Source organism: Tasmannia lanceolata, unplaced genomic scaffold (assembly GCF_043159265.1).
Source record: "Tasmannia lanceolata isolate RefF3 unplaced genomic scaffold, GAP_Taslan_0.1 ptg000019l, whole genome shotgun sequence".
Taxonomy (NCBI): Eukaryota; Viridiplantae; Streptophyta; class Magnoliopsida; order Canellales; family Winteraceae; genus Tasmannia; species Tasmannia lanceolata.
In genome coordinates, this window is record NW_027518696.1 from 12,808,025 (window position 1) to 12,880,113 (window position 72,089).

The 72,089-nt window shown below is 39.0% G+C and overlaps 1 long non-coding RNA gene across 1 annotated transcript; it reads left to right on the top strand.

Moving 5' to 3' along the window:
- Window positions 1-35,887: 35,887 nt before the first annotated feature.
- LOC143853457 (uncharacterized) lies at window positions 35,888-41,068 on the top strand. The gene is made up of 4 exons (XR_013237136.1): window positions 35,888-36,051; window positions 36,176-36,247; window positions 36,361-36,450; window positions 40,702-41,068. It is a non-coding gene; the product is annotated as an uncharacterized LOC143853457 (long non-coding RNA).
- The last annotated feature ends 31,021 nt before the right edge of the window (window positions 41,069-72,089 follow it).

A 72,089-nucleotide genomic window follows, 5' to 3' on the forward strand; every position in this document is an offset into this window, starting at 1 on the left:
ATTCTTCACACTCTTCAGAGGGTAATGTATTTTCAATCGGCATTTACTGGATCAAGGTTTTAGTGCCAGTGTTTACCACTTCAATTTCATCTTTGAAAGGCTGAGATTGGCGCTCCTCCTCTTGTTCAAGTAATTGCTGTGACTCAAGTGGAGTTTCGTCAATTTTGTCCTCATTTGAGGAGGGAATCTTACTTTAAGATCAGAAGCATACTTAAGAAACAGACACAAGTGAACTATTGAAACTTGAAATTTTATTTAAAGGAAAGGCTATTACATCTGACGACCTATCCTGAACATGCTCAGGATTCACAACTCTGAATAAAGAGAAAAGCAAACGATAACTTGCCTGGACTAGGCATTAACCTTGAACTGTAAAACCGGACTCAACAATTGTACTGACCATGGTGACTAACTCAACATAAAATAGTAAATGACTAAAACTTTAACTGCTGCAACTGTCTAGCTTTGGAGGCTCGGCGAAAGCAGGCTCATAAATGGTACTTTCAACTTCTGATTCTTTTTATTGCAACCGGACCTGTGCACCTTTGAACCCTCAGTTATCTAAGCATTGCGATCAGCTGGCGGCAGTACTGCATGATTCAGGTAGGCTAATTTCTTTCATCAATCAACTTTTGGATCCTAAATCTTAAAGCAATGCAATTATCAGTAAGGTGGCCAGGGCCTCTATGGTATTCACAATTCTGGTCCATTCTCCAATTTGCTGGTAAAGGATTAGGTGGAGCCCTAATGCCGGGTAGGATAATGTGACCTGAAGCTAACCCTTGCTGCAAAATGACTGATGGTGGAAACGAGAGAGGGGTAAATTCCTTCTTGAGCGCTTGCTTAGGTGTAGCCGTTAACTGATTGTATTTGAATGCCATAGGATTTTGTAGTTCGTGGATATTTTTTGAAGTACAATTGCCCCCGCTATAAGCCCCATGTGTTGTGGCCACTTTGATTTCCTGACTTATGGAGACCGGGCTCAATATATTTTGACCCATCATTGTGCATTGCTGGTTGCGATTATCGCGAGACTGTCTCTTCATTTGCTCAAACCACGGTTTGTGGTCATCAGAAAAGGATGGAGCTTCGCCGCTTGACAAAAGATTTTGAGGGTCGAGGAGCCCCATGTCTATAAGGTCTTGAATATCACATTTCAAGCTGAGGCATTCATCAGTTGCATGACCCTGACGTAAATGATAATCACAAAATTCTTTCATTTGGAAGGTCCCGAGACTGGGAAGAGGATTAGGAACAGGCTCTGATCCCAATAGTGTTATCATTCTTTCCTTGAGCAACCATTCCAAAGCATCAGGTCGCGAGATCGGCAAGTCGGTGAATTCTCTTTTAGGAGTTTCAGATGGCGGCTCTTGGTCGTATTCAAGAACTAAGGGCCAAACAGAATCCTGCTGGTGCTCAGAGACAGAGTTTCTGGTAACAACATCCTGGGCTTTGGTATTTTTATCAGCGAAATGTTCAGAGCCTTGGGACTGACAATACCAGGTTTGCATTTGTTGCTTCATCTGATGAACTTCTTCTGTTAACGCAGCCACTTGTCTAGAGAGGTTCACAATTAGTTCTTCCGAATCCATGACCATGGAGAGGTTCAGATTTTTGCCCTTAGAAACAACAGTGGTTGGACTCAATTTCTCAGTAAGTCGAGCTTTGATGAATTGATTTTCTTCCTTCAATTCCTTCATCTGTTGGACAAGCTGGGCCAGCGTTTCTTTGACATGAAAGAGTTGGAAATTTTTTATTGAATCCGCCATAGGTAGGAAAAAGAGGATTGGAGACGCTTCCAGAAAAAAATGGGGAATTAGCTTCCTTACTGACCACGAATAGATTCAAACCCAAGAAGCTTTCTTGGATTTCCAGCTGTGAACAGTCCTGACATGGAAACAATAAGAACGGTATATGAGCTTGTCATTCAAGGAGTGTTCATTCTCAATGACTGAGACAAAGATTACACATTTAAGCAAGTAGTTGGGACAATAGAATGAATCCTAGAGGACCAAGACATGACAATGATGACTGATTCGCATAGGGGAATGCCCCTAGTTCAATGATTATGAGAGTGAACTCTGAAGGACTTAGTAAAATATTCTTGAAAAAGGTTGCCCCTGGAGTAAGAAAAGACTAAGGGTACAAGTACAATCAGATCATCAAGATCAGGCATGATCAGATCATGAGATTGCATAATCGAAAGATTGTGAGATTCCGCTCCTGCCAGTTAAGGGATGGCATGAAGATACGATCGAATCGTATGACAGAAGAATGAAAGACGCACGATCAAGAGATTAAATGAGATAGCATAAGATTGCTTTCAACGGATAGATCATGAATGACTAATCCTATGAGATCTTTGGAATGATGGGATTTATATCCTAACCCCAAAGGTAAGTTTTTACTCTTCATACATTTTATCAGTGTTACCTGAAGGCATCAACCCTACTCCTAATCTAGCGGAGTGGAGAGAGGATCTCGACTCATGGCTTTGTTCGTGTATCTAAGGACCGATCGTAGCCATTGGAAAATGGACTACGGCCTAATCTAGACACAAATGGGTAAGATATCCTAAACTAGGCTCACACACGTGATGCACATGTGTTCGTATACTACATGCATGTGTGGGTTAATCTAGGGGTAAGGCCAAGAGTTCCCTTAGCGCGAATCCATGTTCGATATACTGTACCAGTGTCCGGCGTATCAGTACGTGAACAAGGGATCCGTTTACGCACCATAAAGGTACTAGGCTAAGGGTGGAATGCTTCTCTAGCACAGAGGCACCAGGTGATGAAATCCCAGTCAACCATGCTAGATAACACTCCGGGTTCCTAAAATAGGACGTGTGTGCATGTGAAATGCAAGGGTTTAGATGCAAGTGATGTAAGTGTGTGCAATAAGTTCGCGCAATCTATGATGCCTTCAGGTTTTGTTAAATTAAGTTCGAGTAAAATGTGATGAGAAAATAAAACGAGACAAACTAATCTAACAAGTATAGAGTTTTTATGAGCCAGTTAAATTAAATTCAAATGAATTATCTTTTGAAATTTTAATGAAGTTAGGTGGTCCCCAGCAGAGTCGCCAGACTGTGGGACACGATCCCGCGAGAGGGGTGGGGCGCGAGCCGCCATGCACTCTCTTGGTCTCTAGTACCCACGCGATTGGCGTGTGCTTCTTAGTGTTGATTTAGATTCGTCTTTTATGTGAACTTGGGATCACTAAGGCAATCCGAATTCCACATAAAAGAGACTGACAGAGTCGCCACCTAGATGTGGGATCTAGGACCCGTAATTAACCAGAAATCTAGACTCGCTACCTGGTTACAAGAATGGAAGGTATGGGGATTTATCCACCACATGCACCATTCCTGCCCGATAATCGGTCTTCGATTCCAAAAGCTAACTCTTTTAAATTTATTTTAAATGGCTCATTCAACTCTATGTTAATATGTTATCTACGGGACATGCATCCTATGATTTAATTTCAATGTGAATCCTAAATGTGTATTTTGATTTCTTGATTTGTCTGGATTCAATCTAAGTGCAAGTTCTCCTAAGATTCTAATCTCATGGAAGATCCTAAGTGATTTAATTAAGAATTTACAATAAAATTAAAATACAAAACACCACAATTTGTTGTGGTGCCGACTCGCGGTTGGTATGCCATCTGACATCCAAGCTGCCTACGTACCCAAGCCTCACTGGGATCAGAGTCGACGTAGTTCGGTGCACCTAAGCCAAGCTACTTATGCCTAACTCAACTAGGACACCGACCTAGACAGAATTGACTGTTTCAACAGTTTTGAGAGAAGTTATTTAATTCAAGTTGAGGATTTTATTATCTTAGGATTTCATCTGAGATGCTATATGATTCTTATCTAAATGCAAATTGTTCCTTAGACTAATGCAGGTTTGCCTACATCCTAGGTTACTAGGCTCGTCTTAAGGAAAGATTGGGTGACTAGTGTGACTAGACCTATGGCACGGTTGTTATACATAACAAACGTCCGTGATGAGGCTGGACTCCTAACTCTAGGACTCCCTAAAACTTAGGACACGACACAACACTAGTGTTCCTAAATTGGGCTCTAATGGTTCTTAGATTGGAAACCATAATCCAATGGTTCCGGAAGACTCGAGACAAATCAATTCAAATTCTTGAAGTTAATTAATTTCAGATTTCATGGATTTTCGATTTATGGACACTTGAGGATTACCAATGGTTCTAGGGTTCACCAATTTCGGCCCAGAATAGCATCCAAGGAAGGGAATCGTGCGTTCTTTCCTTGCGCAATTTAATACTTAGGTTATAACATCTTATTGCCTGGCATATCTCAGGATTTCCGTGGACAGTAACCTCGGAGCCAACAACATGCTATAGCTTAAGTATTCAAATTGTCAAAGATCGGTTGCAATTGGGATACGATTATGGATGCACTGACCATTTTTCCAGGGAATTCTAATGATCCTAAGATTTCTGTTTCAATGGATTAAGGAGTTAATGTGTGACAGAGATTTAAGGTTCTTTAGAAATATTCAGATGATTTTCAATTAATTTCGGATTTTCAATGAATTTTATCAATTTTAAACATATGAGTGATTTTACAAGTGAAATTGTAGCAAACGAATTCGAAATGAGTTGAAATTTCTACAGCAGCAAGATATGATGAAATGTAGCTTACGGAAAGAGTTTTACAGATTTTTACATTAAGCTCATATTTAATTTCGATTTAACAATTGATTGACCAGATTGCACAAATAACACAGAAACCACTAGAAATATGAATCTAAATTCAATGACATTTCTACATTAATAAGATATAAGTAAAAATAACATACTGAGAAATTTTCATGAATTTTGGAAACCATTTACTATCAGTTTCAGATTTTTTAATTTTCAGACCAGATTATGAATTAACCCTACATCCCATATGAAAACAGATCCAAATCACTTGAAACTTTTACAGTAACTAGAAATGTGAGATTGAAGACTACTGTAAAAATTTTAAGAATTTTAGTTGTGATCTGATGTCAGTAACAATTCCTCCAAAAGCTGGTAAATTTCAAAGAAAGCATAAAATAATATACCAAACAAATTCTCAAAATTCTCAAAATTTCATGGTAGAATGTACTGGTATCATATTAGTTTCCCACGAAATTTCATTAATTTTGGAATTCATTTAGTTTCGAAACACTCATGGAGATCATGATTTTGAGCATACATATTTAATTTTCAACTAAATCCAATTAAATACTAAAAATCATGCAAATATACCAAATAATTCTAGAAAAATCTAAAAATTAAGTACCTACCTGTGATCGAAATCCTCGCCGAATCCGAGAGCCGAAAAATTCGAAAATCGCACCGCCGCTTGATCCGCTTCCGCTTTCTTTCTCTTTTTCTTTGTTTTATTTTTTTTTATATTTTTTTTTATATGGAACAAAGGAGAGAGATGGGGAGAAACAAATAAGGAGAGAAAGTAGATAATGATAGTGTGAGAGTGAGAGAGTGAGAGAGTGAGAGATATTGAGGGAGAGAAAGAGAAAACTATCCAAAAACAATGTGTTGTTTTTTTTTTTTCTCCTCTCATCACCTCTCTTTATATAGTGAAAAACTTAGTGGAGAGGTGGAAATAAACAATGAGAATGGTGGGTGTGGTGGAGAATAATGGAAATAAACAATGAGAATGGTGGGTGTGGTGGAGAATAATGGAATATATAATGGTAATGGTGGGAATTGTGGTGGGGAATAATGGAATATATAATGTGAATGGTGGGTGTGGTGGAGAATAATGGAAATAAACAATGGTAATTGTGGGAATGGTGGTGGGAATAATGGAATATATAATGGTAATGGTGGGAATGGTGGTGGGAATAATGGAATATATAATGGTAATGGTGGGAATGGTGGTGGGGATAATGGAATATATAATGGTAATGGTGGGAATGGTGGTGGGAATAATGGAATATATAATGGTAATGGTGGGAATGGTGGTGGGAATAATGGAATATATAATGGTAATGGTGGGAATGGTGGTGGGGATAATGGAATATATAATGGTAATGGTGGGAATGGTGGTGGGGATAATGGAATATATAATGGTAATGGAGATAATGGTGTTATTTTAAAGGGAAAAATGAAGTTAGTGGAAATGGTAGAGAAAGTTAAGTCATGCTAATGGTGAGTCCCACATCAGCGGGTTCCGCACAAGCGGGTCCCACATCAGCGGGCCCTACACAAGCGGGTCCCACATCAGCGGGTCCCACACAAACGGGTCCCACATCAGCGGGTCCCACACTAGCAGGTCCCACACTAGCAGGTCCCACACCAGCGGGTCCCACACAAACGGGTCCCACACTAGCAGGTCCCACACCAGCGGGTCCCACACAAACGGGTACAAATTCTCCCTAGTTTAGATTTTTCTGAATAATCCTTCTCAACATTTAGCGGGAAAATGCGAAACACGACGGAAATGACCAAAAATATTTAGAAATGTAACAAACGGATGCGGGAAAGAAAGACATTGGAAAACCGACGGAAAACAAACCCTAATTTCTTTATCGATTAAGGTAGAGCAAAATGGGGTGTCTACAGTCATGTTTGTCAGTCGTGTTCATTCATAGTCTGTTGTTTCCATCCTTTGTCAAGTTCAATGTAAAGCCCATTGAGGCGTGTCGAAAAAAAAAAGAGTTACTGATGAACTAAAGAGTTTTCAATTCAAAAGAGTCTTCAATTCAAAAAAAGTTGTTGGTTTAAAATCTTTGATGTTCTATGATTCACTCTTAGATCTAATGTTTAAATAACTAAAGACACCCTCTTGGATGAAATTGCAGATGAAATTCCCCTCGAGATCTCAAAAGGTCAAACGAGAGGAAGAGCGTCGAGCATAGCCACTTGAAGAAGAAATCGAAGCCATTGATAGTGGTATCGAAATCCAAAAACTCGAGAAAGATGGAATGGCAAAACTTTATCTCCCGATGAGCGCAAAGAATTGATAAACCTGTTTAGGGGGGGTTTAAGGTAGTCTTGCTTGATCCTATAAGGATAAACCAGGGGAATGCCCTATCGTTGCTCAAAGCAAGATTTCATTGGCTTTAGACATCCAGTTGAAAAGTGAAGATTTTAAAGAGCGAAACATCAGACATCTTTTGGAGCTGATGAAATATTGAGAGAAGAGTTTCTAGCAAGGAAGTATGATAAATTTGAGTCCTAAAAAAAAAAAAAAAAAAAAAAAAAAAAAAAAAAAAAAGAGAGACAAGGAGTTGTGGAACCTTGAGCATAAATTTAAGATCTTCGAGATGAGAGTGGAGCGCAGTGGTTGTAGCTTTGCCTGACATGCCGTCAGACTCTTCGAAAAAATTTTCATAGTCTTTGACCCTTAAGCAAAAGAGCTTGTACATCAAATACGCCAGGAGGCCATCCTTGAACGTCTGAACTTTTATAGCCAAAATCCTAATGTTTTAAAATCCATTTGTAAACCCTTTGGGCCAAAAAGTCAAATCAAACCATATTTTTTCTAACCATATTATAAACCCGGGGCATTTATGCACCCGAACTACGTCGGACCTGATCCCCAACTCTTCAGGGGTACGTAGGCAACTTGATTTATTCAGGTTCGGTCAAACCTTGGGATAAAATTCCTTTCAAATTTTGAAGCTAAATGCTAAACCATTCTTTGAAAAACCCCAAAGCGAACTACGCGGATCTGATCCTCCATTTTTGGGGTACGTAGGTAGTCTGGCTAGACCAGGTTCGGTCCAAATCATTTGAACTTTAAATATCCCACCTTTTTTATCCCAAGCCTTCCTAGAAAGTCCTTCTAGTGCAAGCGAAAGTTGATACAAGTGGTCTTTTAGACTGAAAACTTAGAAGGCAAAAGTTGTGACTTCTTTTGAAGAGAGAAATCAAGGAGACGGAGAAGCATTCTCAAACAGGGCAGGATCCTGGAATCCGAGTAGTGTCGACAAGACTTGCTTTGATATCTTTTTTTAAACTAGGGGCATTAAGACTGAGCAATCCGAAGGGGTTAATAACCATGACGGAAATCCCGATGGAGGAAATTAGAGCCTTTTGACTTGGTTTTCGAGATTACTCTAAGAGTGGCTGACCTTACCATTTAAAAAATAACCCATTTTATCTAAAGGTGAATCAAAAGTGAGTTGAGTTCTTTGAATAATGTACATCTTCTTTGATAGAGTCCTTGGGAGTCTGTCCTTCATTTATATTTGTTTTCTTTCAAGGTCTAAGTTGTCCGGCACTGAAAGGAAGGAGTGTATACCTTCCAAAATGAAAGATCCTGGTTTAGGTATCCTGTTCGGACAGGTTGGATATTTCAAGTTTCAAGCAGTGGGTGGTGGAAAGAGCGAACCTCAAATAGTGGTCAATGAAAGGAGAAGTCTTTGAGCTTAGCCATTTTCCCATCTTTATTCCAAAGAAAGAACCTATGCAAATCCAAAATTTCTTTATCTATCCTTGTTCTACTTTCCTTGAGACTCTTGTCATGGAAGTACAATACACTAGGGGCATCTTTTATGACTTACGTCATAAAAGATATCAAGCATACAAAGGCAATCAGTGCCAGTATTTACAACAAGTTGAAGTAAGAGAGATGCGAGCACGTCTTGAGCCAAATCTCCGAGCTCTTCAAATGAGCCCTCTTTCTTAAAAGAGTCAATTCCCAAAGAAAATCAATTTCCCCACCGGAGTTTAGAATTTGCTCCCGCAACCTTCAAACCTCAGCAGAATGCTTTTCACTTGTTAAAGAAGGGTAAACACCTGAAAGCCCCGTCAAGTACTTAAGTCTGATCCTCAGCAAGGAACTCATACTCCCAATTTTCTTGGCAAGAGAAAGCTAATTCCAGAAAAATCTAAAAAAATCCAAAAATCAATTCTCCATTCAATAAATTAGTCCTCTATATTCATTCAAGGCTCTTCGTGGTCTACCATTTAGGAATACCATGGACCCTTGCTTCCCGAGTGGCTCTTCGTGATCTGACTTTCGAGTTATATCACGGACCCACTATCCATACTCATTCTATTCATCTCCATTGCTTGTCATTATCCTTGTTCATCCTTGGCTCTTCATGGTCTACCAGTCAGGTACACCATGAACCCTTGCTCCCTGAGTGGCTCTTCGTGATGTGTCCTCTCAGATATATCATGGACCCACTATTCATAGTCATTCCATTCATATCTTTTACATGTCATTGATCCTTTCCTTAATCATTGCTTCCTTGGCTCTTCATGGCTTAATACCATGGACCCTTGATCCCTTCTTTCTTGGCTCTTCACGGCTTATCACCGTGGACCATTGATTCTTGCTTCCTTGGCTCTTCATGGCTTAATACCATGGACCCTTGATTCCTTCTTTCTTGGCTCTTCACGGCTTATCACCGTGGACCCTTGATCCTTGCTTCCTTGGCTCTTCATGGCTTATTACCATGGACCCTTGATTCCTTCTTTCTTGGCTCTTCACGGCTTATCACCGTGGACCCTTGATCCTTGCTTCCTTGGCTCTTCATGGCTTATTACCATGGACTCTTGATTCCTTCTTTCTTGGCTCTTCACGGCTTATCACCGTGGACCCTTGATCCTTGCTTCCTTGGCTCTTCATGGCTTAATACCATGGACCCTTGATTCCTTCTTTCTTGGCTCTTCACGGCTTATCACCGTGGACCCTTGATCCTTGCTTCCTTGGCTCTTCATGGCTTATTACCATGGACCCTTGATTCCTTCTTTCTTGGCTCTTCACGGCTTATCACCGTGGACCCTTGATCCTTGCTTCCTTGGCTCTTCATGGCTTATTACCATGGACTCTTGATTCCTTCTTTCTTGGCTCTTCACGGCTTATCACCGTGGACCCTTGACCCTTGCTTCCTTGGCTCTTCATGGCTTACTACCATGGACCCTTGATTCCTTCTTTCTTGGCTCTTCACGGTTTATCACCGTGGACCCTTGATCCTTGCTTCCTTGGCTCTTCATGGCTTATTACCATAGACCCTTGATTCCTTCTTTCTTGGCTCTTCACGGCTTATCACCGTGGACCCTTGATCCTTGCTTCCTTGGCTCTTCATGGCTTATTACCATGGACCCTTGATTCCTTCTTTCTTGGCTCTTCACGGCTTATTACCGTGGACCCTTGATTCCTTCTTTCTTGGCTCTTCACGGTTTATCACCGTGGACCCTTGATTCCCGCTTTCAAGGCTCTTCGTGGCTTATCACCATGGACCCTTAATCAAAATTTTCATTCAACTGTTGTTCTTTCATGTCTAGTTTGGTAAAAAGTTGGACCGCAACTCTATCTTGTTATTTTTGTTGTTCGTAATGAAAGCCTGGGTCATGTTTTACATGATTCGTTGTTCTGCAGTATACCGCCGCCACCCACGTGTGGATTTAGGTATGCCTGCGTTTGTTTCTTTGGTATGTTACTATGTTATGTATGGTGAGAGTTTCTCTTATGTTTTGATTGCCGAGTTATGTGTCCCGCCTTTTACCAAATTACTCATAAGTCATGTTGAGTGTTGAATTTCAAAACCAAAATCCATTTTATCCTTGTAAGTATCGTTCTTAGAACCGAAAAATCCCAAAAAAATTTCTTTTGTTTTCGGGTCGATCAAAATGCGTTGTCTGTTCAGCTTTGCCATTCGCGTGTTACACACGCTCTGCCAAAGAGGGGCATCTGTAGACACCCCATTTTGACCAGACCCAAGTTTGCGTTGTCTGTGCGAGTCTCGTCAAATCAGTGAGTTGGGGTCCCAAATTGCACCCTGAGCTAGCTTAGGGTCCCACCAAGGTCCCTGTGAAATTTTGTCAAGATCCGACCACGTTTGCCTAGTGAACGAGCTAAGTGTAAATACCCCATTTTGACAGGGCCCTAAACCCGCGTATTCGAATGAAATCCCGAGGTCAGGCGGAAAATGAATGAATGTGGGGCCCGCTTGTGTGGGGCCCGTTTGTGTGGGGCCCGCTGGTGTGGGACCCGTTTGTGTGGGACCCGCTTGTGTGGGGCCCGCTGATGTGGGACCCATTTGTGTGGGGCCCGCTGTTGTGGGGTCCGCTGATGTGGGATCCGCTATATTCACGGAGAGAATAAGGACAGTCATCATTTTCCTTGGTTTTAAAAATGGGCGTAATGAGTAGTTTTGGTTTTCGTATGGCATCCGATGCCATTTGAAAATTGTTTTTTATTTTTTTATTTATTTTTTTGCAAAATTTAAGGGAATTAGGGGGGACAAGAGGGGGACAAAAGACTCTCATTTTCTCCCCTCATGATGACTCGTCATCATGGGTCTTCTGATCTCTCTCTCTCGCAGAAAAAAAAAAAGAAAAAACGAAAAAGAAAAAAAAAACGGGTGGGAAAACAGCAAGGGAAAAACCAGAGAGGGAGAAAAAAAGAGCAGAAGAAAAAAAAAAGGAAAAGGGGGAGGGGAGAGGCCAACCGACTTCCACCACCACTACCACCTATCTCACTACCCACCTCCATCTACCCCATCCACCACCAAACAGCCGTGCCACCTCCGATCACTATCCCCATCTCCGGCTTCTTCTTCTTCTTCTTCTTCTTGATCTCTTCCCCCAGCCGAAACCCATCTCTGCAACTCCGATCGGCCTTATTTTCTTCCTCTTCCCAAATTCTTCACCATCTCCGGTCAACCCTCCCTTCGGCCAACTCCATCTCTCCCACCTCAAGGCTTCAACAGATCATCGCTGCGCCAAGGAGAAATCTCAGATCTGAAATTTCAGATCTGAGAAGTGAGAGGGAAAAGAGGATTTGCAGAGAAGCACTGAGAGAGAAAGAGAGGGAATCGGGTTTCTCCTTTCGCCTTCATCTTCTCCGATCAGATTTTCCGATCGGATCCGATCTTTCCGATCGGATCCGATCTTTCTCCGATCGGATTTTCCGATCGGATCCGATCCTTTTCCGGCAGCCGCGTCCTCCACCTCTTCCATCTTCTCCGGCGATTCATGCCGGAATCCAGCAACTATATCTCTCTCCGATCATCAAATCCGATCGGATCCGATCCTTTTCCGGCAGCCGCGTCCTCCACCTCTTCCATCTTCTCCGGCGATTCATGCCGGAATCCAGCAACTATATCTCTCTCCGATCATCAAATCCGATCGGATCCGATCCTTTTCCGGCAGCCGCGTCCTCCACCTCTTCCATCTTCTCCGGCGATTCATGCCGGAATCCAGCAACTATATCTCTCTCCGATCATCTACATTTGATCACCTCTGCAGATCCGAGATCCGGCAACTCCTTCTTCTCCAGCCACAACTCCGGGAAGAGAGCTGAGCACTCAGAAATAGGGAGATCCACAGACAGAGAGGTTCGGGTCTCCTTCTCGAAAATCTTGTCGGTGACACTCATCTTCGTCGAGCATTACTTCTGCCATCTCGCAATTCCGATCTTCATTGTCAGCAAGGTAAATCTGCGCCACTCAGGTAAAATCTGTAACATCCCATTGTTATATTCTCTCATGTATTTCAGCTCATGTTTGGTGTGTTAGAATTCAGCTTGTCACATTTGCATTGGCAGCTCATATGGATGTGAGATTTAGAATTGGATTTTAATTGTGGATTTGGATTTCTCAGATTTCAGCTCATTTTGAGTACTAGGATTTAGACTCAGATTAAATTTCTAGTTGAATTTATCATGTTTATAGTCTAATATGTGTGGGATCTGATGTTTAAATCTCATTCGGTATAGTAGTTTGGGTTTGGGTCAACATATAGAATGATTTTCCATGCTTGTATTAACTGACATTAATCCTACCATGTTGAATAGCCCTCACACCCCTTTGATACAAACAGCCCTTGTATTCTTCTTGATATATCAACTCCCTGTTTGGCATTAAAATCAGTTCACATATCAACTTCCCTGTTCGGCACATGTCAGCACTGTTTGATACCAAAATTTGCACAAATCTACCCCTAGTTTACATTTGAATCTGCACAAGTTGTTATGCACTAAAATTTGTATATATTGGAAATATCATTGAATACATTGGAATATATTGAAGATTTAATGCTTGTCTTTTATACTAAGCCTTTGAGTCAGGTTTTGAAGACGATGATGAATGGATTATTCAGGTGAGACTATCTTGAAACCTTATCATACTTTCTTTTATTTCATTAGGCTACCCAGCGGCTGGTCTGGGCTAATTAATTTTATAAATTGTTTAATTGAAGAAGGAAATCAGATGATTTGCACTATTCGATGTCCTTGACACGAATATCGTCTGATTTCAAGGCGGTTTGTAGAAATATTATACGTGTAGGAAATCAGATGATTACTTTGGCATCATCTGATTTCATTGGAGTCCCCGTATTGGTGGTTGTGGTTGGGCATAGAAGTGTTTGATATTGTTTTTTTTGCTTTATTAGGTTATCCAGCGGCTGGTCTGGACTAATTTATGTTGTTTATCATTTTATGATTGCTATAGGTTGTGTATTTTTTTAATTGAAAATTCTTATTTGCTTAACACTTGTTTTATTTTTATAAGAATAGAATGGGTTTGCGATCATCTTTTTCTTCTCTCTTTGATAGACTAACACAGTCTTATAGATTTCTGTTAAATTTCTTTAGATACTAGAATCCCCTCTCATTGCGAGGGCGATGAAGGCGCTAGCCCAAGCCCATCCTTAGGGGACTTGCTCAATCCGAGTAGCATACCCCTCCTTTGTATATAGGAGACTTGTCCAGTCTCATTCTCTTGCTTAACCTCCTCTTTGTGTGTCGTTTGGTTTTGGGAGAACACCCTACTCGGCTTGGCAGCATACCCCTACCCTTATGGGTATTGGGTTGCACATTTGTTGCACCCTACGGCTAGGTAGCTGTCCGGCCCGGCTGGGTGTTTCACCTTTGCTAAATATGCACAAGGTCTCTTATTCCTTTTAGACCCGCCCGGTCTCATTCTCTTGCTAAACCTCCTCTTTGTGCGCCGTTTGGTTTTGGGAGAACATCCTACTCGGCTTGGCTTCATACCCCTACCCTTATGGGTATTGGGTTGCACATTTGTTGCACCCTAGGGCTAGGTAGCTGTCCGGCCCGGCTGGGTGTTTTGCCTTTGCCAAATGTGCACAGAGTCTCTTATTCCTTTTTACGTCATTTACGTCTCGGAGACAAGCCTTGTCTCATGTAGAGAGTTTCCCCTTTGGGAGGCTTACCTAGCCTCATGTTAGAGTGGCCTCCTCTTTTAGAGTTGAGTCTTTAACTCGGTAGTGTTATTAGAGAGTCTCTGACTCATTTGTTTCCCCCCTTTAGTGTTGTTAGTTCGGAGTTTCTCCTTTAGAGTTGTTGATTACGTCGCTCTTATTAGAGACTAACTCAGTCTTATTAGAGCTTTGCTTGCTTGGGATCTTGGATCGTTTTCTCTCTTCTTGGGACGCTATCTTTCTTGTTGTGGTTCGTCTCTTTGAGGCGTTAGTTGCTTATTCGGGATTTCCCCTTTTGGATTTAGGGCTTTGCCCTAGTTTATGGTTGTTTTTGCGTGTTCCCTTTAAGATCGAAAACATTTAAAGATTCAGAGCATTGGAAAAGCTTTAAAATCCAAAAAACATTAGAAATTTGAAAACTCAAAAATATTAGAAATTTAAAAAACATCAAAACATTTGAAAATATAAAAAACCTTAAAAAATCTGAAGTGTGAGTGTTTCTTTTAGAAGCGTAGTTTGAGAGTTCGTTTCGAACTACGTTGGCTTGATCCTCTTCCGAGGTACGTAGTGCAGCTTGGGATTTACATCCCAAGTCCAGCCAAACTTTTTTGTAAATAAATGTTTTAAACCTTCTTCAAAAACCTTTAAAATCTTGTTTTCAAAAGATCTTCCTCTAGAGTTAGGAGTTTCTCCTAGATAGATAGTTTTAGAGTTAGGGTTTTTCTTTTGATAGGTTGTTTGATTGTTTGTTTGCTGTGTGCTTGTTTTAGAGTTAGGGGTCTGTCCTAGAGTTATAGGAGCGCCTCCGTCCGGTCAGTTGGCGATTCACATCGCCGACTGATGACTAGGTCTTGGATACGTTAGCGATCCCTTGGTTTTCCTTAGGACACACAGCCTAGCTACACATAGGTTGTAGGAACCACCTGCATTAGCTTAGGGCTAACCTGCATTTAGCTAGGACATATAGGGTGTCCTAAAATCTACAATTCACTGGAATTTAAATAATCGTTCAAGAAGCTTTAATAATTAGTCCGGTCTTTTAGATCGAGTCTAGGATAGAGGTCTAGGTGTCTTAGGCATCCTAGCTTAGAATAGGTACGAAGAACTACGTTGCCTTGATTCTCGTGGAGGCGGGGATACGTAGGCTTCTTTGGATGAATACCAGACCATCCGAGGACTCGGGCTAATAATTTAGAGTCTTAGGATTTGTTGTATTGTTATTGTGTGTTTTGATGTGTTTTTCTTATTTTCTAGTACTGATCCTATACCTTTTAGCTATAGCTTGCATGTGTTTGCACATCAGAACTTAGACACCCATTAGGCATGTCACTCATAACCTAGCTATGCTTAGGTGCCACATCTTTCATTTTATTTTATGTGTGCTTATTATTTTATCCTCAGGAAATGCATGCTTAGGTAGACAAATCCTGAGGATTGTTCCCATTTCACATGATTTTTACCCAAACTTCTTTGGAGTTAATAATAAATGGCATAAGAGACCAGGTGCTTGCACTTGGGCGAATTGGGGGCGCCTAACCCCTTCCCCATTCGTCATCAGGCACGGACCTTTTGTATCTCTGGTTATCCATTGCAAACAGAGCATTTGTTTTGGTTCCATGGCATTTCCATGGATGGCGACTCTGAGTTTATTTTAGGTATGTCTCGGTTTCGAGCCCTGGCTCCGGATCAAGACATATCTCTTTCTTTTTATATCGCCACTCGAGCTATGCTATGAGGGTGGCATCAGTTTCGAGAGTTCCTTGGCAGAGCTCTCCTTCACTTTGTGGAGATCTTAGAGGATTGCAGGAGGGATCTCGCGTCCCTCCGCACCGTCCTCAGGATCGGGGTCCACAATAACGCGTTCTCACAAAACGACAAAAATCAGTCCGGTCCGCACCGAACTGGCCGCAAGACGACAAAAAACAGTCCGGTAAAAACCGAACAGGATACGGCGCATTCTGAAAAGCGTCAAGAGCCAGTCCGGTTGAAGCCGTACTCCGAACTGCGTACTGCGATCTCCGTACTGCGACCTCCGGACTGGATACGGCGCATTCTGAAAAGCGTCAAGAGCCAGTCCGGTTGAAGCCGTACTCCGAACTGCGGACTGCTATCTCCGTACTGCGACCTCCGGACTGGATACGGCGCATTCTGAAAAGCGTCAAGAGCCAGTCCGGTTGAAGCCGTACTCCGAACTGTGGACTGCGATCTCCGAGCTGCGAGCTCCGGACTGCGAACTCCAGGTTCTCCATTTCACCTCCGAACAGCGTCCGCCCATCCGGAAAAACAACCAACTACACTTTCCCAAGTCCCTCCATGACTTGGAAAACTGGGGGGCAACTGATGGGGTGTGAAAACACCAGCCTCTTACAGGCTGCCACCTGTCCCAGAGTAGGTGAGATCCAGCCTCTCACAGGCTGCCGCCTGTCCCAGAGTAGGTGAGATCCAGCCTCTCACAGGCTGCCACCTGTCCCAGAGTAGGTGAGATCCAGCCTCTCACAGGCTGCCACCTGTCCCAGAGTAGGTGAGATCCAGCCTCTCACGGGCTGCCACCTGTCCCAGAGTAGGTGAGATCCAGCCTCTCACAGACCACCACCTGTCCTGGACACCTGTCCAGGACACCTCAACAGATCTTCCCTATAAATAGGGGACTAAAGCTCAGACTAATGGGTAATGCTAAAAACCCTCTTCTCCCTAAAAACTCTGACATTTCCCTTCACTCTTGTTCATACTGACTTGAGTGTCGAAGGACCTGTCCGGAGTAAAATCCGGTCTGGTCTTCTGACCTCGTTTGCCTTGTGCAGGACTAAGCACTCACCACAGGACTCATACTCAACCTCCCTCGTCACTCGCTCTCAGTTCTTACGCCACTGCTGTACCTGTTACCGATTTTTGGTCTAAAAGGACCCGAGAGGTTGTTTAGCGGGGTTTTTGTAACTGGGTTTTACATGGAAAAAACAAGGCTGAGATGGGATTTAAAGTGGTGGTTGAACATGGGGTTTGGGCTGATGGAGAGAGATGTTGGTTTGCTGTTATCCGTGACTGAAAGGGAGGATTTAGTGAAGGTTTAAGATGGCTGATCAATATGGGAAAGAAGATGTGTTTTCTAGTGAACAAGAGAGGGAAGTTTCCACTATGGAAGAGAGTCTTCGTGGTTGTACCTTTGGAGATAAATTTGCGGCAAAATGAACTTTTGATTTCTTTCAAACCACCTCATTTCCCATAGTTTCCCTTCCATTTTCCCTAAATTTATCTTCTTTTTCCTTACCTTCATTTACTTTGCTTCCGTTACCCTATCCACCTATTAGATATCAAAGCTTCCGCACTTCTGCCCCTGTGAATATAATGATTGGGCAATATCTCGAGGTTGGATCGACATTCCATGTCATCTGATGCCTGATTTGATGGCTTGGTGGTTGATCTAAGGGTCGGAATTGATCCAATCATGTCTTTGAAGCTTTTGACTATTGATCTACATGATTCAATCAATCTGATCGTGGATTCGAGTCTTCTGGCCTTCGAACAGTTGGGATGCACCTGCATCAGCTTCTTTGCTCAACCGGATCTTATCGGTAGAGCTTTTTTGCTCTGTCGGATATTGTCAGCAGCGCTTTTTTGCTCAGCGGAGCTTTTTTGCTTAGCCTTGGGAGAACTTTTTAGCTCGGCCTTGGAAGAGCTTTTTTGCTCAGCCAGATCTTGCTGCCTTCTCCGGGGTGGTGCCCAAATTTTAGATCGGAGTTCTCTTCTTGCCCCCGAGTGTGGTCTTCTTCGGAACTAGTGTCATGCTCATATATGCTTTTTTTTCTTTTTGTGTCCCATGGATGGAGCCAATCTGTTGATGCCAATATCTAGTCTTCAGCCTCAGGCGAGCATTGTAGACCAACTCGACTGCTTGGGATGCCCTGCGCTCAAAGAATACAATGTTAGAGGGCCATGTAATTTAGACTTCAGGAGACCCTTCGACGCTCAAGTCAGATAATAGCACCAAACAATATCTGAGCACCATGAATTTATGGATAACGAGAGGTTGAGCATGGTTATGGGGTAGAAGAAGAAGATGCGTAACTTTTAGTTTTGATCCCTTTTTATAGACTTGGAGTCCTTTGTAGATTGGGATGCTTGTCTTTCTTGGAGTCCTTCCTTATTGGATGACCTGCCCATGGAATCAATTTCCATGTTTATCTAGATGACACTCGAGTTTCCTCATGGAACTCAATTTCTAAGTCTGATCACCCTTTTAGGGAGGTTGCCGTGTAGGGCTCGAAGTCCCATTTTGGGCACTTTCATATTTGGTCGGCACCACCCAATGGTGGGCGAATTTTGACCCTGACAATCTTCATCTTGTGTTGTTGCTCGACAGTCCTTGGATCAGTTCATATAGAGGACCATAGCACTTTGTTGTCCTGCATCAACTTATATTGTGTTTTTTCCTAAAAATCATAGAAAAGAAATATAAGAATAAGAAGAATAAAAAGAAATGGCATTTTAGTCTTTTTTATCTTCAAAGACTTGGTAGTTTATTTAAAAATGATTGAATTTCATAGTTTGGGCAAAGTTTCTTGGCAGGTAGTTTTTCCTATTTTTTTTTAATGCTTATCAATTTACCTTATATTGGCAGTTTGGTCTATTGTTTTTTTCTTTTTCAACTACCTCCAATGCAACATAAATTCTGATGAGGCTTTGTTTGGATTGTATGAATTTCATGAAAAGTTTGGAAAAGAAAAATGTCTCTAAAATTTCCTACTTTTTTACACAAAAAAAGGAGAGATAACTTTAACAAACAATATTTAATTTTTTATTTAGTGGGGCCTTCAATTTATGATTATATCCCACTAATTAAACCATAATAATAACATTCTCTCTAAATAATTCCAGGAAAAAATTTGCAAGAGAAAATCCCGTAAGAAATGTTTTTCTTGCAATCTAAGGAAAAAGATCCCCCTAATATCACCATAATCATAACATTTCTCTCCAAATCATTCCAAGAAAAAAAATTCACAGCAAAAAAATTCGGTTGGAATGTTTTCTTGGAATCTAAACAGAAGGTTAGTAGGTTTGCAAAAGTTGCTCGAATTGTGTTTGTCCATTTGTGGAGGCCAAAATGGACAGACAGTGTTTGTCCACAAATCTGCCCATTTTGGCCTCCAGTTTTGGAGGGGTTAGGATGATTCAATGGTGCTGATTTTTGGTATGCACCCTATCTATGATGGGGCCTTGCAAATGAATGGTTTAGATGCCCACCAAAAATGGGGGATCCATGTGATTTGGCACTCTACCGTACTTAACTTTAGGTACGGTCGAGCGTACAATCCTTTTCCTCATATATATATATATATAGACTTTTGATTTTCATTTTTTGACAGATCAGAATCAGTTGAGTTTTAGTTTTCTTATTAGAAACAGATCAAGATCTTCTAGATTTTGATTTCCATCCTCAGATTTTCCTATAAATTAGTTTCTTTCAAAATTCCTATTATCCTTTTGAAAAGAGAGGGAAATGCTACATAAGTTTTTGAGATTTCCCTAGAAATTGATATATAGTCATATCTGATTGTCCAATTTCTTCTGAAATTCCTTACAAACCCCGGGCGTTAGCACTCTGCCAAAGTTCTAAGAACTCGAAGCGACACCACACTACTGCTAACTCTAGGATGCCGGCACTCCGCCGAAATTCCGAGAGCAACACTATTTGCTTACTAGGTATATTCACCAGCTTTCTGTAAACCTTGGCATAAATCCCCTCCTTCTTCCAATTTTTCTAAATGAAGATTGTTTCATTAATTCCGGTTATTTATACGCAACAAAACAATCTGATTAACCATAGACTATTCCTCTCAGTATTCGTCACCGATATGGGGAAATATGGGCTTCCCCCCCGATATCCAAATTTTGAAATAACGTCTATCCCAATCATTTAGTATGGTTGTTTATAAACACACTAGATTAAAGAAATTCCCTGCATTAAACCATTTTCATTCTTTGTAAAGATTTTCTCAAATTCTCACTCTTAGCTATCGGTAATCAACAAGCTTGAGATCGTCTCCGCTTCTAGGTGGTCATTTGACTTCTTCAAGAGAGCTTACATCTAACAAGTAGATTTAGGGGGCGATCTCAATCTTGTGAGCATTACCGTTCGTCGAAGATTGAGTTAAAAAAAGTCCTTTACCTTTTTCCGTATTCAATAAATAAGCAAAATACTTACTTTCTTTACCCTTTTTATCCTTTTTTTTTGTTTGAAATCCAATCGGAGAATAAGCTTAATCACAATAAAGGTTTCAAACTGATTTTTGCCAAGTTTTCCCAAAACCGCCAAGTCAAGTCAAGGGACCGAGTTTACCCAGGCATGAGGAGTGCCTAATACCTTCCTCGAATATAACCATATCTCTTACCCAATTTTTTTGTGGAGACCATGCCTAAAAACATAGTTAATTATGGGTTCTAAGCTCTGATCTAGATGATAGCTTTGGTCACTACTTTTCTTATGAAGTTCGGATCTTTATCCCTAGTTCATCAGAAACACAGACACGGGTCTCAGGCCCTAACCTAGCTGGAGACTCAGAGAATCTCTTTTCTGTGAAATTCGGATCTTTGTCCCAAGTTCACAAGCAGACATTTACAAACACCCCCCCCCCCCCCAATGACCAATGCAGGCAAGTGTAAATTAGCGCGGCCTCCCCAAGTGAAAATTCATGGCTCCGCCTTTGGAGAGAACAATAAACGGAACAAAGCACCCCTCAAGTGTGGGGAGATACGGAGAGATGGGGCAGGCCCCCAAACAGGGACAATGCGCTCCCTCCGCTATCCGGGATCCACAGCAAGCAATACAATACTTTTTTGAAAAATACTGGACTATACGAGCTTACATTATATAAAAATTCAAAAGAAATAAAAACTCAAAATACTAGACTATACGGGCTTACACCATATAAAGGGAAATTGCAATGATGTATGGCCGTATAAATCTGTATTTTTCAAAAAGTACGGTATGTCCACACTATTGTATGGTCCAAACCGTCCATTTGATGGGCCAGAATGTAAATAGGTTGTGCCCCAAAAATCACTCCCATAGGATGATCCTAATGTCCAGTCCCTCTCTAGATGATCAAAGGGTTAGGATCAACCTACGGAAACGATTTTTACGGCACAACCTATTTACGTTGTTTACACGGCCGTTAAAATTGTATTTTTCAAAATGTGTGTGGGCCTGTACATTTTGAAAAATACGTGTTTATACGGCCACACATCATATAGTCTCTCACGTATTAATAGGGGTGCAACTCGGGTCGGGTTGAGGCCGACCCGACCCAAGGAACCCTTTTTCCACCCGTACCCCACCTAACTTGAGTTTTTAAGCTTACAAAAAAAATCATAAAAAATGTTGGGTTTCACTCGGGTCCGGTTGCCCAAACTCTCTCCTGAACCCAACCCAACCCAAACTCAACACGGATGGGGAAAACTCAACTCGAACTCAACCCAACCCGACCCGACCCAACCCCAACCCCAACCCAACCTAACCTGTCTGGTTTGGGTTGAACCCGACCCGAGTTGCACCCCCATTAAAACTCTTTCCATATAGAGTTGGCATGTATAAGCATCTTTTTCCCTTGCTATTTATATTTTGGGAAAAATACACTTAGACCCCCTGTGGTTTCTGACACATTCAACTTAACCCCTAAGGTTTAAAAAGTTACAAGTAGACCCCCTGAGGTTTCAATTGGTGTAAGGTAGATCCCCTCAGTTGGTGGTTCGTCCACAGATTGAAGGGTTAGGATGATCCTATGGAGCTGATTTTTTTGGCACACCCTATCTATGTCAGGGCCATCAAATGAACGCTTTGGATCATCCAAACAATGTGGGCCCACTGTGTTTTTGGTAGTGTTTGGAATCGGGTATGGGGTTTGGAGGGCTGTATGGGGTCTTCATTAGCATTGATAGTGTTTCAAAAGAGGGAGCCTACCTTATACAAATTGAAACCACATGGGGTCTACTTGTAACTTTTTAAACATTAGGGGTTAAGTCGAATGTGTCAGCAACCACAAGGGGTTTAAGTGTATTTTACCCTAGAGATGAAACCGGACATTGGAGGAGAGACGGTCGCCGTTAGACCTTCAGAGTCGTTACGTTTTCCAATTCCCAATTAAAACCTGCTCGTGTTCCACACCCCGTCACTTTCAGTTTCTCTTCCACTCTTTTTCTGCCTACCTCCTTTGTCTTCTCCTCCTCCCTCTCTCTCTCTCTCTCTCTCTCTCTCTCTCTCTCTGACTTTCTTTTTGTATGGTCTTTTAGATCAAAATTTTGGAAATTCTTCATTTCCTCTTTTCTATTAATCATGGGTGTGGATCTTGAATCTCTCTCAGAGGCCACTTCAGGTGCGATTGGATCTCTTCTAAGCACAACAATTCTGTATCCCCTTGACACTTGTAAGACTAAGTATCAGGCAGAAGTTCAAGCACAAGGTCATCAAAAGTACAAGTGAGCACTTTCTTCCTATATTTTTCTTTTCATCTCCTTGATGGGTTTCTTTTTTAATGCTTGCTTGTTCGCTCTTGATTTTTTCATTATTTTTCTTGGTGGGTCTGTTTGTAGGACTTTGTTTTTGTGTACATATGTTTATGGGCTTGAGTTATGTGTTGGTATTCATGATTAGACCGTGTGATTATTTAGGCTTCTTTTAGTCTATTGTTTTAGTTGGCATTTCTATTGAGTTTGGAGTTTCCTGCTCTGGGTTTTGTTTCCTTTTGTTTTAGGTGAGCCTGTCTTCTCTTTGACATGGGTTTTCTCTGATTTTTTTTCTTTTATTTTTAATGGTTTCAAAAGAAAGGAAGAACAAGGACACACGACCCAAGAGGTCAGGTCAAGGAGGAAAACAGAGAAAATAAAAAAAAATTAAAGGGAAAGATAAAAGAATCAAGGCACTCAAGGGGGAGATAATCAAAGGTCTCCAGTGTCTCTCTAATAACATGATCAGGTGCAAGCCTGTCTGCTTCACTATTCACCGATCTCTTCACATGCTGGAAGTGCACATGAAAATCTTCCGATCGCTCTGGTCTCATTTAATATGTAACGCCCCGGCCATCCATGTAGGTATTGTCCGGTTCTAGGCCGCAGCCCTCCCCGGTTTTTTTTCTCCCGGCAGAAAACATGTCTACACAGGGAATGGGGTCTACACATATAACCCAGGAACTTTCTCTCTCCGCTTCTGATATGAGAGTATTATAATCCACCCCCTTTAAAGGACCCAGCGTCCTCGCTGGCACATCGTACTAGAGGAGGTATGGCTCTGATACCATATTTGTAACGCCCCGACCATCCATGTAGATATTGTCTGGTTCTAGGCCGCAGCCCTCCCCGGTTTTTTTTTCCCGCAAAAAACGCATCTACACAGGGAATGAGGGTCTACACATATAACCCAGGAACTTTCTCTCTCCGCTTCCGATGTGGGACTATTATATAATATGTCTGCAAATATCCATGGTGGGTTCGACTACCATCCATCCATATGACATTGAGAGAGCCTCCCTCTACAATCAGAGCCTACTTAAGTCTCTTTCATAAGTGATTCTAATACCTTGCAAGAGAGCTATTTACTCTGCTTCACTGGAATCCTTGATCCCAACGGGGCTAGAGAAATCCCACCTACTCTGCCTCTAGTCATCTCTAAGTAGGCCTCCTAAGCAGGCATGCCCCGGGTTTTGCCCAAACTAGAGCTGTCAAAGTTTAACTTCATAGACCCTCGATCAGGAGGGAACCACTGAGGTTCAAAAACTTCCTTATTCTCTCCAGAGTCTCAGATATCCCTCTAACACCTCCATAAATCTGAAATCGAAATGAACCTGAAAGAAGAATTTTCACCAAAACAATTCTAAGTGATGATTTTCATGTACAATTAATAGGAGCACTTGACTAGGAATCTAAAAAGTCTATCTTTTTTTCCCTTCCAAATGGCCCAAATCCTAGTATTCAACACCACTCTCTTCCCCCTGATTCTCCATGGGTCTAGAAACTTAGAGTTAAGGAGATCAGCCAACCGCTCTAGGAAGACCCATGATAGCCCAAATCTGCCAAGGATATGATACCAGATCTCTCTGTCAAACCTGCACTATAAAATGTTATGATACACTATCTCTCCCACCTCAACACATAAGGTACAATGATCAATAATAAGCATTTGGCAAAATTGTAGGTGATCTATCGCTTGAATATCATCCTAAAAGGATGTCCATCTGAACACACAGACTCTTGGTGGGGTTGAAATACTCCACACTCTAGCCACATGTGAAGGTAGAAGATTAGCGACAAGTTAGTTGTAGAAAGACTTAACAGAGAATACCCCAGAGGAATTCCAGATCCAAACCCTCTTATCATCTCCAGACTTCTTTATATAGCAAGTGTCCAACAAATTCAGCAAACGAGCTATGCTTTCCATTTCTTGATCAAAGAAATTCCTTCTAAACTTGATTAAAATAATACCTCAAATACTTCCAGAGGGTTCTTTTGGTACATAAGTCCAGGCAAAAAAACCCTAATAAATCATTAACATTATACACGTATATTTTGTGAGAAAAAGTTGTGATGTTCATCAACCACGTCAGAAATGAGACCCTTATTAAGAAGACATTGAAAATAGGAAAAATAAGTAATAAGCTATTTAAAATAATACCTCAAATACTTCCAGAGGAATTTCAATTTCCAAATACAGTGTTTAGGTTTAAACAGGCCACAGAAAAATGGTAAGAATGTTTTATACCTGCAATTTCATTGGAAGGCTAAGATCAGTGATAAAAAAAAATCATCCTAAAAGAGTAATAAAAAAGGACATGGTAAGCTGGGATAGTTTACCATATTCTACTAATTAATATACATGAACTGATAAGAAAGACATTTCACTTGGTTCTGTGATGACATTTTTTTGTAGGAATTTACCGAGCCAAGCAGTAGTTCTTGTGACATATAAGCTGAAAAAGAAGAAAAGAGGTTTATCTAGATTCTAGAAAACCCAAACGAAAATAGTAAGAACAAATTAAAAGAAAGGAAGATAAAAAAGAAAGAAAAGCATTTCGAAACAGAGAAGATTATATCCAAATCTCACCTGCACAAGAACTACCGTCGGTGACGGCAAGGGTGCTTCGAGGCTCAGACGGTCTAGCGGGAGGAGGTTACGGCTTCCTGGATGGGTCAAACCAGGTTTGTCCCAAAGAATTGGAAACGTTAGGATGATTGTAGATATAAAAGGTTTTTGATGGGTGTGCTTGGAATAATTGGAAACGTTAGGATTTAATGGATATACTTAGGATTTAATGGGTCTTTAATATAGATATAAAAGGGATTTTAGTGGGGTGTTGAAACATGACAAAAATTAATTAGGTGGATGCAGAAATGTTCAGAATTTAGAGCATACGTTCAGGAATTTGGAACGATCTGCTTGGGTGGAGGTGGAAATGTTCAAAATTTATAGAAGAGCACCCGTTAAGCTGCATTGGGAAAGGAATTTTACACTTGTTTTTTATAAAGAAATCTCAAAACAGGTGTAAAATTCTGAAAGTACGTGTAAAATGATTGTAAAATTCCTTTCCCAATGCACCTTAACAAGCCGAGCCGAGCCCGATTTAGGCCAGGCTCGGCTCGTTAAGAATTTAATATATTTAAATATATATATTATATATTAATATATACACTAAAAGGGTTGTCCATGGAGTGAAAAGGGGAGGCAAAATATGTCACTTCATTTTTGGAACCCCATTTGTTACTTGGACCACCCCCCATAGTGTAAAAAAAGTAGTCAAATTAGACTAGATAGGGCTGTCCAGGGAAGATGAGGGGTGTGAACTTAATATAATCCGAGCTCGGTAAGGCTCGTGAGCCTGGCTGAGCCTGACCGAGCTTTTGAGCTTAACGAGCCAAGCCTAGCCTGGCTAAGCTCGGCTCGGCTCGTTTACACCCCTAGTCATAATTCACTTGAGGGGGTGGCCAAGGGAAGAGAGCCGGGGGGGGGGGGGGTGTTGATATATGACTTCTCATAATTAATTCCTAGAATGTTTAGACATTTCCCTGAATTTAGGCTTACACACATCGGAAGGTTGTCTCACTTTATTCATTAAATATCATGTACCAGTGGTAGACTTAACCAGTAGGCTCTCACTTACCATAGCTCGTTGCATATGCCGACCCACTATCTTCTGCTACTCCTTGGTTAAAGCCGCAGGAGGTCCGACCTACATGGAAACCATATCTCTTTATTGTTGACGTGGTGGCTACCTTATCTTAAAGGCATTGGGCATGTTTGGACCTAGGAAATGTTCTTTCTCATAAAAACCTTTCCCTAAAATATGGGAAATCTTGGGCGAGTTCCGAAACCCTACTTAAAATGGCTTCCGATCATTTTATAAATATCTTGGTTTTTGTTGTAGCAATGTAGCATCATTTGCCTTGTGTAGATAAACTTTTGATTTTCTGTTCTAACTTTGAAGTAGCTAACGAGACCAAAAATCTACTTATGCAAAACTTTGACATGAAAGATGTTACAAGAGCAAATGTAATTTTAGCAATCAAAATAATAAGAACTGAAAATGGTATATCCTTAGATGAATCTCATTAATAGAGAAAATACTTTAAAAATATAAGTACTTTGATGATAATCTTGTATGTACAACTTTTGATTTTAGTACTAGATTATACTATTGAAGATGATAGAATTAATCAAAATGAGTATGCTAACATAATTGATAGTTTAAGGTATTTCATAGATTACACTAGACTTGATATTGCATATGTAGCAGGTGTACTATAGTTATCATAGTATAGAGCATTGGAATGTTATATTACATATTATGAGATATCTTAAATGCAGCGTTAATAATGGGATCACTATCATATATTTCCTACTGTCAAAGAAGGATTTGCCAATGCTGACTGTTAGAAGGTTACAAGGCAAGACAGGTTATGCACTTATTATGGTGCGGTTACCTTGAGATCCCAAAAACAAATTATAAATGCTCAATCCACTATGGAATCTCAGTTGATTGTACTAACCTATGCTTGTGAAGTGGGTAGCTGGTTGAGAAATTTTTTAATTAACATACCTATTTAGGAAGGACATGTTTCTGCAGCTTTGATTCATAGTGACAACACAATAGCCATCAAAAGAGACAAAATAAGTATTATAATAGAAAGTCTCGACAGATTCATCGAAAGCACAATATTGTGATAGAGGTAATCTCTAATGATCTGTCACCATTGTCGTTATGAGATCCAGTGATAATATAACAGTTCCCTTAGCTAAGGCCTTATTATGAAAGAAAATCTGCAATATTTAGTCCCATATGCAAGGGTTGCCTATGACGGATACCCAACCTGGGGACTAGAGATCTAAGAACTAAGTTAAATGCGAAAAATGAGTTATAGAGTAATTGATAGACAATCTTGCTAGTTATGAGATTATCTCAATGTCCATCCACATGGTGTAACTTGAGCATGTTATCTTGAAGAGTTGTAAGTGAGTAGTTTACTTTTAGTGAGTTCTATAGCTCATATGAGTGGGATGTCTAGGCGACATGATTATCCTTGATAGATTGAAATACATGTATGCAATGATGTGGGGCCGCTTCTAAGGAGAATTTGGGCTTGTGCTCTTGCTTATATGGCCACTAGGATCTAGCACATGGCCATAACATGCAAGCTTTGAGAACCAAATTGAACACTTTAGAATCATTTGTAGTGTACGTCTCTCTGTATTTAAAGGTTGTTGTTCAAGGCATAGTCACTATAAGATCTTTAGAGTTAAATACACTAAAACTGAGTGAAGGTTCAAGTCATAGACACCTTCATTATGCTTGTTACTTTTCTATTAAAATAAGTAGGGGATTATTAGTATTTTAATATAAAAACAAATTTTGCTTTTTCAAAAAATTCCTCTTATTTACAGTTTTGCCACCCAAATTCTAAAAATTGAGTCTGCTCTCTTCATTCCTAAGACATTTAGTCCCACATTGGAAAGTGGAAGAGACTTTTGTATCCTTATAAGAGGTAGTGTGGAGGGAAAGGCTTGGGCCTTTCAAGAGGCATTGAATTTTTTGAGTAAGCCTATTTTAAAATGAACTAAAATACACACACGCACACGCGTCGGGTCAGGTCGTGGGCACGGGTGCAGGTTTCAAACTGTTCATTGTCTATTTGACCTGGTTGTTGAAAACATTCTTAATAACGAGATGCTTTGAAAGGGTGTCTTTACGATTTTAAGGGATGACTTGAACAACAACATTTTGGCTATGTATCAACGGGCTATCTTTCATTCTTTATATATGAAAAAAAGCAATGACGTTCTTTGTTTTCTCTTACTTTTTTGTTTCTGTTTTAAATGCTCATTGTTAATGTTCTTCTTGGATTTTATATTTTTATTTGCGCAATCAGTGTTAGCGTGGGTTGTTCAAATCTATTTGAACGTGCATCTCGAATAGAGATCGATAGCGCGTCAGGCTGTTGTATCCTGGGAGTGATTGTGTTCGAGTTCGCAGAACTAGAGGTTCTTCCACATAGACGCAAAATCACACCTAGTCCGTCGTGCCTCATGTCAAATTAATATCATCTACTTTCTGTTTTTACAAAATCAACTCGCCATATTATAATTTTATTGGAAAATAAACAATAGGTAAAATTCATCTAAAAAAGTTATATGCACATGTCACATCCGAACTGACACTACAGCTCGGTATGAAACAAACGCTACACACCTGCAGAGTAAACCTTACAAGCATGCAAGGCTAAGCAGAATACTATTCAGAACCACGATTATCTTTACTCCATAGATATAAATCAAAATCCAATCACAATGAATAATAGAATAATGCCCTGGCCTCACACCCATCCCATGAATATTTAATCTGTTTCACAGTCCCAAAACCAATACTCACTCTATGTAAAATCAGAAATTCTAAAAATGTCCAGAATCAAAAGAAATTACGCTTCCGCCTCTTCAAATCCGTGTGGAACAAACTTCAGGATCTGTAAATGTTACCACGGGTGAGCTAACGTTCAATGAAGTAATAAGGTACTATTACAGTAGTGTCTAAGCATACCTAGGGAACAATGTCAGAATAATATAAATAGAAAATCCAAGATGTCTCAATAAAAGCTCAATAAAATAAGGGTATAAGCAATAAAAAATCTAAGCTTGGTATAGTCCGTAAGGAATCATGCATAAGTCACGCACTGAAACAGAATCCAAAGATGGAACTGAAACCTAAATAGATCAGAACAAAAGTAGGTCAGAAACTAGAAATTAGAACACCTCAAGATCATAGGCTTAGTCTAGAAACAAAAAGCTTGTTATTTTGTCGCCCATGGTGTCGGAACTCGTTCCTACGGAAATTTGTGTTGACAGGGCTATCGTTTTAATTACCATTGGAAGGACACAGAATTGCCCATGCATTAATGCCCCATTGGCGGGACTCGGAATTTAACCTAACGTCAATCATGCAGTATCACGGTAAACATGGAGGTGTGTTCATTCAGAGTCTTAACAAAAGCATATACTATAAATAACATGAATCAATATGACAACTAGTCAAACACCTTCATGATTAAAACAATGATGTGACAAGTCTGCAATATATGGAATACAAATCACTGAGGTACATATGCATGCTAGACCAAAGGTTCATAAAAAGTGGGTATAGATAAGATCACATATATCAAGGCTATAGATATCAATACAATCAGTCCTGAGAGATATCAAAGGAGTTTGGTGTCAAACTACTAAAGAAATCTCTTATTACTCACCTCGATCTGAAATCCAAATGCCCTTTTTCCAAGTCGAACTTCAATCACCTATAAATATGACTTAATTAAATAAGTTCAAGTGATGGCATTGATTCCAAGAAGTATGTCTAAAATGTCCAAAGAGGGAAAATCAAAATTTTGGAGTGGAACCATGCTCAGTCGGCCAGCCTTAGCGTGATCGACCAAGTCCCAAAACTCAGATTTTTAAAAAGAATCCACAAACCTCGCCGTTGTCGACTGCACCGTGTGCAGTCGACTGGGAATGAAATCTTAGGTTTTTTTTTAAAAAAACCCCAAGCCATCGCCACGGTCGATCGCAGGCCCGACGATCGATCGGGCACGATATCGGGAGTTTTCTCCCGAGGTGATTTTTCTTTCAAAATTTTCACCATTTCAATAGCCTCTAGGTTCCTTGATTCACATCTCTGAATTTTACAAGGTTGGGCTCGGGTCGGGAGGTTTCCAAAGAGCCCAACGGACTCGCCGAAATTTTGATGAATCTACTCGAAATCATAATATTTTATGTTAAACTGAACTCCAAGCATTTTCCTTACCTTGAGTTTCTTCGGCGTCCTAAGGTTCTTCGTGACGGTCTCACTTTTCTTCTTTGTCTCTCCTTTTCTCTCATTCTCTCCCACTCTCTCACACTCTGGGCCAAATATAGAGGTTTTTTGGCTACATTTCTTGTAAATCGTTTTGTCTAAAGAATTCCTAAAATTTGTCCAAAAACTCTCCCTTCTCAATGCATACGTATTTAGCATTATGATAAATTATGAAAATCCTCCAACCATTAAGTTTCCTAAATCCTTAAACTCCTCCCACAAGAAATAGCAAATCAACTTTACTAATTTCCCAAAGCCATTTTTGGCTAGCTAAAAGGGTAGGGAGAAAAATGAATTTTCCTCAAAAATGAATTTTACTAATTTCCCAACTTAATATATTATCATCCAATGAAATTCCACCCATCTTTTAAAATCGATTTGAGTTTTCCATAAACACTTGCAACTAAAAACTATCTCCCAAACAACTTTATCAACCTAAAAAGTCCCCTAATTAGTTTCCTATATATTTCCTAAAATCTCTCTTCTTCTATCTAATTCTAAGTAATTACCTCTTTTGAGCAGTCATTTTAAGTGGTCTCAAAAGTCCCAAATACCCCTCTCATTCTCTCACTTGACTTGGTAAAAATCACCACATATAATCCTTTTTGAAAATTATAAGAGGCCGTTTGGATAGGCGGATTTTTGAATACTTGATCTTTTTTCAAAATTGTAGATGGGAAACGAGAGAAGAAAGAGACCGGCCGTCGTTTTCTAATTTCTCGCCCTTTTTTCTGACAGCAAGAGAGCAAAAGATCGTCCCATGTTTCCAGGTTTTAGAAATCTATGGGGGAGAGATTTCTAAAACCTAGATTTCTTACTAATTAAAAATCCAAGAAACGCTGCAGGACAGCATACAACACCTTGATCATGAACCCTCTTTTACACCGTTTTCAAACTAAAACCTCGATTCTAAAATCCGCGTATCCAAACGGCCCCTAAGTATTACAGTTATCCCTATCCGTTTTTTAAGGACTCCCTATCCGTTTTTTAAGGACACCCATCACAACTCAAATTCTATACTTTAAACTCACACACCCTATATTTGATAATGACACCCACTAACTTCTGGCATTGGGACGGGGGCACCCAAAAATCCTAACATTGGGCTGATTCAAACCATTGAGTCGATGGTCCAACAAATTAAGGATTCCCCTCACTGAAAAGAGGTTTTCTATGTGTTTTCGAGGTTTACTAGGAATGATTGGGCTTTCATTTAAAGTATCTCTGTTTGATGTAGGGCTTGTGTGTGTATGAGAGAGAGAGAGAGAGAGAGAGAGAGAGAGAGAGTTATCCCAGAGAGAGAGAGAGTTATCCCAGAGAGAGTTATCCCATCTGATTTTTCAATAAATTGTTGATGGGACAAAAGCGAAATATGCTCCATTTTGACCGGTCAAAAAAAAGAAGGTTCCCTCTAATCAGAGGCTAGAGATCAACATGACATTATGCCGAATTCTCCACTCACCCTCTTCCAAATATGATTGAACGAACCACCGAAAGCCAATCAATCAGCATTCCCTTAAAAAACAATTCCGTTAATAGAACCTTGTATAAATGGACACTCACCTCTAAACCTTCATTACCCAAAACCTCCATCACTTGACTTCTTCCTGTACCTATAACCTATCCTTCTCAATTCCATGGCATCCCAGGACAAACTCAGCAATATAGGGAAAGAAACGTTTGAACTACTTGACAACTACTTCCCCCCTCGAAGGGGAAGGGGGACGGTTCAATCCAATGCTCAACCAATGCCACTGATTCCCCCAAGAAATGCTCAACCAATTCCGCCATTTCCCCCAAGAAATGCTCAACCAATGCAACCAATTCCCCTAAGAAAATAACCCAGAGAAGGATATTGTGTTGTTACCACTGACAATTATATGGTTTATACTAAAAGGAGTGTTGTCTATTAGTTTTGGACCGAGAAACAAGTTCGTCTGGTATTTTAATTTCTTTTCGAAGTTTGTCTGAAATGTAAATTCATCTTTGTTTGTACGGTATCATATGAACTAGTTAGTGTGTGGTAGAATGCTATACTTGTAATCTTTTCGTTAATAATAGCTTCTTTTGGGGTCTAAACAATTATTTAGGGCCATCTCTTTTGCTTGTCCCCTTTTCAATTCATCTTTGTTGAAGTATAAATGATTAAATAACACCAACCACCTTAAGCTTTTGGAGTAAATTAATTCTGTTTCACGTGATATCATAGCTATTGACTCACGACCAAGGTCTTAAATTTCGGAATTCGGTGAGGAACGAAACCGAAATGTTTTGAAAACCGAAATCGTAGAAATTTACCAAATTTCGGCCGAAATTTTCTGATAAACTATTAATTTTTTATTTCTTTATAGAATTTCAGCCGAAATTACCAAAATTTCAGCTCCAAAAACCGACATTTCAAATGCCTTTACCAAATTTCCGCCGAAATTTTGGGATTTTGGCTAAAATTTCGGTTTCGGTGAGGACGGAAATTACCTCTGAAACTGAAATTTAAAACCTTGCTCATGACAAGTCCTGGGTTCTAAAGCAACCAAAAAGAGGGGCTACAAGTGAGGGGGAGTGTTGAAGTATAAATGATTAAATATATAGTGAGATTTGCACTACCATATTTTGAAAATGACACAAAATTACCTTGTATTTTCCTTTTTAATTGCCTGTGGACAGTATTTTTGGAATTGTAATAGCTTTTGCCAGATAGTTAAATAATAAATGACAAGGAGGTTTGTGTGATTATCAAAATATGGTACTGCAAATATCAGTAACCAATGTATAACACCGACTCTAATAACTTAAGATTTTGAAGTAATTGTTTGTTTTCAATCTAGTGTTGACTGACATATTACTTGCCAATTTAGTTTTATACATAAAAGTACTATTGTTTTTATAATATCAAACAAGATATCTCCAAATTAGGAGTAACACAATTATTGGTTTATCCTATGGACAGGACTAGACAAAAAATTGTCGGGATCAATGGTGGTTTTAAATTCTAGGGTTTTACATTGCGACATGTATGTGAAATCAAGACAATTGAGAACCAAAAAGAGGATTAATACAACAATGACTTGGGATAATCCGATAAGGGCCCGTTTGGATACCTCCCATTTTGTATTTGGATTTGGAATTGAGTTTTGAGTACCAAATGAATAGATCCGGCAGCTCCTGTAGAGGGAGATAGAGAGGGAAGGGGGTACTTCCTAGTGGAGGGGAGAGGTTGAGGAGCAAAGAGGGTGAAGGAAACTGCCACATCTGTGGATCTGTGGATTTCCAATTTCTTATTTCCACAACAAATTTAGAAATCTGATTTTTTTCACTGTAAGCTGCTGAATTAGAAATCCAAGAATTTGATCCTATCCAAATTACAGTGCAAAAAGGGCAGCAAATGTGAGAAATCCAAATCAAAATCTTCTCAGCATCCAAACGGGCCCTAAAGGAATTATCAAAAGGGCATTTGGACGGACTTCTTGTCACCGGTCCGACCAACAGATCTGATTGATCACACAAATGTCCAATAAGTGGTGGTTATTGAGTGTCTGTTCGGAATGGCTGGAATTCCTTTTTTTTTTTTAAAGGTGAAAGGAAATCAAATAAGAAAAACTGATGTGTAAGTTCATGGGTGTCATCTGTTTCATAAAAGTATGGTGAAACCTTGAGTTGATGGTCTAACAATTTAGGATTTCCACTCACTTAAAAGAATTTGTTTTGTTTTTTTTTTTTTTTTTTTCAGGTTTACTAGGAAAGATTGACTTTTCCTATTTGGAAGCATTCATCTACAGAAGGGGAACTTAGTTTGATGTAGGGCTTTTCAGAGCCACTTGTTTTGTTGGTTTGGGAATCCTCACTGAAATCAGAGCACTGCACTTATCATTTCCTACTATAAAACACATTTAACGAGAAAATATGTAAATAAGACCCAAAAAGTCAATAAAAGATTAAAGCAAGGATTGGTAAAGTCGCTTTGTTTCCAAAATTAGCTAGGTAACCTAGTTTTAGTGGGAAACAAAAGAATGAAGTTTTTTTTAGGTTTTTTAAAAGGGAAATGATACCCCCCCCCCCCCCCCCCCCTCCCCTCCCTCCCTCTCCTAAATGGATAAAATCCCCCCCCCCCTTTAACGGTTTCTGTGACAATGGTTCACTGCTTGAGGATAAATTCACCCCACTTAACGTTTTTCTTTTCCTTTAAAACTTAATGGATAACGTTAAAGGGGGCGATTTTATCCTTCAGAGTGGTGGGGGGGAGATATCACTTCCCTTTCTAAAAAACTCGGGTTTATTAAAAGGATAGAAAATGTGTTTCTCTTTGGTGGGAGGCTGTGGCGGCTGCAAAGAGGAGACACGAGAGAAAATGTGAGAGAAACAGAGAACTTAACTGCAAAGAGGAGACACGAGAGAAAATGTGAGAGAAACAGAGAACTTAAGGGAGAGAGATCAATGTTTATTCTTGGGTTTTTTCTCTTGGGTTTTTGCTGTCTATAATCTTGGTTGAGAAGTGAGGAAAGGATTACGATTTATGGGTTTGCGGGTTAAACATGTTGTAATCCTTGTATTTTGTTTTCTCATACTGAAAGATCATGTTCTCTCCCGTGGATGTAGGCATCTTGGCTAAACCACGTAAAATATTGTTGTTCATCTTGTGGTTAGTGTTTATTTTACTGTTCTACTTCCTTGTGCATGATCGGATCGGATTTGCCTAGCGGAATTTTTCAACAAGTGGTATCAAAGATGGGACGTTGTAACTCTAGTTTTCCCTTGAGGATGGAGAAAATTTTCCTCAAGGAAGATCTGGCTTGCCCTCGAGAATGAAAAAACCCCTCAAGGATGATCTCCAAGTTCCCAGGTTGCTCCTGTGTGGAGTGGAAGGTTGTCAGGCCACACGAAAGCAAAGATCCTACATCAGAAAAGTAAAAGAGATGTGGATGGGCTCATTTGGTCTTGGACTCCGTCCCCTTAACGTTTAGCTTTTATGGGTGAGTTGTATTTGGTCCCAACAAGTGGTATTAGAGCTCAAGTAGCACTACAAGAAAAGTGACATTCACCGACGTTTTTGTAGCGACATTCCATTAAACCGTGGTTAATAACATATATGCACCGACGTTCATAAAAGAAACGTCGGTGTATGGATGTTACCTCACGAAAGCCTTCACCCGCCTTAAAAATCACTAATTTATTATTACCGACGTTATTGAAACGTCATTAAAGGTTAATATTTTCCGACGCTTATTATTTAAAACGTCGTAATAAAATTAATTTATTTTACTTAATTATTTAGAATTCACCGACGTTTTTAAAACGTCGCTGAATTAGAAAACACCGACATTTATTTATAAACGTCGGTGATTAGTGTTGTAAGTAGGAAATTTTAGGGAGTTCTTCTCTCATGGGCGCGACTACGGGCTCCCTCTTTTGTTTTCTCTTTTTGGTTTTTAGGGTTTTTTCACAACCTCTTCCTTGGATTCCGTCCGTCCACAACTCTAAATCCTGGGCGTTTTAGCTACCAAATCTCTCAAATCTCTCTTAGAAGGTATGTTATTAGGGTTATTTTCAGTTTTTTTGTTACAGACCTTTTGGGTATTTTCAGTTTTTGTTCTATTCAAACGAATTTGGGTTAATCTCCCTATTCTAACACATGTAATCTATCTCTTTAGGTTTTTCCTCAGATTCTCTGATTGTAATAGGGGTTCGGTGGGGTTAAGGTTGTGATTCCGGTGGGGATTTGGGTATGGCTTGGGCTTTCTATTAAGATCTGACCTAGGGTTTCTCTTTTTCTTTCCTTCTTTTTCCTTTTGACTATATCCCACTTTGTTAATTTCTTCTTCTGCTCTTATTTTAGGAGAGACATTGTGATATTTGTGGTGTCGGAGTTGTTGCTGTGAATCAGCATCCTTTGAGGAAGAGCACGGCATTTCTGCTCGGCAACGAGGTAAAAGACAAGTCGCTATTTGATGAAATGCCTCTGTTATTGGACTTTGATGTCGTTCTTGAAGGTTAGGGTTTTTGAAATATATATTAAAAGAAACAGAAAGAGAGAAGGAAAAAAGCTTGATAAGTGCATGTTAGTGATATATGGGGTTTGCTAGTATGTAGTTATTATGTGGTTGTGGATATGTGTGTTTGGCGATGATTCTGCTCCTGCTTCCTGGTATTGATTTTGATTTCTGATTCTGCTTTTGATCCTGATTCTGATTTTAATTGTTTGAATAAGGTAAGATCTATTGCACTGGTTATGATTTGATGATCCTTACTTCTGTTCCTAAAGCATGTTCTTGATATCTTATATATCTCAGTTTTTATGAATTCTTTGGTGCACAGATGTTGTGTAATTCCTGTTTTGGGAGCTTTGGTTTATATGGACTGTTCTGTCATATCATAATGTTTAGAGATCTATGAGGTTGTTAGGTTTAGAGCTTTATTGTTTAGGAAAATTAAAATGAGTAGATTCTTTGAAGGAATAAAAGCGATGAAGTTTTTATTTCTGACAAGGTTCATGTATATTTTAGCTCGAGAATTTAGGTTTTGATCTTAATTTCTATTTTGATCTATGTGTTTACAATGTTTCCTAAAATCTTCAAATGTCTATTTGAATAATTCTTTAATCAATTTAGAGGATATATTTTATTATCTCTTTGTATTGTACTCACCATAGATTTTATCATCATGACAAAATTCTGAGCATTAGGATTGTGGTTTGATATCCTTTGTTTTTATTTTCAATTTAAAAATCTAAAAATCAAATGTATTCTTGGTCTTTCGAGCTAATTGTATAAGAATGAATGAGCTGTTTTCTTTTTTTTTACTCAAGTTGGAAATGTTTCTCGTCATATTGGAGGTTTGAGTTTTTTTTTAAGTTCAGATTTGTCTCTATAAATGAGGATAGTAGTAATGGAAAATATAAATAAAAACTTATGCATGTAGTGAAAGAGGTTTTACTTACATCAATTCTTTTGATTTTGTCTGATGATAATGTAAGTTGGTCAGTGCATCTCAATAACTCTTATTCAAAACTTATTTATGTGTCTAATTGTAAGTAAAATTCTATTTTGTTGAGAAAAATTTTAGAACAAGATGCTGGTAGATTTTATTCCTAATACACATTTGGTTCAAGAGATGTATTCATATAGGTTACGGAAGGAAGGCTAGTGTGTCTTTTAAGGGACATACTAGCCTAAGTTGGTTTCAATGTTCTTACGTTATCATTGAATTTATTCTTTTCAATCAATTGAGTGAATTTTTTTATATTGAAACTAAGTTAAGGCTTTGGCCAAATGCCAATACTTGATAGTGTTTATACTGTTTCTTTTGTTGGTTCACTCATTAGATAGAAATAGTGAATTAGTTCTCTCTGATAATCATGATGTGTTCTGTGTACATTGTATAGCTTGGTCTCAAATAATACTTACTCGGGGGAATGGAGCATATCTTTACTTGATTTTAAGAGGAAGAGCTATAGTTATTTGAGAAGGGTAGTGATTGTTTCAATATTTCTTATCATATCTTATTATCTACTTAATTTTGGCTTATGTGAATATCATTAGTTAACTGTACATTTATAAATGCTAGGCCTTACTTTCTTCTTTGGATTTTCCTTGTCAAACACATTCAAAATTTTGCAGAAGAATAACTAGGAGGTTTTTCTTTCTATATAACCCTGTGAAAAGATTTTGCAACAGTTTTTTCCCAAAAAACTTTCTTTGTGAGATTGCATGAACAAGTTTATGGACGTTTATCAAATTGATGATTTTGCCTTCCACTTGGTTGTTCATTATTTTATTTGGTCCCTAAGTTTTATGTCTGCACTTTCATATCAATTGGCTTTAATGCATTTAATGTTAAATGGCATGTTTGAGCCAGGGTCACATTCTGTGTAATTTGGTGTGTCATTTGAATACTGAAGGATAGGTTCAGTTAAGATGATTGTATGGATAGAGCAAAGTCTGCCAGGGGGATTTATGTGATCATTTTTTTTAAGAGTTGCACTAAACTGATTTAGTTGTTTGTGGAGAATGATATCAGCCCCTGTTAGAGCTACCTCCATATTGTTAGGGCTTTGGGAGTCCTAATAGAGAAGTTAGAAAGCTGAGAAGAGAGTTCGGATCTTGAAATACACAGAGAGAAAGAGAAGGGAACCTTTCTTCCTCGGCAAATTGTGCCGGAATCTGGCACCTGCTCCTACCATTACAATTTTCACAGCAGCCCTACTTCCACCATTTTTTTTATCACCCAAACCCACTTCATATACTCTATTTTTCTACTTCCTATCACAGCCACCATTATTATCACTTAGCCTTCATCTATCACCCACATTCCTTCACCTTCATAACTACTCTTTCCTACCATCACCACCGAATCCCCATCTTTATTCCTCTGCCATAATTTTCAATAGAGTCATGCCACAATGTATTGGTTGTTGTTGCACATGTACTCAGGTAATCCTTTACCCTTTTTACTGTTTATGATTCCTATGAAAATTATGCCTGTCTTGTTAGGTTAAGTTTTCGAAGTGTTTTGCTCAAAATGGATGACTGGTATGCTACACTTAAATAGAAGTGAACTAGCCATTATGGCTCAATGATATGGTGAAGGTATTTCAGCAATTAAGTGATTGCCACCTTGTGGATGAAGTACCGGTTGACCACCAAGGGTAAAGGGAGTTGGCTCGGGGGAGTCGACGCGGATGTGGGGGGAGTTTTAAAACTATGGTTCAAATTCCTAGTTGACCTTTAGGTCCACCACAGCAGTCATTATCGATAAATGATTTCGTCATTCAATTCTCCCTCCTGCATTTGTAGGATTATCAACTTCTTAGAGGAGGATGGGCATTTTTCCATGCTCTTTAATTCCCCCCCCATCGAATAACAAATAAGGTTTTTCCCATTTCGAGATGGTTTCTTTCTTTCTCTGTCTTCCAACTTCATAAGGAGCTCTCTGATTTTGTACTTCTCAGCCTTCGTTTCGATACCGTTAACCTCGCCAATGTGGAGTATTTTCTGTCAATAGAATTCTTATGAAATCCGAATGAGAATTTTAATTAGGCGTTCTTATGACTGGAAACAATTAAAATGGACAAAGGTCAGAATATGATTTATTCAATCTGCTTATACGGAAATCAATTAAGCTTATTTAACAATAGGCAATCACAATAGGTAATCTGGTGCATATTTGCATAATGACACATTGATGCCTCTTTTTAGAACTTAGCTACTCTGGTGATAGGAGAAGAATGAGTACAATTTACTCCATGGAATTCTGTACGAATTCAGACCTATTTGTTGTTGTATACCTTAAAGCTTTTTAATGGTAGTGGTCTCTCCATCGAACAGAATATGTGTATGCGGATCATTAAACAAGAAAATTTGACAACCATTGAATTAGTCTTGTGGTTTATTGTACCCCTAGACCTTTGCACCATCTAGGGCCTTTTCCCATGACTTATATCCTTCTTGTGCACAAAATAAATCTGCAATTTATGCTCTTTATTTGTATTTCAACTCTTTCACTTGATTTACTAAGTGTTTACCTGTCCTTATGGTAGACAATTTAAGCCAATGACTGTTTATGGCTCTATGTTAGTTGTTTGGGTTTGAGGGTGATTCTCATGCTTAGGTCATGGCCTTTGATGCTGTCTCTATGAATGGATCTCTCTTAGGGGCTTTTTAGCTGATGGTTGAGGTTGGCTCCATGATTACCTTCACCGTCAAGTAGCGTCAAAAAGCTACCGCCCTTGATATTTGATCCAACAGCAGCCCACTTGATCCAACAGCAGCCCACTTTTTAAGAGGCTGCTGTTGGATCAAATATCAAGGGTGGTACTTTTGAGGTACCACCTTGACGCTACTTGACAGTCGGGCACCATATAATTTCTCAATACTTTTTATATTTGTGAATTGTATTGTTATACTCTTCATCCCTCATACATTTTCTTTACAGATCTCTTCTTTAATGATTTTGACAGAGCTCTTTAATGTTTGTCATCTTATTGCATTGCTTAATTCACATGTATAGCACCATTCAAGTGACTGTTTATGTGCAGTTGAAATCAACTCATTTACAGCTTTATAACTCTAGTATTGGATCATTTATAAAGTCTATCTCTCTTCTATAATTGTTGTTTGAACGTCACTGCCATCAGCACAACCATCCTTTGATATCTTCACTAACACATCTTGTCTTTTAGTATTTAAAGAGCTGTCAAAAGGTTATTACAGTTCCCAAGAAGCTCTCACAAGCCAAATAAAAAAGAAAAGACAGGTTGGGTCTGTTGGGGTTCCACGTGAAAGCAAAGATCCCACATCGGATGTATAATGAGATGGTTTCCTGTTTTGTGAATGTGATGTGCGTAAGGTTTTATGTATATTGTAAGGAAGTTTATAAACAGATTCTACTAAAAGTACCAGCAGCGGTTTTGGTGACTTTTAGCAGCGGTTATGACCGCTGCCATAGACCCTTTTTGTTGTAGTGAAGGAAATGGTTTGTTTGATGACTTTGGATGCCTTTTTTTATGTTGTTTGGATGCCAATATATATGCACATGTTACTTTCTAATGGGTAAATGTTTTGGTTAATTTTACATGGAAATGATTTGTTTGATGACTTTGGTTGCCTTATTTTTCTCTTGTTTAGATGCCAACAGATTCATGTTATTTTCTAATGGGTACAGGATTTATACAGGTTCTAAGTCCCCCAATTTGCTGCTCTGTTTACAAAAAAAAAAAAAAAAATACTATTCACCGGCGGTCATAAAACCGTCGGTAAATCTAAAAAAAATGCCTCTATAATGTTCACCGACGGTTATAACCGCCGGTGTATGTCATAAATACCGATAGTACTAATGAGCGTCGGTATAAAGAAACGAGAAAAGTACATCCAAGTGTCATTTACCGTCATGTAGCGACGCTCATGACCGCCGGTGTAAGGTACATTTACCGACGGTTTTTCCAACCGTCGGTGAATGTTTCTTTCCAAGCAATTTTCCGTCACTTAGCGACGCTCATGACCGCCGGTGTAAAGTACATTTACCGACGGTTCCTTCAACCGTCGGTGAATTTTTTTTCGTTGGCAATTTTTCTGTCACTTTACCGACGTTTCTAAGCGTCGGTATAAAGCTATACACCGACGGTTATTACGGACCGTCGGTAAAATGGTTTAGTCACGGTGAAATTACCGACGCTACCGCAAACCGTCGGTGTTACTTAAAGCGACGTTTTTACGGGTTTTTACCGACGGTCGCGAACGTCGCTGAATCCCCTTTTTCTTGTAGTGTAGGAGTGATCGCAGTCGGGCCGCGGTGGGAACGATCGTAGGTGTCGTGGTTTGATCGCGGTTGGAGAGATCATTGGTGGTAATGTTATAGATAGTGCCCTAAAAGCCAGCACATTTTGTATTTCCAATGACTTTAATATCAATAAAAGTTTCTTTTCATGACATTTATTGGGATTGTATAGAGGAAAAGGATTGTACGCTCGAGTGTACCAACCTTATGGTACGCTCGAGTGCCCAATCACATGTGGGCCCACATTTTTAGGATGATCCAAAGCATTCATTTGAAAGGCCCTTGTATAGATGGGGTGTGTACCAATAATCAGCTCCATAGGATCATCCTAACCCATCCATTTGTGGAGGTCAAAATGGACAGACACTGTTTGTCCATAAATCTGCCCATTTTTGCCCTCCACTTTGGAGGGGTTAGGATGATTCAATAGAGCTGATTTTTGGTACACACCCTATCTATGATAGGGCCTTGAAAATGAATGCTTTGGATCACCACCAAAAAATGTGGGACCCATGTGATTGGGCACTCGAGCGTACCATAAGGTTGGTACGCTCGAGCTTACAATCATTTTCCTCATATATAAATATATATATATATATGAGAAAACAGTTCCTACACATGTGTGTAGGAAGTTCTCTACACATTAGTAACCTGTTTTCAAGCTTTTAACGACAACCCTTAGATTAATGTCATCTCAGCCCTACGTTCAATAAAACCTCTCCATCGAGCAAAGCCCTATTTCCTCTCCATCGAGCAAAACAGAGGGAAAAAAAACCCAAAAATGGCGTGCGTCTCCTCCTCTCTTTCTCTCAAACCCTAGCTAGCCTCAACCCAAAATCTCAGCGACGGTTTGAGCAAAGCCTTGTTTCCTCTCCATCGAGCAAAGCCCTAAAACAAACGGAAAAAAAAAACCCAAAAATGGCGTGCGTCTCCTCCTCTCTTTCTCTCAAACCCTAGCTAGCCTCAACCCAAAATCTCGTCTCCTCGCCCTCATCTCCTCGCCTCTCCATCTCGGGTTTCCACCTCTCCAAGAACGAGACAGAGAGAAGAAGAGGGGAGGATCTCCTTCGTTGTCTTCGTCTCTCTCTCTCTCTCTCTCTCTCTCTCTCTCTCTCTCTATTGCTTTTCTTATTTTTACCAACAGATTTCATGATTTTTTGGGTTTTTCTCTCTTCCCTTTGTGCGAACTAATGTGGGTTTTTTTCAGGGCTCGTTTTCTTCGTAAATCCCAGCTGAAACCGTCACCCTCATCTCGTCGGGTGAGGATCTCCTTCACCAGGTAAGTCCTTCTCCACCCCTTTCTTTATTTTTCCATTTTTTTTTTTTTTTGCTAAAAGAGGAAGAATCGGGCATCCCAAATCTCACCCTCTACCCTCTACCCAAATCTCACCCTCCCAAATCTCTCCTCCCATCTACCCTAACCCTTTCTCTCCACCCCTCACTTTCTTTTTCCATTTTTTTTTAAAAAAAGAGGAAGAATGGGGTGTAGATTTTGTGGTTGTGTGGGATAAAAAAAATCCGATTTTGAGGAAATGTTTTAAGCCTAAAAAAACCTAGTTTTTAAGCATGCAAAAAACCAGGTTTCCTTGTTTTCCCTTGTCTCATATTTGAATTTTCATGCTTTTCATTTGCAGACTCAAAACTTGGTTTTTTGGGTACCTAAGCAAAGCCCCAAATTGAGAAGTATATAGAGTGTCTCATACATGTCTATGGGGTTTTTTAAGCGAAGAATCGCTTTACTTTCTCTAAACCGAAATTGTTCACAAATGATATGAGTTGATGGATTTTATTTTCAGTTGAGAACAATATGAGTTTATGGATTTTTGTTCTAACCTGATATTGATCTTGTCATCAACTGATATTGTTTTGAAACTGATATTGTTCTCAACTGATTTTTTTCAATCAATATTGTTCTCCACTGATATTGTTTATAATTGATTTTTGGGTTGTGATGTTGGGTTTTTACTGTGTTTTTCTCTATTTTAGGGGGATTTGGTTAGGGTTTCACAACTGTATTATACTGATGATTGGTTTATTTTGAGGTGTATTATGGACCCTATATCTCTGTCTAAAACTTTTAACCCAATCTAAGATACTCTGTGGTAATAGGAGTAGTAGATGAACCAATGCTTTCTATAAGTAGCTACTATATAGACTTCTTGGTTTTTGGTTTCTTACGATGGTGGTTTTTGGTGTGAGATTCATCTTTACGGTTTCTATTTACTTACTTATCTCATCAATTTGCAATTTTCTAAATTTTGAAGTTACATGTTTATCTCGATCTGATGTTTTTTGGGTTTGTATGGTCGATCACTTGCATCTTCAGGTTTTTTTATCCTCCTTTACAGTATATGGATCCATTTGGGTTGTCTATTGTGGAGGTTGATGAAAATAGATTAATTATGGCTGATGATACAATGTCGCAAGCCGATAGGTTATGTGTTGATGAGGGAAATAGATTAGAGATGGGTGATGAAGAGGAACCGCTAGGTTGGGTTGATAATGATGAGGGAGGTACTGGTACCTCAGAAATGCCTAATAAGGATGATGCGGCGAGTGTTTTAGCTAGCAAACCTTTTGAAGGCCAGCTTTTTGATAATTGTGAAGATGCCTATCCATTCTATAACTCATATGCGTTGAGTACAGGTTTTGGAATTCGAAAAGGCAGGACTAATAGGTCGATCAAAACAGGTGAACCTATAAGGAAGAGTTATGTATGTGATAAAGAGGGATTGAGAAATCCTAATGATAAGAGACAGATTGGGATGGATGTGAAGCGGCGTCGTGAAACAAGAGAGGGTTGCAAGGCAAAGATGGAGATTAATTTGACAAAAGAGGATAAGTGGCAAGTTAGAATTTTTGTGGAAGAACATTGCCATGATCTTACATCTCCATTGAAGACACGATTGCATCATTCACATAATACATTACATAAGAAAGCCTCATGTAAAAACTTGATGGATAAAATGCACAGTGATGGGTTTGGTCCTTCTGGCATTGCAAGGGCAATTAACGCTTCAAATGATGGTTCATCTAGTGCTCTCACACCAGATCAGGTGTCGTCTCATTTGAGAGCACATAGGGCTAACAACATGGGATGAGAAGCTGCCACAGTAGCTAATCAGTTCCAACAGAAACGAGCGGAAGATCCGAATTTTCAGTTTGCCATGGAGATAGATGTTGATGGAAACCTGAGATCGATGTTTTGGGCGGATTCGAGGGCCAGAGAGGCATACCTAACCTTTAGCGACGTAATTATTTTTGACGTCACTTATAAGACGAACAGGTATAGGATGCCGTTTGCACCATTTACCGACGTAAACCACCACAGACAGTCTACACTTTTTGGTTGTGCCCTCCTAGCAGATGAGACGGATGAGACATTCACTTGGTTGTTTCGACAGTGGTTAAAATGCATGTTTGACAAAGCTCCAGGGTGTATAATAACTGATATGGATGGGGCGATGAGAAACGCGATTAGGCATGTTTTTCCAAATACACGCCATCGCTTTTGCTCTTGGCACATTAGTAGGCATCTAGTTGAGCATGTTCCAGACATGCGAGATGCAACTAGTCAGTTTTATAAGGAATACAACCATTGGTTTTATAAGAAACACAAAGCCGACAGTGAGAAGGAATGGGGAGCGTTGGTGGAGAAATATAATTTAGCTGAAAGACATTGGTTATGTAAGATGTGGGATTTACGAATGCACTGGGTCCTGCTTATTTTAGAGACACATTTACAGCTGGAATGACTTCAAGTGCACGAAGCGAAAGCATTAATGCTTTCTTCGATGGATTTGTTAAGCAAAGTACCACTTTAGAAGAATTCGTGGTACAATATGAAAAGGCACTTGTGGCTCGGCGGAAAAAGGAAGCTGAAGAGGATTGGAGGACTAAATCATCACATGCAGTATTGAAGACAAAGAGCACATTGGAAGCAGATGCTGCAAAGTGTTATACTAGGAAAATTTTTGACTTGTTCCAACTTCAATTTGTAGCGAGTATTGATTGTTGGGAGGATAAGGAGAGTGAGAATGGGAACGTCACTGAATACAAGGTAAGAATGCGTAATGAGGAGGAATGGAAGAGTTACAAGGTTATATATGATGTATCGGAAGGTGTTAATGCTACATGTGAGTGTGCGATGTTTGAGACCGTAGGGATTCTATGTAGACACATACTTCGCATAATGGATATGAGGCGTTTAGGTTCTATTCCTGAGCGATATCTCTTAAATAGGTGGACCATTGGGGTGAGATATCAAGTGAATAGTTTCGCATCTACAAGCATAGGAGATAGTGACGAAGTAACTTCATTTGAGAGATGGTGCATTACATCAAGGGTTCATAAAGTACTAGATGAACACCCGAGAAAGAAGAGCATTTTGAAGAAGATGGAAGAAGACTTAAATGTGAGGGTGGCGGAATGCGAACAAGCAAAGAAAGACAAGGAGAGTGTCTTGGAAAGCAGTGGCAGTCAAGTACAATCCAACTATCCTCTCGAGATACGTATTCACGACCCTCAAGTTGTGAGAACCAAGGGTCGGCCAAAAAATGCTACAAGGTTTAAATCTCCAGTGGAGGCCTCTCAATCTCAACCGAAGCAGCAAAGGACATGTAAAAAATGTGGAGAAAAAGGCCATTATGCGACCACGTGCAAAAACATACCCGAGGAAGAGGTATGTTTTTAAATCTCAATGTGTTTGTAATAATTTTTTCCAAACTGGAAGGTTTATAATATGTTTCTCATATAGATGACTACAACGAAGATTGTATAGGAAGAGGTTAGAGTTGGTGAGGAGGAGGACCACCGTTGGAGTGCAGTAAGTAAGTGTTTACAATGAAATCTACTTTTAATAGATTTATTGAAACAATCATAATGCCTGTATTCTTTTTAATTAAAACTATTGCATTTTTCTTCTGAAGCATTTCAAATTCATTTATATCTTCGTAGTTTTCTGTATTCTTTCCATAGTTATAGAATATTTCAAGTTGGAAAATCCATTATGTATTTAGTTCTTCACCTTCTTACATTTATACCATTCATGTAACTTTGGTCAACATTCTCTACAGGTCTCAAACATGGGAGTAACAAGCATTTTGGTTGGTAATGGTGTGAACCTTGGAGCTTTGAGGCTGGGCTTAACTAATTTTGCTCGTGATTCTGTCTCTCCAGGTAGAAACAAGGGAAAGTAACTTGTTTCTAGCTCAACTGAATGGTTATCTTTTTGAAACCATGCCCCATAAAGTTGAGCTACTTCTACATATCTCATTGGGTTATTGAAATTTGTTTTTTTGTGGCTATGAGCATGTCTATGTATTGGTGACGAAAATATTTTTAATTTGGGATTGAGAATCTGGATACAAAGTACAAACATTATATAGGTTTTTTTTGTTTGAAAAAAATTCTGCTTCTTTTACAGTCATCTTTTATATAGAAGATTAATGAGCGGCACTCACGTATAATTGGTTTGGATCATCAAATATATAACCCAGATCTATTTTTTTCCTCCCCTAGTATTTTCTAAGAGAAAATCCTTTCGACAGTGACCATGTAATGAGAATGGCAACTGTATGCAATGAGCCTACCTCCATGTATAGAGTTCGGGTCTATGAATACCAGACACAAGTTCGGGACATTGCTTATAAAATCCAGGTTTTAGATTCGTAGATTATAAAATCCATGTATCCTAATGGCCTCAAAGGGTTAGATAGATATATTTTATTAGTCTGCCTATTATGGGGAGAATCCTTGTAATTAGTGGAGAAATGTTTATTTGTGTATTGACTTACTCATCTTCCCTATGGTGAATGCAGCTCCGAGGACACCACAAAGATGCACAAGCACAAGCTGATGTGGGAGACTCAATCAAAGCTTGTACAGAGATTTGCTCGTTTTACCACAATTCGGAGTGTAGGAATAAGAGAAAATGGGTGTCATTACCTTTCAGACATAAAGGTTCAAAACTCATATGTAATAGTCTGGTTTTGGTTTGAAATTATAGAGATACCACTCAGTATATTTCCCATTTACTTTATAATCAGTAAGAACAAGCTTGGCCCGAACAATATATTTATTTATTTATTTCCCTAAAATGCTATTATGTGGTCTAGACGATTCTCAATCGGACATCTCCACCGTCCATGTGGCGTTATTGTCTGATGATCATGCTCATTATTTTGCTAGTCTATCACTAGCCCGGTTCAATAGGGAAACTCGGGTCTATTTTTAGGAATTCGGTTTAAGCTTTTACCGTAAAAATTGGGCGGGTTTGGGCTGATTCCAATTCATTTTTCAGCAAAAGCTCAACCCCAACCCCAATCCCTGTTGCATTCTATAATGTATGATGCCATGCCAAACAGAGTTCCATCTGCTCGATCAAGGTCTTCTAAGTTAAATTACTGTTTTTTAGCACACCAAGGTTCCAAAAGATGTTGATTGTAAATAAGAGGATTGTCATCAAATTTTTTTGTGCAAACCAGTTCATCCTATCTTTAATTTTGTTGTCGTATGACAGCTCCACAAAGAAGAGGAATTATCTAGAGTCTCACTGGAGCTTCTTTCTTTTTGGATGTGAGGAATGGGTTAATCCTTATTTAACCTATAAAAAATTATTTAACCTGACCCACAATGTTGAACCTGCATGAAATTCATTTGAAGAGAATTAAGCGACTTGTGCATCATGAGACCAAATATATTGTAAATTGTAGAGATAATGGACGAACAGGAAGTAGTAGTTTTCATTTCTTTCAAAAGTCCCAGGCAAATAAAAGACTCCCCATATCAACAGGTTCAATATAAAATCAAGTACAAATAGTATTTAATTGAATATAGGCTGGAAAGAAACAGTTCATGTGCTACATATACAATTTCTATTAAATAGAATCTCGAGGTGAGTCGAGAGATTTATTAATTCAGAAGTAAGTAACATTTTTTCTATCAAAAACATAAATATATTCATGACCAAATCTTTACAACAGGATAAGACGATCTGTCCTTAAACCCCTACATGAGGACTCAATAAGAAAAAGCCAGCACTATCTGCCTAAAGAACCTGACAGAAAAATCAAAAAGAACACAGCAACATCAGACCCTACGAAATGTCCCTCCGATCCTAGAAAATCAGCAGCTGCTACAGAGGAAAAGAATCTACAATTGCCAAAAGGCTCTTTCCACACTCTCTGTAGCTAACTTGTCCTAGTCATATCATTGGAAGATCTTTGAATATGGAAAAACAATACAGATAAATTCAGAATCGTTGCACTGGCAGGTGGTTCAAATGTGACTCTCCTCGCTGACCAGGTAGATTTACATATGGAAAAAGCTTCACAAAGTGGCAAAGCTGGAGGTCTCAAAGCATTGGAGGTTAAAGCATTTACAAGTGCAACAATGGCGAAAGCATATGAAGCTTACAACTATACAAGCAAAGCATTACAAGAGATGATGTCTGTTACAATATGATTGAGACTCTTTCATTCTTCCCACCTCACTTACTGCTACATTCATAGAAAAAATAAACAAGTAAAAAAACCACAACACCCATAACTTTAATCCACCCAGTTATTTTTCTCGACCACTTTAACGGCTTCACGTCCCTGTTGCACGAACACCTTCAATTCAGCAACCTCATTATCCAACCTTTCCAACACTTTAATGGCTTCACGTCCCTGTTGCACCAACACCTTCAATTCGGCAACCTCGCTCTCCAACCTTTGCAGACGTTGATTTGCAATCATGTTGTCCCTCCTCAAACGAAATTCGTTGTTGTCAACATCATTTTGACACCAACGGAAATACTCACACTTCTTGATGCCAAGTTCATGTGTGTTGTATGAGCTTTAGGAATTTGAAATTTGGTCAAGAAATAAAATCACACGTATTGAAACGTATTGAATTTTTACTTACAACGAATCCACATGTGTAGTAGGGCCGTCCTTGGTTTCCATTCTTATCTGGCTTAGTTATTCTGATACAGGCTTTCTTTTGACACTCACAATTCACACAGTTGAACTACCATCACTCTCAGTAAACGACGCCATCGATTATTCTTAACTATCTGCACAAAAAAACCAGGGATTAACAATATCAATAAAACCACAATGATTTGAATGTAAATAAGGTTTCATTGCGGTCATGGAAACACAATCAGAACATATCACATATCACAGAAAATCAATTAAATGATGTTCACAAAAAATCCTCTTTGAAACCGACAAAAAATAAACAACATGAACAAAACATCCATTAAATGATGTTCACAAAAAATCTTGTTTGAAACCCACAATAAATAAACAACATAAACTAAACATCTATTAAATGATGTTCACAAAAAATATAGAACATATGTATGTAAGAAACAATAGCAAATCAGAAGACATGTATGAGACACTCTATATACTTCTCAATTTGGGGCTTTGCTTAGGTACCCAAAAAACCAAGTTTTAAGTCTGCAAATGAAAAGCATGAAAATCCAAATATGAGATAAGGGAAAACAAGGAAACCTGGTTTTTTGCATGCTTAAAAACTAGGTTTTTTTAGGCTTAAAACATGTCCTCAAAATCGGATTTTTTTTATCCTACACAACCACAAAATCTACACCCCATTCTTCCTCTTTTAAAAAAAAAATGGAAAAAGAAAGTGAGGGATGGAGAGAAAGGGTTAGTGCAGATGGGAGGAGAGATTTGGGAGGGTGAGATTTGGGTAGAGGGTAGAGGGTGAGATTTGGGATGCCCGATTCTTCCTCTTTTAGCAAAAAAAAAATGGAAAAATAAAGAAAGGGGTGGAGAAGGACTTACCTGGTGAAGGAGATCCTCACCCGACGAGATGAGGGCGACGGTTTCAGCTGGGATTTACGAAGAGAACGAGCCCTGAAAAAAACCCACATCAGTTCACACAAAGGGAAGAGAAAAAAACCCAAAAAACCATGGAATCTGTGGGTAAAAATAAGAAAAGCAATAGAGAGAGAGAGAGACAAAGATAACGAATGAGATCCTCGCCTCTTCTTCTCTCTGTCTCGTTCTTGGAGAGGTGGAAACCCGAGATGGAGAGGTTTCACCCTTACCTGGGCAAGGAGGTGGAAACCCGAGATGGAGAGGCGAGGAGATGAGGGCGAGGAGACGAGATTTTGGGTTGAGGCTAGCTAGGGTTTGAGAGAAAGAGAGGAGGAGACGCACGCCATTTTTGGGTTTTTTTTTCCGTCTGTTTTAGGGCTTTGCTCGATGGAGAGGAAACAGTGCTTTGTTCAAACCGTCGCTGAGATTTTGGGTTGAGGCTAGCTAGGGTTTGAGAGAAAGAGAGGAGGAGACGCACACCATTTTTGGGTTTTTTTTTCCCTCTGTTTTGCTCGATGGAGAGGAAACAGGGCTTTGCTCGATGGAGAGGTTTTATTGAACGTAGGGCTGAGATGACATTAATCTAAGGGCTGTCGTTAAAAGCTTGAAAACAGGTTACTAATGTGTAGAGAACTTCCTACACACATGTGTAGGAACCGTTTTCTCTCTCTCTCTCTCTCTCTCTCTCTATATATATATATATATATATATATATATATATATATATATATGAATGTGTGTGATGTGCTTATTTTATGACACATATTCGTCCCTAGGTAACAAAGTGACATGCTCGAGGATTCACAGATCCTAGGGAGCAAGACGATATGGTATCCCAATTCTTTGCAGACCTTAAAAGTTTTAGGTTGGGGCCGAGATTGGAAGATTGGACATTTCTTCCTGTACACAACCATCGCCAGTCTTGCCTACATGCACGTGTCGTGAGGTGGGGTAGTGGGCCTAAGCAAGAAGAGTGGGTGTGACGATTGGATTGCATACTGACATTGATCACAATTAGAATAACCTGTGGACAAGAGTAAGTAAGGTTATTCTACCAGACAGGACCCATTGCATATCTTTTGACCTAAGGGGTCATATTGGTCCGTGTGCCCATTGTAGAATTTTAGTCTATCTTAAAGTGGTTCTTATTTACAATCGCATTTGATTAGTACTGGATCCTGGGACAAACCCTCGAGGCCAATAGGGATACCCAACATGGAATTATCCGCCCTAAATTACAAGGAATGACATCTACAGTTTCAATTAGAGCGGTAAGCCTATTAAATAGCCTGGCTAGACAGATTTGATAAATGGTTTATCAAAGGTTTTCCAAAATAGTTCTAAGCTTCTGAAATGGTTTTGCAAATCCATTTGCGGGCCCTGAGCTGCTTGACTGAAAAAGCATACCATGAGTGGGCTCAGGCGTAAGAGGTGTCCACTTCCGTAAGACCCAACTCGTTAGATGTAGAAAGGAAGGATTTGCACAATCATATTCAGGGTTACATCTCGATGGAGGTTACTGATCAAATGTGATTGTAGTTTTAACTACGGAGCGAGATCGAAGTGGGACCCATCAATGGGTTCTGCAGGATCGACTGTCGGATCCCTGCAACAATCTCACTCACAACTTGAATGACCCATGTACATCATTATAAATTAGGGCCCTGCATTCTACTAAATTGCACAAACGTATTTGATCTGTTAGATCAAATAGATTATAAATAAATGGGTCATTAGAGTTGTGAGTGTGATCGTTACAGGGATCCGACGGTCGATCCTGCAGAACCTAAGATGGGCCCCACTGTGATATTGCTCCGTAGTTAACAACTACAATCGCATTAGATCAGTGGCCTCCATCGAGACGTAACCCTGAAGATGATCCTCAAATCATCATACGCTTAATCATATCTAATATGTGCAAGTCTTTCTCCTTCTCACATCTACTGAGTTAGGTCGTACGAGGAGTGGACTCATGCTACCCACTAGACCCACTCACGATATACCTTCACGATATACCTTCTAATCAAGTAGTTAGGGCCCGCAAATGCATTTGTAAAATCATTTCAAAAACATGCAAATGTTTTAATGAAACATTTAAAAAAAAATTAATCAAATCCACTTAGCCAAGCTATTTTATAGTCCTAGTGCTCTGACCGAAACTGTAGCTGATATCCCCGTAATTCGAGTGGATAATTTCATATTGGGTATCCATATTAGCCTTGTGGGTTTGTCCAAGACTCCAGTACTACCCTCAGGTGACCCATAGTAAGACCACTGTTAGATAGACCAAGAATCAGGCCAGGCCCACAGACTAATATGACCCCTCAGGTCTATGGACATGTAAATGGTCATGTTAGAATAGCCTTACTAACTCTTGTCCACAAGCTATTCTAGTGATCTTGTTCAGTGCGCGATCCCATCATCGCACTCACTCTTCTTGCTTAGGGTCTACTACCCAAGTGACTGAGATAAGCCACTCCACGACATGTGAATGTAGTCAAGACTGGCGCGGTTGTGTACAAGAGGAGATGTCCAATCTTAACCCTAACCAGGAACCTTAAGGTCTGCAAAGAACCGTAATGTCATATCTCCCTGCTTCCTAGGATCTGTGAATCCTTGAGCATAGTATTCCTACTTTGCTACCTAAAGACGAATATGTGTCAGATAATGAGTACATCACACATATTAAATTGGCTAATACCCAATAGATGTCATGAAATGTAACCTTTATTTATATTTAAGTGATAAGATATAGGAAATGTACTGGCTTTTAAGGCATTAACTCTAACAAGAGCAAGCTCTTGAGAGGACCACCTAGATAAAATAAGCCAGACTTAGAGTTACCACAAAGTTAGTAGCCACGGAATGGTTGATACGTAGAAAGGCTACGAAGAAAAAAGGCCAGTGAGCAAGCAACTAGGGCTGCAACTTGGGCCAGGTTTTACCCGACCCCCATCGACCCGACCCGAAAAATAACCTGGGTTGGGTTCAGGTTTCATGGGTTTCGGGTCGAGCCGGGTTGAGCATTCAAAAGCCAGCATAAATCTCGGGTCTAGCCGGGTTTGAAGGGGGCCGACCCGACCCAACCCGACCCGAGTTACATAAGTTATAGGATGTACATTTTTTTCTATTGTTAGTTAAAAGTTAAAAGTGAAAACCCACGCACCCACTGTTATTGTATGTGAGTGTAATTTCTGCTTCTATGAGTTGAGTTGATTCAAGCGTTTGATTCATCATTGTTTGATTGTAATTACAACATTGTTTGATTACGGCATTGTTTGATTCAAGTGTAATGTGAGTGTAATTATATCATTGTTTGATTCAAGTGTAATGTGAGTGTAATTTCTACTTCTATGAGTTGAGTTGCCTTGCCAAACAAGAATTTTCCTTAAAAAATTGCGTCAATGTGAAAAAACCCGACCCGACCCGACTCGAGATTTATCATGGGTAGGGCCGGGTTTGGGAATCGTGGGTTTTCCGAAAAAAAACCCGACCCGAGATATTTCTTGGGTAGGGTTGGGTTCTCCAAAACCCTACCCGCCCAACCCGAGTTGCAGCCCTACAAGCAACCATAGAGGGGACCGCTGAGGTAGGCTGATGTGGAAGCATGATTAATGCTAGGAAAACCCTTTTTTTATAACCAGCCACGAATGGGAGCAGCAAATCCTTTTTTGCCACAGCATCACAAAAGGCCAATATAAGCTCAAGTAATTTTTAGTACACATGCCAAACAATGATTGTCTAGCTCGGTCTTACACTCAGTTCCCATGTCATTTTCCTTTCGAGTATTGGAGAGAGAGAGAGAGAGAGACCAAATCGGAATAGAGATTTTTGGTCGGACCAAATCGGAATATGTTCCCTCTGATCAACACAGTACGAATGATGTGGAATTCTTCCACCAATCTCCTTTTCTCTCAGACCCTCTTCCAAAGATATTTGAGAGGTAGGAAGGAACCACCGAAAGCCAATCCAACAACCTACCCTTTAAAAGCTATTCGGTTGATAGAGCCTTATATAAATGTACAGTCGCCCACTAAACCTCCTGTACCCAAAACCTCCATCTCTTGACATCTTCCTTTTTCACTAACCTTTCTTTCTCAATTCCATGGCACCCCATGCCAACCTTGGCAAGATAGGGAAAGACGGGTTTGAACTACTTGATATCTAATTCCCCCCTCACAAGGGAAGGGGGACAGTTCAATCCAATGCTCAACAAATGCCCACCAATTCCCCCAAGAAATGCTCAACCAACGCCGCCAATTCCCCCAAGAAAAGAACCCACTGATGGAAAACGTGCCTAAGAAACCCGTTCGCATGGAATTTTCTTTTCCAAGATTCTATGAAATGTAAATTCATCGTCATGGCCAATGGTCCATTACCTGTACAGTGTCATATAATCTCAAGCTAGTGTGTGGTAGAATGCTCAACTTTGTAATCATTTGGTGAACAATGACTTTTGCATCTAAATTAACAAAGTTTTAGGACCACCTCTTTGGCGCGCTTGTCCCCTTAACAAAAAGACAGAATTTAACTTACACCAGTGCAACTCTAGTCTATACCCCGTTTAGCTAGGGAAGAGGCTTCAAGGGCGGAGAGGAAAATTGTTTACTTTCTCCCTCCTCAATTGCTTGTTGTATCTTGTTTTGTTATTGTTATCTTCTTGTTTTTTTATCATATCGATCATGGGTTATCCGTGTATCTTTCTTCATTAGTTTATTCTCTACTAGTTGCTCAAAAAAAATGTCTAATACCCCACAAAACCTTTTGGATGATATGCTTATAGAAAGAGTAATTAATTCCTAGAATGTTTGGATATGCTGATTTTTGAATCCGGGATTTCTTCAAAATTGTAGCCAAGAGACGAGAAGAAGTTGACCAGCCGTCGTTTTTTACTCGTTTTTACTTCTCGCTCTTCTTTCCGTCCATAAGAGAGTAGCAGATCCTCCCGTGTTTCTAGGTTTTAGAAATCTCAAGATGCATGAGATTTTAAAACTTGAATTTCTCACTCAAAATCCAAGAAACGTTGTCATAACAGCATACAGCAGGTTGATCATGAACCGTTTTTTACACTGTTTTCAAACTAAAAATCTGGATTCTAAAATCCGCGTATCCAAACGGCCCCATAATGTTTCGAAAAAGAAAAAAAAAAGGTAACAGGAAAATATTAAAAAAAATCAAGGGGGTGGGGGGTGGGGGATGGTGTGTCTCTTCTTCTTCTTCTTCCCCTCCTCTTCTTCTACCTTTTTGCTCCTTCTTTTTCTTCTTCATGGCAGTGGCCGCTGACGGTGTGACAACCGGCTCTACTGCTATCGTTTGTTAGCGGCCTTGGTACGGAATGATTTTAATATATTGATGATGTACTCTGCTCATATCTCATGTTATATGTTCTCGTTTTACTGCTTATTATTCCTTGTTATATGTTACGTTTTCACCTCAGATTTTTGGTATGCCCAGACTCGCTAAGTGTCTCCATACCACTCCACTGGGCAATTAGCTCACTCCGTTGCAATAAATTTGCAAGCCAGCAGAGCGATTTGAGTAGGACAGCGGGATATTAAGCGACGGACATGAGTACGCAGACATAGTCTTTCTTCTAGTTTTCTTTAATTTCAGTGTGTGAATGAGTTATTGAACTATGAAATAACATTAATATTGTAGATCTATGGGTGGGGATGAGATATTAGTTAGTTAGACTTTTCTTTCCTATGGTAGATGAGACCTGATGGATTTTATTGATTAAATGGAAATTATTAGAGTTGGTCAATATGTTAGTCTTTCATGTCTGTAGATTCTATTTGCAGGTGTGCGCGACACTGAGGTGGGAGGGGGCTTGGTTTGCTATTCGGCGCTAAAATTGATAAATTAATCGGCAACGCTCGGTAACCGAGCTTATTGAACTTTGCTGCGATGTTTTTTTATGAGTTTTTATATAATGCCCGTGAGGTTGTAAAGGGGGGAAGGAGACAAGACCTCCTGCCTGGTTTTTGAACCAAGGAAAACTAAAAAAACGCTGCTTTCCCTTGGATTAAAAATCAAGGGACAGAGGTTTTCTCTCTCTCTGCCCTTCATGATAACGGTCGGCCACCATATAAGTTCTCGTTTTTGTAGAAATTTTAATAACTAAAAAATAAGAATCAAAGAAGAATATAGAACAGGCTACAATGGACTGGATAAGAGAATATGGACTGCGGATTCTTCTGGGTTTTTTTCTGTTAGATCTTTCTATACGAGCCTGATGCCCTGCCTGACTCCCTCTTTTTCGGCAAAGGTGTGGAAATTTCATTGTCCGCCGCGTGTAAGTATCTTTGGTTGGGCCGCATGTCACGACAGGATACAAACCATTAACTTTCTGAGAAACCGTGGTATGTGGCTTGTTGATCATTGCCCCCTATGTCTTGCTGATGGCGAATCTACGGATCATCTATTTATGCATTGTTCGTTCACCCGGTCTATATGAGGTCGCATATTTCTGAGATTTGGGATTAGCTGGATTTTTCTTAGATCTATTGAGTTGTTGTTGCAACAATGGAGCTTCGTGCCTTGGAAGAAGAAAGGAAAAATTATGTGGGAAGTATGCTTGCTTGTCACTTGGTGGGTGGTTTGGAAGGAGAAAAATGCACTGGTGTTTGAAGGAATGTCCAAGGCTCCTCATTATCTTTATATGCAGATAATTGCATTGGTTATAAATTGGACGAGATGCCATCCATCTTTCCAGTTTGTCTCAGGTTTTGATCTTTGGGAAGGATGGGGTGTGGTGTGTTTGAGTAGTGAGTGGGCTAATTAAGTCGTGCAGAGATGGGAACCACCGCCTCAAGGAGTGTTAAAAATAAACTTTGATGGTGCTTGCTTTGGGAATCCTGGTCCAGCCGGGGTAGGAGGTTTATGTCGTGATGATGCCGGCAAGGTTCTTTGGGCTTTTTGGGGCCCTTTAGTTGTGACTGGCGCTACGGAGGCGGAAGTCCAAGCGGCTTTCAATGGCATAAAAAAGGTGGGTAGGGACCGTCTGAAGAGTGTAATTGTTGAAGGGGACTCGTTTAATGTTATCCGGTGGCTGAGGGGTGGGGTGGCTCCGCCTTGGAGGTTTTTAGATCTTTTCGACGAAATGAAAGATATATTGGCGGAATCAGATATTGAGTTGATCCATGTTAGAAGGTCTGCTAATGAGAAGGCGGATGCGTTGGCTAGAAGAGGGGTGGTATGCAACTCAATGAATTGGTCTGATCAATTTCCTATTTGATGTCCTATTGATTGTGTTATTAGTTTTTTATTTTTGTGTTCTGTAACTTCGGAATTTCCCTTTCTGGTGTCCCTTCTGATTCTTTTATAATATTTACCATTTCAAAAAAAAAAAAAAGAGGCTATAATGTTGACAGTAGAAATCGTCACTTTTTTTCATTCCATCTTATTCACATATGAACTACTGACGCTAGCATCTTTAAATAGATGTTGCTATCGGTTACAAAAAATCACACGTTTTTGTCTCTTTTCTAAACCTACTCAAACACTAAAACTTCACCCAAAAAGATAGACTCTGGTCCCTATTAAAGAGCATCCTATTCTAATAACTTGTATAAAACAAGGACTCTCCACTGGCTAACTTCTTCTAGAATAATAAGATAATGATAAAAACAAAATATCTAAAAAACTCTACCCAATCTAACCGACTCAACTTTAACGTGGAAATACTTAGGTGACCTTGGGTGGGACCCACAAGGTAATTCCACCGTTTGAATTAACTATTCCAACACGCCCCCTTAATTCAAACTATGTGAATTATTGTACTCCCATCATCTGACGAAATTTTTGAACTTATCTTCCGGAAAAGCTTTGGTAAAAATATCTACCACTTGATCTTCAGTGTTGCAATGCTTTAAATCAACTTCTCATTTGATTGTGACTTCTCTAATGAAATGGTGACAAATTTCAATGTGCTTCGTTCTCCCTTGATGAACTGCATTCTTTGTTAAGGCAATTATGAATTTGTTGTCACAAAACATCCACGTAGGTCCACCTTGTTCTTCTTTCAAATCACGCAAAATCCTTCGTAACCAAATTGCTTGACAAGCTGTAGTCGTAGCAGCAATATACTCGGCTTCCGTGCTTGAAAGCGCCGTAGTAAGTTGCTTCTTAGATGCCCAAACTATGACACCCAACCCAAGACTAAAATAATAGGCCGTTGTGCTTTTTTGATCATCAATGAAACATGCCCAATCACTATCAGAAAAATAAATTAATTTATACACAATGCCAAAATTGATTGTGCCTTTGATGTATCTCATAATTCTCTTTGCTGCCCCAAAATGATGCTTGCTTGGACTGTACATAAACCTGGAAATAATGTGAACTGCAAACATAATATCCGGCCTTGTATGAGTTAGATAAATCAAACCACCAACAGTGCTTCTAAAATTCTTCCCATCTGCCTTTTCAACTCCATCTTGCAAAGTAAGTTTCTCATTAGTATTCATGGGTGTTTTAGCAGGTGCACAATTTGCCATTCCAAAAATTTTCAATAAATCCAAAGCATACTTTTTCTTACATATGAAAATCCCATTAGATCCTTGAATTACTTCAATTCCAAGGAAATAATGCAATAAACCCAAATTTGACATTTCAAAAATTTTCAACATGCTTTCTTTAAATTCATTAACCATATCAAGAGAACTCCCAGTGTATATCATATCATCAACATATAAACAAACAACTAAGATATCATCCCCATGAATTTAACATAAAGAGTTGGTTCACTAGCACTCTTTTGAAATGAGCTTTCAAGAAAATACCTGTCAATTTTACTATACCATGCTCTAGGCGCTTGTTTAAGCCCATAGAGTGCTTTCTTCAATTTGTATACTTTATGTTCCATGCCTTTGATCTCAAAACCTTGAGGTTGATCCACATACACTTCTTCCTCAAGTTCTCCATTTAGAAAAGTTAATTTCATATCAAGCTGAAAAACTTGCCAATTCTTTTGAGCTGCTAAAGTATCCATTCTAGCAACAGGTGCAAATGTTTCAAAGTAATCAATACCTGGTTTTTTAGCATAACCTTTTGCAACTAACCGAGCTTTATGGCTTTGGAGAGAACCATCGGCATTGAATTTAGATTTGTAGATCCACTTAAGTCTAATTGCTTCTTTATTTGGAGGCAAATCCACCAATGTCCAAGTGTTGTTCTTTGTACTTGTATTAATCTCTTCCTTCATTACATCACACCATTCATTCTTTTTCACTGCATCAACAAAACTAGAAGGCTCCATTGCAAAACAAGCAAATTCACATGAGCCGTATATATCAGCAAGACTTCTCATTCTTAAGGGAGCGGAATCACCAGATGAACTTGGTGACTCATCAGGATTTGGTAAACAAATATCAAGAGAAGGTGTCTCATATGATGTGTTTTCATTTAAAACAAATAAAGGGGCTTCCACATCATTTTTCCAATTCCAAGCTTCTTTTTCATTAAAAATAATATCACGACTTATGATTAATTTTTTGGAAATAGGATCATAAAGTCGATATTCTTTTGTCTCCACACTATAGCCAACAAAAATACACTTTCTACTTTTATCGTCTAACTTTTATCTTTTTTCAAATGGAACAAAAGCATAGGCTATAGAACCAAAAATTTTAAAATGACTCACATTGGGTTTTCTTCCACTCCAAGCCTCATATGGAGTTTTACCTTGAACTGCTTTTGTAGGAGCGCGATTGCATATGTATACCGCCGTGGCTACCGCTTCAGCCCAATAATCATTAGGCAGCCCTTTGTCTTTTAGCATGCTCCTTGCCGCCTCAACAAAGGTTCTATTTTTTTGCTCGACGACTTCATTCTGTTGTGGAGTATAGCTTGCTGTCAACTGTCTTTTGATTCCACTTTCTTTGCAAAAATCCTGAAATTCTTTGAAAATAAATTCACTACCACGATCAGTACGAAGAGTAATAATAGAATGACCACTTTGTTTTTCGATAAGAGCCTTGAATTGTTTGAAGATCGAGAAAGCCTCATCTTTTTGTTTCAAAAAATAAACCCATGTCATCCTTGTGTAATCATCAACAAATAAGATGAAATATTTATTCACACTCAAAGATAAAGTTTGCATAGAGCCACAAATATCGACATGTATAAGCATCAAAGGCTTATATGCCATCCAAGACTTACCACTTGCAAAATTGCTCACGGTGGTGTTTTCCAAAACACAAGCCTCACAGACTTTTCCATCATATTTCAAGGAGGAAAAACCAACAGTCATATTCAATTTTTACAATAAGGACAATCCACCAAAATTCAAATGTCCATATCTTCTATGCCATAACATAGAGTCATCATTAGAGGTAGTAAAAGCATTGAATACTAGTTTTGAAAACACTAGTGGAAACATCTTATTTCCTGTCATCTTAATAGAGAGAATTAGTTTCATACTTTTCTTATCATAAAGTTTACATTATCCTTTATCAAAGATAGCACGGTACCCCTTTTTTATTAATTGACCCAAACTTAGCAAGTTTTGAGCCAACCCAAGAACATACATAACATCTTGAATTTGTTTCTTGCCAACCATTGTAGAAACTACGATGGGACTAATTCCATGGGCATTAACATGATTGTTTTCACCCATCTTTACTCGTGGTTTAACATATTCATTTATTTCTAGAAAATAACCTTTGTTCCCGGTCATGTGGTTACTACAACCACTATCTAAATACCATATTTCATCATTCAAATCAACATTACCAGTAAGACATGATACAAACACGTTATCTTCTTTTTCAACTTTTTCATCACTTTTCTCTTCATGATAGTTTGCCTGTTCCCTAGCCTTTTGATGACAATTTTTTTCAATATGATCATATATTTTGCAATAAAAATATTGTGGTAAATTTCTATTTTGATTTCCACTATCCTTATACAAGCAATCATTATCAGTATGATTAGATTTTTTACAAATGGAACAAAATAAAGAAGTAGATTCTCGGTTACTGTGGGACTCACCATTAGCATGACTTAACTTTCTCTACCATTTCCACTAACTTCATTTTTCCCTTTAAAATAACACCATTATCTCCATTACCATTATATATTCCATTATCCCCACCACCATTCCCACCATTACCATTATATATTCCATTATCCCCACCACCATTCCCACCATTACCATTATATATTCCATTATTCCCACCACCATTCCCACCATTACCATTATATATTCCATTATTCCCACCACCATTCCCACCATTACCATTATATATTCCATTATTCCCACCACCATTCCCACAATTACCATTGTTTATTTCCATTATTCTCCACCACACCCACCATTCACATTATATATTCCATTATTCCCCACCACAATTCCCACCATTACCATTATATATTCCATTATTCTCCACCACACCCACCATTCTCATTGTTTATTTCCATTATTCTCCACCACACCCACCATTCTCATTGTTTATTTCCACCTCTCCACTAAGTTTTTCACTATATAAAGAGAGGTGATGAGAGGAGGAAAGAAAAAAAAAGAACACATTGTTTTTGGATAGTTTTCTCTTTCTCTCCCTCAATATCTCTCACTCTCTCACTCTCACACTATCATTATCTACTTTCTCTCCTTATTTGTTTCTCCCCATCTCTCTCCCTTGTTCCATATATAAAAAAAATATAAAAGAAAATAAAACAAAGAAAAAGAGAAAGAAAGCGGAAGCGGATCAAGCGGCGGTGCGATTTTCGAATTTTTCGGCTCTCGGATTCGGCGAGGATTTCGATCACAGGTAGGTACTTAATTTTTAGATTTTTCTAGAATTATTTGGTATATTTGCATGATTTTTAGTATTTAATTGGATTTAGTTGAAAATTAAATATGTATGCTCAAAATCATGATCTCCATGAGTGTTTCGAAAATAAAATATATACTAAATGAATTCCAAAATTAATGAAATTTCGTGGGAAACTAATATGATACCAGTACATTCTACCATGAAATTTTGAGAATTTTGAGAATTTGTTTGGTATATTATTTTATGCTTTCTTTGAAATTTACCAGCTTTTGGAGGAATTGTTACTGACATCAGATCACAACTAAAATTCTTAAAATTTTTACAGTAGTCTTTAATCTCACATTTCTAGTTACTGTAAAAGTTTCAAGTGATTTGGATCTGTTTTCATATGGGATGTAGGGTTAATTCATAATCTGGTCTGAAAATTAAAAAATCTGAAACTGATAGTAAATGGTTTCCAAAATTCATGAAAATTTCTCAGTATGTTATTTTTACTTATATCTTATTAATGTAGAAATTTCATTGAATTTAGATTCATATTTCTAGTGGTTTCTGTGTTATTTGTGCAATCTGGTCAATCAATTGTTAAATCGAAATTAAATATGAGCTTAATGTAAAAATCTGTAAAACTCTTTCCGTAAGCTACATTTCATCATATCTTGCTGCTGTAGAAATTTCAACTCATTTCGAATTCGTTTGCTACAATTTCACTTGTAAAATCACTCATATGTTTAAAATTGATAAAATTCATTGAAAATCCGAAATTAATTGAAAATCATCTGAATATTTCTAAAGAACCTTAAATCTCTGTCACACATTAACTCCTTAATCCATTGAAACAGAAATCTTAGGATCATTAGAATTCCCTGGAAAAATGGTCAGTGCATCCATAATCGTATCCCAATTGCAACCGATCTTTGACAATTTGAATATTTAAGTTATAGCATGTTGTTGGCTCCGAGGTTATTGTCCACGGAAATCCTGAGATTCTGCCAGGCAATAAGATGCTATAACCTAAGTATTAAATTGCACAAGGAAAGAGCGCACGATTCCCTCCTTTGGATGCCATTCAAGGCCGAAATTGGTGAACCCTAGAACCATTGGTAATCCTTAAATGTCTAGAAACTGAAAATCTTCGAAATCTGAAACTCATTAACCTCGAGAACTTAAATCGATTTATCTTGTGTCTTTCGGAACCATTGGATTATGGTTTCCAATCTAAGAACCATTAGAGCCCAATTTAGGAACACTGGTGTCGTGCCGTGTCCTAGGTTTTAGGGAGTCCTAGAGTTAGGAGTCCAGCCTCATCACGGACGCTTGCTATGAATAGCAACCGTACCATAGGTCTAGTTACACTAGTCACCCAATCTTTCCTTAAGACAAGCCTAGTAAACTAGGATGTAGGCAAACCTGCATTAGTCTAAGGAACAACTTGCATTTAGATAAGAATCATACAGCATCTTAGATGAAATCCTAAGATAATAAAATCCTCAACTTGAATTAAATAACTACTTTTAAAACTGTTGAAACAGTCAAATCCGTTTAAGTCGGTGTCCTAGTTGAGTTAGGCATAAGTAGCTTAGCTTAGGTGCACCGAACTACGTCGACTCTGATCCCAGTGAGGCTTGGGTACGTAGGCAGCTTGGATGTCAGATGGCATACCAACCGCGAGTCGGCACCACAACAAATTGTGGTGTTTTGTATTTTAATTTTATTGTAAATTCTTAATTAAATCACTTAGGATCTTCCATGAGATTAGAATCTTAGGAGAACTTGCACTTAGATTGAATCCAGACAAATCAAGAAATCAAAATACACATTTAGGATTCACATTGAAATTAAATCATAGGATGCATGTCCCGTAGATAACATATTAACATAGAGTTGAATGAGCCATTTAAAATAAATTTAAAAGAGTTAGCTTTTGGAATCGAAGACCGATTATCGGGCAGGAATGGTGCATGTGGTGGATAAATCCCCATACCTTCCATTCTTGTAACCAGGTAGCGAGTCTAGATTTCTGGTTAATTACGGGTCCTAGATCCCACATCTAGGTGGCGACTCTGTCAGTCTCTTTTATGTGGAATTCGGATTGCCTTAGTGATCCCAAGTTCACATAAAAGACGAATCTAAATCAACACTAAGAAGCACACGCCAATCGCGTGGGTACTAGAGACCAAGAGAGTGCGCGGCGGCTCGCGCCCCACCCCTCTCGCGGGATCGGGTCCCACAGTTACCTCCACTTTGATTTCTTTGATAACCACCGAATTGGCCTCTACCTCTTCCTCTGCCACGGAATCCACCACGTCCACGACCTCTTCCTCCTCGGAAACCTTTATTTGTATTGTCTAATTTTTTTTTTAAAATCCACTTTCAATTGAAACGCTTGTTCTAGTGGATTTTCTGCAGTCCTATTCAATTTATGCTCATGTGCTTGCAAAGAACCCATCAATTCATTCATAAAGTATTTAGATAAATCTTTAGACGCTTCTATGGCAACAACTACATGATCAAATTTATTTGGAAGACTCCTTAACACTTTTTCAACAATTTTATGATTATCAAATTTTTCTCCATAAGTTCTTATTTGATTTACAGTAGAACTAACTCTTGAGAAAAAATCTTGAATAGATTCATAATTTTTCATACTCAAATTCTCAAAATCAAGACGAATGGTTTGTAACTTCGGAGATTACCTTCGAAGTACCTTGATGGAGATTACCTTCGAAGTACCTTGATATTCCTCTTGAAGCAAATCCCATGCTTCTTTTGATGTAGTTGCAGTCATGATCCTTGGAAATATTGGTTCATCCAAGGCTTGTTGGATGGGGAAAAGAGCTCTTGCATCTTTCTTTTTGCTCTCTTTTAATTCGTTCTTCTGTGTCGCGGTCAATCTTTCCACTTCTGCAAAATTGTCATACTCATTCTCTACCAATTCCCATAATTCATAAGACACAAATAACGTCTTCATCTTAATTGACCAAAATTGAAAATTATCACTTTTAAATAAAGGAACACTTTGCTGAAAATTTGAAGAATTAGTATTACCTGTCATGTTGAGAACTTACCGAATCCTTGCAGGTGTTTTCTTGAATTCGCCCTGACTTTTCTGCTCTCTACTCGATTGAGAGATCCCAAGACCTTCTGCTTTGATACCACTTTGTAGAAATTTTAATAACTAAAAAATAAGAATCAAAGAAGAATATAGAAGAGGCTATAATGTTGACAGTAGAAATCGTCACTTTTTTTCATTCCATCTTATTCACATATGAAACTACTGACGCTAGCATCTTTAAATAGATGTTGCTATCGGTTACAAAAAATCACACGTTTTTGTCTCTTTTGTAAACCTACTCAAACACTAAAACTTCACCCAAAAAGATAGACTCTAGTCCCTATTAAGGAGCATCCTATTCTAATAACTTGTATAAAACAAGGACTCTCCACTGGCTAACTTCTTCTAGAATAATAAGATAATGATAAAAACAAAATATCTAAAAAACTCTACCCAATCTAACCGACTCAACTTTAACGTGGAAATACTCAGGCGGCCTTAGGTGGGACCCACAAGGTAATTCCACCGTTTGAATTAACTATTCCAACAGTTTTTTATTACCTTCACGCCGAAAGTAATCATTGGCGGTAACATTTAGCACCAAAGTCAAAATGTTTACGATGATTAATTTCCATCTCAAATTGCAATCTACCGCGATGATTATCATTGCTATAAGGCTCTGTTTCTTTCGACATAAAATGGAAGTAAAACAAATTTTCACTAATTTTTAGTGTGAAAAATGGGTGTAAAATTTGTTTTTACATCGAAAGAAATGGAGCCTAAATGGAGATTATGGATGCAATTGATGACTGGAAGGCGATGTAATCAATGTGAGAAATTATTAACGACAATAAATTTAATCTGTCGTCATTAGGTTTATGAAAAAGTAGGGAAAGCAAACATGTTTTGATACAAGACGCTCATGTTTCTTGTCTTTTAGTATTTAAAGAGTTTTTATGATTCCCAAGAAGCACTTACTTGACAATTAAATGCTAAAAGACAATATACATGAGCGTGCATATCAAAACATAGTTGTGCTAAAATCATTTCCCAAAAAGTAATAAATATATATTTTTTGTTATTTGATACAACGGCGGTTAGGAATTAACTATCCCCGTAAAAACACATGCTTCTAATTATGATTGATTGGCGACAGAAAAAATACCGTCACAATAGGCCATTTCCTGTGGTGAATCAATGGAACAAGGAGAGCTAGAATCATCCTATATAGGCATTGACGCAGGAGGTCGAAGAGGCGTTTGGCTGGACTTGTGGTCACCGGTCCGACCAACTATCTAATCACAAAATTGTCACACAATTGTATGCTAAGGAATAAGTGTAAAACGGACTGTCGATAGAATTTCAGTTTTTTTGCCTAAAATATTGAATGGAAATAAACTACTCAAGGATTTCATATTTTGTAAAATAATTAGCATCTAAAACAGTTACATGCACCCAAGAATCCTAATATTGGGGCGATTCAAAGCCCTGCGTTTGATGGTCCAATAATAAAGGATTTGCCCTTAACTCAAATTAAGGAGTTTTTTTTTTCCTTTGTTTTTTCGAGGTTTACTAGGAATGATTTTTTTTTCTTTTTTTCTTTTTTTATGACGTAGGATGTCCCCACCCCCTTCGGGAGTAGGACTAGTCCCTACGGATACACACAATGACCCACTCACCATGTGTATCAGGTAAGTCGGGGGCGGGATTCCAACACTCGTCAACAAGGAGCAAACCCGTGACTTTATGCCGAAGAGCCAACGCCTCGGGAGTAGGACTAGTCCCTACGGTTTACTAGGAATGATGACCTTTCATATTGATTTAATCTATGTTTGATGTGGGGCTTTGAGAGAGAGAGAGAGAGAGAGAGAGAGAGAATATGATGACCTAATCTCATCTGGCTTTTTCAAAAAATTATGGGAAAAGATATCCGCACACATATCAGCACAACCATGTTTTAATAATTGTACAAACCCAGTTTGTCTTTTCTTTTTTAATTGGCCGGGAAGATCTTTTTAGGAACTGTACGAACGATTTGACAGCTCTTTTAACACTAAATGACAAGAAAATTTAGCACAAATATCAAACATGGTTGTGCTGATATCATTTCCCTAAAGTATTGGTGGGACAAAAGCAGAATATGTTCCCTCTCATCCAAGATATGGTACGATGCCGAATTCTCCTCCCACCACTCTTCCAAAGATATTTGAGCGATAGGAAGAACCAGCAAAAGCCAATCCATCAACTTTCCCTTTAAAAGTTATATGGTTGATATAACCTTATATAAATGAACACTCCTCACAAATCCTCATGTGTCCAAATACTCAATTCTCTTAACCCTTGTTGTAACCAAGGTTTAAAATTTCGGTTTCGGTACCGGTTTCGGACCTTGAAATTTTGAAATTTCGGTCGAAATCTGGTACAAAAATCGAAACAAATATTTTACTCATTATTAAATTTCGGTCGAAATTTCGGTGAAATATTAAATTAATTAAAAAAACAGATTTTTTGGGTCAAATTTCGGAAAAACCGAAATTTCGACCGAAAATCCAAAATTTCGGCCGAAATAAATGACCATTTCGGTTTTGGGTGGTTTCGGTGTCGGTCTCCACCGAAATTTAAAACCATGGTTGTAACCCTAGCATTTCTTTCATAATTCCATGGCAACCCAGACCGACCTCGAGAAGCTAGGGAAAGAAGGGTTTGAACTACTTAAGGACTACATGCTCCCTCGCAAGGGAAGGCCTATAGTTAAATCCCATCCCCCACCAATTCCCTCAAGAAAAGAACCCACGGATGGAAAACGCGCCATCACTATTATCGAAGCGGAGAAACCCATTCGTGGGGTATTTTCTCTTCCAAGTTTGGATGAAAAGTAAAGTCCATCTTCATGGGCAGTTTGTCCGTTGCCTGTATGGTGTCATGCAAACACTAGTTAGTGTGTGGTAGAATGCTCTACTTGTAATTTTTTCGTAATAATGGCTTCTTTTTTGGTCTAAACAATGTTTAAGGCCACCTCTTTGGCTTGTCCCCTTTGCGAAAAGAATAGAAATTAACATAGACCAGTGCATCTATACCACACAGCACCTTTGGATGATATGCTAATAGGAACTGTATAATAATTCCTAGAATGTTTGGACGTAACAAGTCTTGGGAGTGGGTGTTCTAAATCATTTTAATGAAAACTAAAGGGTATTTTTACTAGAAAAATAGAGGATTACGTTGGGAATACTAAAAAAGAAACGACATTTTGGACATTTCACTCCTACTTTGGGAAGACTGCAAAGTTCAAATAGAGATCGACGGTGCATTAGACATTTTGGACAAAAAATCCTGGACTCGCTTGAGTATCCAGCTTTGATCTCGACCATCAATCTCATCTAGCCCAAGATCTAACGGTTGGATCGCTACAAATGTCCTTGTGATGTATGTACAAAACCCTTCAGTGTATCTACCGTTAGAATAGCCATTTCTCTTTTTATTGGGGGAGAATTGGGGTCCTTGATTATAATTTTCGATCTATCTGACATTTTTCTCATTATTTGATCGGATTGATTGGATGTAAAGACAAATTGGAGTGACCTGAGGAATATTTAGCGACAACCAGTGTGGTGAGGCCATCTGAACCGTTAGATTGATGTGAATTAAGGTGCTTTTTTAATTAATTTGACTAGAATTGCATCCATGGGACTACCAAAAACCTGATTATTTTGCTAATGTGGATTTGAGTATCCAATCATTCACCCTTTTGATATGTACAACGAGCAGCTACTTCAGTTCCGGTTGTCTCTCTGATGATTGACCAGGTTAATTTTAGGGTTCTCTAATTCTTTTAGGCCCTGTTTGGATTGCAAGAAAAATATTTCCGGGAGAAATTTTTTTTTAGTGAAAATTTATTCTTTTCACATCTTTTAGGGAAATGATATGATTGTGGTTATTTTAGAGGAATATTATCATAAATTGAACGTATGTTAAACTACCAATTACTCCAAAAGCTTAAGCTGCTGGAGATGGCGTTATTTAATCTTTTATACTTTATTAACACTCCCTCTCACGTGTGGCCCCTCTTTCTAGGGTTGGCCTACACATGGCTGTGGACCCCGATCCTGGAGAGAGGTGGGGGACGAGCCCCCAGCGGCCTCTTAGGATCATCCACGTGAATGGAGAGCTCTACCAAGGAATTCTCGAAACGGATGCCACCCTCATAGCATAGCACGAGTGGCGATATATTAGAGATACCTCTCGATTCGAGAACAAGTTCGGATTCGAAACGTACGTAAACAAACTCAGAGTCGCCATCCACGGTATACGGCCATGGATCCTTTAAACAAAAATATGCTATGTATACCATGGATAACCAGAAATATATATGGGTTCGTGCCTGATTACGAATGAAGAAGGTCTGAGAGCACCCCCAATTCGTCCGAGTGCAAGCACTTGGTCTCTTATGCCATTATTATTAAATTTAAAGAGTTTCGGGCCAAAATCATATGAAATGGGAACAATTCTCAGGAATCGTCTACCTAAGCATGCATTTCCTGAGGATAAAAAAATAAGCATACACAAAATGAAATAAAAAAAATGTGTCACCTAAGCAAAGCTAGGTTATGAGTGACATGCCTAATGGGGGTCTAAGTTCTGGTGGACATACACATGCAAGCTACAGCTAAAGGTATAGTATCAGTACAAGAAAGTAAGAAAACACATCAAAACATAAAACACAAATCAATCCTATATATGACAGGACAAGACAAATCCTAACTCTAATGCGACTTGACTCGGACCAAGATGGACGTCCATTCCAGCTGCTCTACGTATCCCGGCCTCGAGAAGAATCGGAGTCAACGTAGTTCGATGCCCTATTCTAAACTATGATGCCTAACCATCTAGAATCGCTATCCTAGACTCGATCCACTAGACTCGACTGATTTTTAAAGCTTTTTGCATGATTGCTTAAGTTCAGGTAAATTGTAATTTTTAGGACTCCCTATATGCCCTAACTAATGCAAGTTAGTTAGCCTTAAGCTAATGCATGTTGGCCCTACATCCTATGTGTATCTAGGCTGGGCAACCTAAGGAAAACCATGGGCTGACTATATGCTTCTTAGTCTAGCCACTGGTTCGACTAAATGTCTAACCGATCGACTCGAGGCCTCTTAACTCTAGGGACACTCACACGACAGGACACACCATATCAAACAAATTAAGACAGCCCCCTAACTCTAAAACACCCAAAATAACTAGGACAGACTCCTAACTCTAGGGGAAGATCTTTTTAAAAGGTTTTGAAGAATTTTTGTAATTTTGGAAATTTTGAAATGTTTATTTTTAAAGGTTTGGCTGGACTTGGGATGTGGATCCCAAGCTGCACTACGTACCTCGTGAAAGAGGATCAAGCTAACGTAGTTCGAAACGAACTCTCCTAATTACCACCAAAAAGCTTTAAAGCACCTCAAAATGACTTATGTTTTTTTATGTTTTTCAACTGTTTTTTTTAATTTTAAGATATTTCAATGCTTTTTTTAAAATTTTAAAATATTCAATTGTTTTTGGGTTTCAAATTTCTAATGCTTTTTTGAGTTTTCAAATATTCTAATGTTTTTGTGATTTTTAAATGATTTCAATGCTCTTGTGATTTTAAGATTTCAATGGTTTATGAATTTTAAAATTTTAAATGTTTTCACCCTTTTGGTCAAAGGCCAAAGGGAACACACAATGTAACACCCTAGGGTAAAACCCTTAGGGTAAAGGGGAAACCCTAAATCAACAAACTAGTATTCCAGAATAAAATGCAACAATCCACAAACAAATAGACGAATACTGCAAGAACAGAGAAAACATCTAAAAATCCCAAGCGAGCACAGCTCTAATAAGACTGAGCTAGTCTTTAACAAGAAGAAAGACAATTCTAAAGGAGAAACTCCTAACTACAAAAACACCTAAGAGGGGGACAAATGAATCAATGACTCTAATAACGCTACCAAGAAAAAGACTCGCTCTAAAAGAGGAGGTCACTCTAACATGAGGCTAGGTAAGCCTCCTAAAGGAGAAACTCTCTATATGAGACAAGGCTTGTCTCTGAAACACAAATGACATAAACAAAGGTTCTAATAAGACTAGGCAAGTCTCCTATATACAAAGGAGGGGTATGCTACTTGGACTGAGCAAGTCTCCTAATGATGGGCTTGGGCTATGTTATTAGGCTCCAAACTAATCAAGGTTGTTGAACCAATAGCTTCAAGATGGGTGAACTAATAACTTGAACTAAAAATTATATTCTAAATGAAGACACATAGGTGTTGATTTTCAAAAGGGCTAATAAGAAACTACATTTGGTAATGGAAACCAACCTTAGAATTAGAGACATGTACCATCTTGTTCAACTATATTGGAGTATTGAGCAAATGTCTTTAACCTACCCGGATAGGAGTTTGGCTTACCCCAAATTGATATCAAAACCAAATTAAAGCATCCACATAATCCTATTCATTTTTATTGACCATATAGATCCCATTTTCCACTTCATAACTGAGGATTTCATGAGTTCAAACACAAACTTCACAAAAATTTTATGTAATCATTATATTATTAAAGCATATTTCAAAGCTTGAAAGAGAGCTAAAATGAG